The sequence below is a fragment of the Schistocerca piceifrons genome, chromosome X (assembly GCF_021461385.2).
Source record: "Schistocerca piceifrons isolate TAMUIC-IGC-003096 chromosome X, iqSchPice1.1, whole genome shotgun sequence".
Taxonomy (NCBI): domain Eukaryota; kingdom Metazoa; phylum Arthropoda; class Insecta; order Orthoptera; family Acrididae; genus Schistocerca; species Schistocerca piceifrons.
The window spans coordinates 840,124,574-840,185,521 of NC_060149.1; the positions used below are offsets into that span (position 1 = coordinate 840,124,574).

General features: G+C 42.5%; 1 pseudogene; it reads left to right on the plus strand.

The window, feature by feature from the left end:
- Positions 1 to 42,015: 42,015 nt before the first annotated feature.
- LOC124723614 lies at positions 42,016 to 42,133 on the plus strand (annotated as a pseudogene).
- Positions 42,134 to 60,948: the final 18,815 nt, after the last annotated feature.

Genomic DNA, 60,948 nt, shown 5'->3' on the forward strand with positions numbered 1-60,948 from the left:
TGTTTAACATCCCATCGACATCGATGTCAGTAGTGACAGAGCACTAGTTTGAGTAGGACAAGGATGGAGTTACATGTATGAAACAATCCGGAATTTCCGTGAAATATTGTACGGAAAGAACGCGAAAGCCAATTTAAGATGGTCGGACGGGAATTTGAAGCACTCGCCACATAGATGCGCCTTTACCACTGCGCCACCTGACTTGGTTGTGCAAAGCAAGATAATATTTTTCAGTCTGCAAATTTTTTACTCAGGGTTCGTAATCAAAATTCTTAAGCATTGTTATTCACTTAAATCATACCGTTACTGAGGAATGAATATGACTAAAAATATAGAATGAACTCGAACTCCACCGACAAAATAGTGGGGGTCGTTCAGAGAGGAATATCGTTGTGACGCTTGTCCACTGGCTTCAGTAAACCTGGTACACGAAGTTCACTGATGTAAACCTAACCATGCTGCTGTGTGCACTGTTAACGTACAACTAACACTGCCGGAAAAACAACACCGAGACACAAAAGATCCGTATTGACTGCAAGCTTGAGGACAATAATTAAAGTGGACATTACTGTTATCAGCAGCAGGGATGGAACAAGTTTGTTATTTTTCAAGATAAATTGAGTACAATACAAAGATACATGAGGGTAATAAATAAAATGAAATGCAGTTACTCTGTAACGAGAAAACGGAGAGCGTTCCCTTATATGCAACTACTTAGAAAATACACCAGAACAATGTCGAAGCTTTTGGGAGTAGAGTTCGGGTTAGCCCAGTAGATATTACAATATAATAACTGCACGTGTCACAATATGAGGGCAGGAAAACGTGAGACTCAACAAGTATTGTGTACAGCTGATCATTCGTCATTTCAAAGAAAAAATATCTCCGACAAAAAATTTGAAGATAATCTGTATAAACAGGATAAAAAATTCGAGAGCTTTAGAATGCAACATCAGCGAAGCTGCTCTAAATTCAGTTGGTCAAGATTTTAATGACACTAACTCGAAGTGTCTTGAAATGATATCAAAACGAAAAATAAACTAGGACGCTTAAGCGACCGCCCCGGTTCGTAGCAACTAGAGGAAGCTGTAGAAAATCAACCCAAGAAAGTATTTTGTAGGGCGTGCTGTTAGGTATGCGATGGGAAATTTGCTGATACGAATGTCGAAATGCCTTACTCATACAGCCAGTAACTTAATTTGGGGAAGGAGAAAGAGAGAGTATTATTGCTCTCGAACAAAAGCTAAAGGCAAAATTTCAAGAGCCAGTATCGAAATAAATTGTAAAACGAATTTTTTGCTTTTAAGATACATTCCTTAAGAGCTGTAATGGTTAAAGAATTTAGGGCACCAACGACGAAGCATCGTCATTTTTCGCTCTCTCGATTCTCGAATCGAACCGGAATCGGGAAGACCAATACTTTTACGAAAGACGTTCCCGACATGTATGGCACAATTCTATAGTTTTCACTGAGATTTTCGCAAACTTCCGTAGGAGGAGGAAACTAGATCTATTAATTCAGATGCCGAGAGGTACGTACCTCATCTTTCCTTTAGGTTTTGCTGTAAGGGGAAACAGCAGCTTCGCGAATTTATTCTAACTTAGCTGCGAGAGCATTTACGCTCTTCTCCGCATGTCACTCGCGAGGGGAACAAGGTCATTAGCGAGTGCCGTCCGTTAAGCACGCGATGAGGAGCGGAGCGCAGAAGCTCCGTCCCCAGGAGGCAGCAAGCACGCCGGCGTTAGGAGTGGTCCTGGGGTGGAGTTTTCTTGGCGACGCTGTACCGGCGGTAGCAACTGGCCCTCCTGACCGGATCCGAGGCTCCTTGGGAGCAGCTGTCCCGCGCCGGCGTGGGAAAGTGCCTGCTACGCGTGCCGGCCGCATCACGTGACCTGGGCTCGCGTGGCACCTCCCCCTCTCGCCTGCCTCCATTATTCACTTACAGCCGCCGCATCTTCCGCCTCACCGTTCCCACCAACAATCGCCGCCCTCACCTCACAGTCCCTTGGCACCTCCGCGACACTGCGCCCTGTACACCTTGCCTGTATGTGCAGACGCTGCCGGCTACCAGCACCGGGCCCACCGTTTTCTTTCTTTTTTATTTTCTTTTCGTTAGGCTTCATATTAAAGTAGTACTGACGGAGCACTTATCCAGCTGGACGAATTGGAATCTATGGCTGATTTATTATGTAGAGACAGGGGACCGTCGAGACAGAGCACTATCTCAATCTTGTCAGAAATGGAAGAGGAAAGGAAACGACCGTGACCTTGAAGGCGCTATCTCACAATTGACCTCAAGTAATGCTAGGAAATAACTGAAAGTTTTGAGTATTATACAGGGTGCTCCATTGATAGTGACCGGGCCAAATATCTCACGAAATAAGCATCAAACGAAAAACCTACAAAGAACGAAACTCGTCTAGCTTGAAGGGAAAAACAAGATGACACTATGGTTGGCCCGCAAGATGGCGCTGCCATAGGTCAAACTGATATCAACTGCGTTTTTTTTAAATAGGATCCCCCATTGTTTATTACATATTCGTGTAGTACGTAAAGAAATATGAATGTTTTACTTGGGCCATTTTTTCCGCTTTGTGATAGATGGCGCTGTCTGTAATAGTCACAAACGTATAAGTATGTGGTATCACGTAACATTCCGCCAGTGCGGATGGTATTTGATTCGTGATACATTAGCCGTTTAAAACGGACCGTTTACCAATTGCGGAAAAGGTCGATGTCGTGTTGATGTATGGCTATTGTGATCAAAATGCCCAACGGGAGTGTGCTATGTATGCTGCTCGATATCCTGAACGACATCATCCAAGTGTCCGGGCCCACCGGCGTGGCCGTGCGGTTCTAGGCGCTTCAGTCTGGAACCGCGTGACCGCTACGGTCGCAGGTTCGAGTCTTGCCTCGGGCATGGATGTGTGTCATGTCCTTAGGTTAGTTAGGTTTAAGTAGTTTTACGTTCTAGGGGACTGATGACCATAGATGTTAAGTCCCATAGTGCTCAGAGCCATTTGAACCAAGTGTCCGGACCGTTCGCCGGATAGTTACGTTATTTAAGGAAACAGGAAGTATTCAACCACATGTGAAACGTCAGCCACGACCTGCAACAAATGATGATGCCCAAGCAGGTGTTTTAGCCGCTGTGGCGGCTAATCCGCACATCAGTAGCAGACAAATTACGCGAGAATTGGGAATCTTAAAAACGTCGGTGTTGCGAATGATACATCAACATCGACTCAACCCGTACCATATTTCCATGCACCAGGAATTGCATGGCGACATTGGAACGTCGTGAACAGTTCTACCACTGGGCACAAGAGAAATTACGGAACAATGACAGATTTTTTGCACGCGTTCTATTTAGCGACGAAGCGTCATTCACCAACAGCGGTAACGTAAACCGACATAATATGCACTATTGGGCAACGGAAAATCCACGCAGGTTGCGACAAGTGGAACATCAGCGACTTTGGCGGGTTAATGTATGGTGCGGAATTATGGGAGGACAGATAATTGGCCCCCATTTTATCGATGGCAATCTAAATGGTGCAATGTATGCTGATTTCCTAGGTAATGTTCTACCGATGTTACTACAAGATGGATGTCCGGCACATAGCTCGCGTGCGGTTGAAGTGGTATTGAATAGGGTATTTCATGACAGGTGGATTGGTCGTCGAAGCACCATACCATGGCCCGCACGTTCACCGGATCTGACGTCCCCGGATTTCTTTCTGTGGGGAAAGTTGTAGGATATTTGCTATCTTTATCCACCGACAACGCCTGACAACATGCGTCAGCGCATTGTCAATGCATGTGCGAATATTATGGAAGGCGAACTACTCGCTGTTGAGAGGAATGTCGTTATGCGTATTGCCAAATACATTGAGGTTGACGGGCAACATTTTGAGCATTTATTGCATTAATGTGGTATTTACAGGTAATCACGCTGCAACAGCATGCGTTCTCAGAAATGATAAGTTCACAAAGGTACATGTATCACATTGGAACAACCAAAATGAAATGTTCAAACGTACCTACGTTCTGTATTTTAATTTAAAAAACCTACCTGTTACCAACTGTTCGACTAAAATTGTGAGCCATATGTTTGTGACTATTGCAGCGCCATCGATCACAAAGCGAAGAAAATGGTCCAACTAAAACATGCATATTTCTTAACGTAGTGCACGAATACGTAATAAAAATGGGGGTTCCTATTTTAAAAAACGCAGTGGATATCCGTTTGATCTATGGCAGCGCCATCTAGCGGGCCAACCATAGCGCCATCTGGTTTCACCCTTGAAGCTAGCAAGTTTCGTCTTTGTAGTTTTTTCGTTTGACGCTCATTTCGTGAGATATTTGGCCCGGTCACGAGCAATGGACCACCCTGTATGCTGGGTATGTTGACGTCATTTGAGATAAAGAACTTGTTGAGTTTGAGAAAGGAAGGAAAAGGTAATGGACCTGTCATTGGTTAATGAACTGCATGGTATTTCCCTCGAGTACTTTAACGAAACCACGTAAAACAAAATCATTGTCGTAGGATGGCGAGTTCTGTACTTATTGCGTAGTTGAATTAGATTAAGTTGTGGGATTCAAATCCACGTCAGGCCACGTAAATGTAGATTTGCTGTTGTTTATCTGAATCGTGTCTGCTGAATGCCGTTAATAGTTTCTTAGTTTGTTTGGAGTGGTCATGGGTCATGAACGGTATCCTGACTCAGACTCGCCCGATCCGAGCTCGTTCTCCGTCTCTAATGAGCACTTCGACGAGGCTCTCAGACGCAACCCATTCCCTTTTATTTTTTACTTGCCCTGAGTAACCGAGCGAGGTGGCACAGTGGTTAGCACACTGGACTCGCATTCGGGAGGACGGCGTTTCAAACCCGCGTTCGGCTAACCTGATTTTTGTTTTCCGTGATTTTCTTAAATCACTTCAGGCAAATGGCGGGATGGTTCCTTTCAAAGTGCACGGTCGATTTCCTTCCCCATCCCTCACTAATCCGAGCTCGTGTCCCATCTCTAATGACCTCGTTGTCGACGGGACGTTAAACACTAATCTCCTCCTCCTCTTCCTTGTCCTGAATAGCAGACGACCCTTTCGCCCTGATGATGACGGTGACAACCAGTGGTATGGCATGGCACTGACTTGTACTTCCATTGTTTTCTTTCGAACGAGCGAGGTGGTGCAGTGGTTAATTAAGTGAACTCGAATTCGGGAGGAGTAGGGCTCAGGTACCCGACTGGCTATCGCAAGCCTGATTTAGATTTTCAGTGACTTTCCTAAATCGCTTAAGACTAATGCCAGGAAGGTTCCAATGAAGACAACAGGGCTGACTTCCTTCCCAGCCCTTGTGCCATCCGAGCTTTCGCTCCGACTCTACTAACCTTGTCTTGGACTACATGTTACACCCTAATCATCCATCCATCTTTTCAATCGACCCATTACAAGTTTCAATTCTGACTCGATCGACATCGGGCGGCCTTGTTTGTCTTTTGCAACTTGAGTTGTCTCAGTGGGATGCGCATGTGATGTTTTTTAGCAACTGGCAATGTCAGAAACGCTTTGAGTAGTCTTACATTAGTGGTCAATTTCTGTTTCTAAATACACCACTGATGGACGTTAAATATATTTCTGCGTACATATAGAGTTTATACCAAAATTTGGAGAGGGAATTAAATCCATGGAGAAGAAATAAAAACTATGAGGTTCGCCGATGACATTGTAATTCTGTCAGAGACAGCAAAGGACCTGGAAGAGCAGTTGAATGGAATGGACAATGTCTTGAAAGGAGGATATAAGATGAACATCAACAAAAGCAAAACGAGGATAATGAAATGTAGTCGAATTAAGTCGGGTGATGCTGAGGGAATTAGATTAGGAAATGAGACACTTAAAGTAGTAAATGAGTTTTGCTATTGGGGAAAAAATTAACAAATGATCGTCGAAGTAGAGAGGATATAAAATGTAGACTGCCAATAGCAAGGAAAACGTTTCTGAAGAAGAGAAATTTGTTAACATCGAGTATAGATATAAGTGTCAGGAAGTCGATTCTGAAAGTATATTTGTATGGAGTGTAGCCATGTATGGAAGTGAAACATGGACAATAAATAGTTTGGACAAGAAGAGAATAGCAGCTTTTGAAACGTGGTGCTGCAGAAGAATGCTGAAGATTAGATGGGTAGATCACATAATTAATGAGGAGGTATTGAATATAATTGGGGAGAAGAGAAGTTTGTGGCACAACTTGACAAGAAGAAGGGACTGGTTGGTAGGACATGTTCTGAGGCATCAAGGGATCACAAATTTAGTGTTGGAGGGCAGCGTGGAGAGTAAAAATCGTAGAGGGAGACCAAGAGATGAATACACTAAGCAGATTCAGAAGGATGTAGGTTGCAGTAGGTACTGGGAGATGAAGAAGCTTGCACAGGATAGAGTAGCATGGAGAGCTGCATCAAACCAGTCTCCGGACAGAAGACCACCCCAACAACAACAACAACAACAAAAACAACCTATAGTGTAATAGAAGTGCAGTAAGAATAGTTAGGCGTTAGGAGCCTTTTTGGGGTTTTCTGTATGGAGTCAGGCCAAAAAAATACACTTGCGAATTGTCTGGTGCCTATTGTCAACAGAAACCGTTGTTTTGGTTCCCATGACAAACATAATGTTGTTTCTACATCTACATCTACATCTATACTCCGCGAGCCACCTTACGGTGTGTGGCGGAGGGTACTTATTGTACCACTATCTGATCCCCCCTTCCCTGTTCCATTCACGAGTTGTGCGTGGGAAGAACGACTGCTTGTAAGTCTCCGTATTTGCTCTAATTTCTCGGATCTTTTCGTTGTGATCATTACGCGAGATATATGTGGGCGGTAGTAATATGTTGCCCATCTCTTCCCGGAATGTGCTCTCTCGTAATTTCGATAATAAACCTCTCCGTATTGCGTAACGCCTTTCTTGAAGTGTCCGCCACTGGAGCTTGTTCAGCATCTCCGTAACGCTCTCGCGCTGACTAAATGTCCCCATGACGAATCGCGCTGCTTTTCGCTGGATCATGTCTATCTCTTCTATTAATCCAACCTGGTAAGGGTCCCATACTGATGAGCAATACTCAAGAATCGGACGAACAAGCGTTTTGTAAGCTACTTCTTTCGTCGATGAGTCACATTTTCTTAGAATTCTTCCTATGAATCTCAACCTGGCGCCTGCTTTTCCCACTATTTGTTTTATGTGATCATTCCACTTCAGATCGCTCCGGATAGTAACTCCTAAGTATTTTACGGTCGTTACCGCTTCCAATGATTTACCACCTATGGCATAATCGTACTGGAATGGATTTCTGCCCCTATGTATGCGCATTATATTACATTTATCTACGTTTAGGGAAAGCTGCCAGCTGTCGCACCATGCATTAATCCTCTGCAGGTCCTCCTGGACTACGTACGAGTCTTCTGATGTTGCTACTTTCTTGTAGACAACCGTGTCATCTGCAAATAGCCTCACGGAGCTACCGATGTTGTCAACTAAGTCATTTATGTATATTGTAAACAATAAAGGTCCTATCACGCTTCCCTGCGGTACTCCCGAAATCACCTCTACATCTGCAGATTTTGAACCGTTAAGAATGACATGTTGTGTTCTTTCTTCTAGGAAATCCTGAATCCAATCACAAACCTGGTCCGATATTCCGTAAGCTCGTATTTTTTTCACTAAACGTAAGTGCGGAACCGTATCAAATGCCTTCCTGAAGTCCAAGAATACGGCATCAATCTGCTCGCCAGTGTCTACGGCACTGTGAATTTCTTGGGCAAATAGGGCGAGCTGAGTTTCACATGATCTCTGTTTGCGGAATCCATGTTGGTTATGACGAAGGAGATTTGTATTATCTAAGAACGTCATAATACGAGAACACAAAACATGTTCCATTATTCTACAACAGATTGACGTAAGCGAAATAGGCCTATAATTATTCGCATCTGATTTATGACCCTTCTTGAAAATGGGAACGACCTGCGCTTTCTTCCAGTCGCTAGGTACTTTACGTTCTTCCAGCGATCTACGATAAATTGCTGATAGAAAGGGGGCAAGTTCTTTAGCATAATCACTGTAGAATCTTAAGGGTATCTCGTCTGGTCCGGATGCTTTTCCGCTACTAAGTGATAGCAGTTGTTTTTCAATTCCGATATCGTTTATTTCAATATTTTCCATTTTGGCGTCCGTGCTACGGCTGAAGTCAGGGACCGTGTTACGATTTTCCGCAGTGAAACAGTTTCGGAACACTGAATTCAGTATTTCTGCCTTTCTTCGGTCGTCCTCTGTTTCGGTGCCATCGTGGTCAACGAGTGACTGAATAGGGGATTTAGATCCGCTTACCGATTTTACATATGACCAAAACTTTTTAGGGTTCTTGTTTAGATTGTTTGCCAATGTTTTATGTTCGAATTCGTTGAATGCTTCTCTCATTGCTCTCTTTACGCTCTTTTTCGCTTCGTTCAGCTTTTCCTTATCAGCTATGATTCGACTACTCTTAAACCTATGATGAAGCTTTCTTTGTTTCCGTAGTACCTTTCGTACATGATTGTTATACCACGGTGGATCTTTCCCCTCGCTTTGGACCTTAGTCGGTACGAACTTATCTAAGGCGTACTGGACGATGTTTCTGAATTTTTCCATTTTTGTTCCACATCCTCTTCCTCAGAAATGAACGTTTGATGGTGGTCACTCAGATATTCTGCGATTTGTGCCCTATCACTCTTGTTAAGCAAATATATTTTCCTTCCTTTCTTGGCATTTCTTATTACACTTGTAGTCATTGATGCAACCACTGACTTATGATCACTGATACCCTCTTCTACATTCACGGAGTCGAAAAGTTCCGGTCTATTTGTTGCTATGAGGTCTAAACCGTTAGCTTCACGAGTTGGTTCTCTAACTATCTGCTCGAAGTAATTCTCGGACAAGGCAGTCAGGATAATGTCACAAGAGTCTCTGTCCCTGGCTCCAGTTCTGATTGTGTGACTATCCCATTCTATACCTGGTAGATTGAAGTCTCCCCCTATTACAATAGTATGATCACGAAACTTCTTCACGACGTTCTGCAGGTTCTCTCTGAGGCGCTCAACTACTACGGTTGCTGATGCAGGTGGTCTATAGAAGCATCCGACTATCATATCTGACCCACCTTTGATACTTAACTTAACCCAGATTATTTCACATTCGCATTCGCTAATAACTTCACTGGATATTATTGAATTCTTTACTGCTATAAATACTCCTCCACCATTGGCGTTTATCCTATCCTTGCGGTATATATTCCATTCTGTGTCTAGGATTTCGTTACTGTTCACTTCCGGTTTTAACCAACTTTCCGTTCCTAATACTATATGCGCACTATTTCCTTCAATAAGAGATACTAATTCAGGAACCTTGCCCTGGATACTCCTGCAGTTTATCAATATTACGTTAACTTTTCCTGTTTTTGGTCTCTGAGGACGGAATGTGATTCCAAGGCCACCGAAGTAGGCATAGGTCTCACCACAGTTGCCCCGACGCCACTACGAGCCGACGCCTGCGCCTCGAGCTCGATGAGCCTAACAGACAAACCCTCCACCTGCCCCCGAAGAGTGGCCAATTCTCCTTGCGTCCGCTCACAACAACCACAGTCCCTACACATGACTATGTTTACCCTACTCTATACGGTGACAAATTTCCAAGATAATCTTCTGATGAGCTACTCTGATAATCAAGAAACACTCACTGAAATACGAGACGCGAAAACTACGCTAGGTTTTCCCAGAAAAACTATTTAAAAGCTAAGCGCAGCAAATAAGTACAAAAACGCTTTATACAAACAGTACTCGCTGCTGCTGGTGCTCTCGCTCTGGCTGTCACAAGACAACTGCTGATTCAAGTGACTAGTGGCTAACGGCCGCGAAACAAACAAAAGACGGTTTTAGGGCGCCTTCTGTTCTAAATGATCAAGAAAACACTAAGAAATCTAACACGAAAACTACGTAAAGTTTTATCAAGAACTGTTAGTTACTATGCAGAGCAGATAAACACAAATAGAATCCCTTCCTTAGTGGAAGGTCGTAAACAAAATTCAAAATAAACGCTTTATACAAACAGTACTCGCTGCTGCTGGTGCTCTCGCTCTGGCTGTCACAAGACGTGTAATTTTATGAGCTAAGATGATAGAGGGGCCTGAAGTTAGTTTAGTTCGTTGCTCGGTCCAATGCTGTTGATTCAAACTGACAGAATGATACGAGGAACAATGAGCATTTCCATCAACGACACAGTATCGCTGCTGTATCGCGTCAGCGTGAATACAGCGCCGCGCGGCATACGCGTCAGAAGCTGTTGATGGCAATGATTATGTTTCGTGTTTTGTTGACACCATCAAAAATCATCCTTGAAGTAAATGATTCACCAGACTAATGTGGTACCTCTCTATCCATAATATAGAAATCTTTCTTTAAATTGTATTTTTCTTTGTAAAGATAACCAAACCAATGATTTTCTTTGACACAGGGCGTTGTATGGAATGTCCCAAACAACATTCGTTTTGGCAGATTACACATACGCATCAAACAAATCAAAGCGAATATATCTTCGAAAACAGCAGAGGGACGGTGCCTGACGACTCGTGGGAAGGATACGCAGATAAATGATTGTACAAACTTGTGATGTAACTCGGACTAAGAGGAGAAAATAAGTTTACAGAAGCTTATAGCCTGAAACACTTCTTCATAAATTTGTATCGTGCTAGCTGTATAAGCCTATTTCTTTTGTGCTCAGTTTCAAGTATCTGTTCGAGACGCTTACAAACATTTCAGTACAAGGACATAGTACCTAGGACAGATACAGCTACTCTTCACTTAGTATCCACCAAACTACGTATATTCCCGGTGTCGCTCGTTAACAGCCAGCCGTAGCTCGTCGTTACCAGTGACAGAATGCCCTGCAACATTACGCAATACTCATACCTGCAGATACCAAGTTTCCGCAAAGCATGGCCTGCCTGGACTGTAATAATAAAGTAAAGGTTCTTACAACTCCCAGCCGGTGAGAGATCCTTGTAAAAATATGACCGCGAATGCTCTCAAACGAAATTACACATAGTAGATCTGTCGCGCCACTCTTCTTATCAGCAAACTGTGCACATACGTTGTACCTGCCACATCAGAAAGTGGAGTCACATATTATCGGTAGCCTAGCAAGGGGTTTAATCTCAGGGTTGTGTTGAATGAAGGCCCAGCAGCACCGACCGGCCGCCGTGTCGTCCTCTGCCCGTAGGCGTCACCGGATGTGGATACGGAGGGACATGTGGTCAGGGCACAGCTCTCCCGGCCGGAGAAGTGGTGCATTGTCTTGCTGGATGTGAAGGTCTTCACTGATGTGCTGTTACCTATCAAACACAAACACAAGCTCTGTTAACATGTCCCATGTCGCCGCACTCATACAAGGATACTACAATGAGCTGGGACATTGCCATACTGACAAAAAGAATGCTTCGCTTCGCGCACGTTCCGAAGCATTCGTCCCCAGCCAGCGCCTTGTATCAATAAGCACCGTTACTCTCCATCTACATCTACACGACTACTCTGCAGTTTACGCTTAAGTGCCTGACAGAGAGTTCTTCGAACCACATTCAAGCTGCACTACTGGCCATTAAAATTGTTACACCACGAAGATGACGTGCTACAGACGCGAAATTAAACCGACAGGAAGAAGATGCTGTGATACGCAAATGATTAGCTTTTCAGAGCATTCACACAAGGTCGGCGCCGGTGGCGACACCTACAACGTGCTGACATGAGGAACGTTTCCAACCGATTTCTCATACACAAACAGAAGTTGACCGGCGTTGCCTGGTGAAACGTTGTTGTGATGCCTCGTGTAAGGAGGAGAAATGCGTACCATCACGTTTCCGACTTTGATAAAGGTCGGATTGTAGCCTATCGCGCTTGCGGTTTATCGTATCGCGACATTGCTGCTCGCGTTGGTCGAGATCCAATGACTGTTAGCAGAATATGGAATCGGTGGGTTCAAGAGGGTAATACGGAACGCCGTGCTGGATCCCAATGGCCTCGTATCACTAGCAGTCGAGATGACAGTCATCCTATCCGCATGGCTGTAACGGATCGTGCAGCCACGTCTCGATCCCTGAGTCAACAGATGGGGACGTTAGCAAGACAACAACTATCTGCACGAACAGTTCGACGACGTTTGCAGCAGCATGGACTATCAGCTCAGAGACCATGGCTGCGGTTACCCTTGACGCTGGGATCACAGGCAGGAGTGCCTGCGATCGTATACTCAACGACGCACCCGGGTGCACGAATGGCAAAACTGTAAGTAGGCTGTTTAGGTTTTTTTATTGGTAACGCCCCCCCCCCCCCCCCCCCCATGAACCATGGACCTTGCCGTTGGTGGGGAGGCTTGCGTGCCTCAGCGATACAGATAGCCGTACCGTAGGTGCAACCACAACGGAGGGGTATCTGTTGAGAGGCCAGACAAACGTGTGGTTCCTGAAGAGGGGCAGCAGCCTTTTCAGTAGTTGCAAGGGCAACAGTCTGGATGATTGACTGATATGGCCTTGTAACAATAACCAAAACGGCCTTGCTGTGCTGGTACTGCGAGCGGCTGAAAGCAAGGGGAAACTACAGCCGTAATTTTTCCCGAGGGCATGCAGCTTTACTGTATGATTACATGATGATGGCGTCCTCTTGGGTAAAATATTCCGGAGGTAAAATAGTCCCCCATTCGGATCTCCGGGCGGGGACTACTCAAGAGGATGTCGTTATCAGGAGAAAGAAAACTGGCGTTCTACGGATCGGAGCGTGGAATGTCAGATCCCTTAATCGGGCAGGTAGGTTAGAAAATTTAAAAAGGGAAATGGATAGGTTGAAGTTAGATATAGTGGGAATTAGTGAAGTTCGGTGGCAGGAGGAACAAGACTTCTGGTCAGGTGACTACAGGGTTATAAACACAAAATCAAACAGGGGTAATGCAGGAGTAGGTTTAATAATGAATAGGAAAATAGGAATGCGGGTAAGCTACTATAAACAGCATAGTGAACGCATTATTGTGGCCAAGATAGATACGAAGCCCACACCTACTACAGTAGTACAAGTTTATATGCCAACTAGCTCTGCAGATGACGAAGAAATTGAAGAAATGTATGATGAAATAAAAGAAATTATTCAGATTGTGAAGGGAGACGAAAATTTAATAGTCATGGGTGACTGGAATTCGAGTGTAGGAAAAGGGAGAGAAGGAAACGTAGTAGGTGAGTATGGATTGGGGGACAGAAATGAAAGAGGAAGCCGCCTGGTCGAATTTTGCACAGAGCACAACATAATCATAACTAACACTTGGTTTAAGAATCATGACAGAAGGTTGTATACATGGAAGAACCCTGGAGATACTAAAAGGTATCAGATAGATTATATAATGGTAAGACAGAGATTTAGGAACCAGGTTTTAAATTGTAAGACATTTCCAGGGGCAGATGTGGACTCTGACCACAATCTATTGGTTATGACCTGTAGATTAAAACTGAAGAAACTGCAAAAAGGTGGGAATTTAAGGAGATGGGACCTGGATAAACTAAAAGAACCAGAGGTTGTACAGAGATTCAGGGAGAGCATAAGGGAGCAATTGACAGGAATGGGGGAAATAAATACAGTAGAAGAAGAATGGGTAGCTTTGAGGGATGAAGTAGTGAAGGCAGCAGAGGATCAAGTAGGTAAAAAGACGAGGGCTAGTAGAAATCCTTGGGTAACAGAAGAAATATTGAATTTAATTGATGAAAGGAGAAAATATAAAAATGCAGTAAGTGAAACAGGCAAAAAGGAATACAAACGTCTCAAAAATGAGATCGACAGGAAGTGCAAAATGGCTAAGCAGGGATGGCTAGAGGACAAATGTAAGGATGTAGAGGCGTATCTCACTAGGGGTAAGATAGATACTGCCTACAGGAAAATTAAAGAGACCTTTGGAGATAAGAGAACGACTTGTATGAATATCAAGAGCTCGGATGGAAACCCAGTTCTAAGCAAAGAAGGGAAAGCAGAAAGGTGGAAGGAGTATATAGAGGGTCTATACAAGGGCGATGTACTTGAGGACAATATTATGGAAATGGAAGAGGATGTAGATGAAGATGAAATGGGAGATACGATACTGCGTGAAGAGTTTGACAGAGCACTGAAAGACCTGAGTCGAAACAAGGCCCCCGGAGTAGACAATATTCCATTGGAACTACTGACGGCCGTGGGAGAGGCAGTCCTGACAAAACTCTACCAGCTGGTGAGCAAGATGTATGAAACAGGCGAAATACCCTCAGACTTCAAGAAGAATATAATAATTCCAATCCCAAAGAAAGCAGGTGTTGACAGATGTGAAAATTACCGAACTATCAGCTTAATAAGTCACAGCTGCAAAATACTAACACGAATTCTTTACAGACGAATGGAAAAACTAGTAGAAGCCAACCTCGGGGAAGATCAGTTTGGATTCCGTAGAAACACTGGAACACGTGAGGCAATACTGACCTTCCGACTTATCTTAGAAGAAAGATTAAGGAAAGGCAAACCTACGTTTCTAGCATTTGTAGACTTAGAGAAAGCTTTTGACAATGTTGACTGGAATACTCTCTTTCAAATTCTAAAGGTGGCAGGGGTAAAATACAGGGAGCGAAAGGCTATTTACAATTTGTACAGAAACCAGATGGCAGTTATAAGAGTCGAGGGACATGAAAGGGAAGCAGTGGTTGGGAAGGGAGTAAGACAGGGTTGTAGCCTCTCCCCGATGTTGTTCAATCTGTATATTGAGCAAGCAGTAAAGGAAACAAAAGAAAAATTCGGAGTAGGTATTAATATTCATGGAGAAGAAATAAAAACATTGAGGTTCGCTGATGACATTGTAATTCTGTCAGAGACAGCAAAGGACTTGGAAGAGCAGTTGAATGGAATGGACAGTGTCTTGAAAGGAGGATATAAGATGAACATCAACAAAAGCAAAACAAGGATAATGGAATGTAGTCTAATTAAGTCGGGTGATGCTGAGGGAATTAGATTAGGAAATGAGGCACTTAAAGTAGTTAAGGAGTTTTGCTATTTGGGGAGCAAAATAACTGATGATGGTCGAAGTAGAGAGGATATAAAATGTAGGCTGGCAATGGCAAGGAAAGCGTTCCTGAAGAAGAGAAATTTGTTAACATCCAGTATTGATTTAAGTGTCAGGAAGTCGTTTCTGAAAGTATTCGTATGGAGTGTAGCCATGTATGGAAGTGAAACATGGACGATAAATAGTTTGGACAAGAAGAGAATAGAAGCTTTCGAAATGTGGTGCTATAGAAGAATGCTGAAGATTAGATGGGTAGATCACATAACTAATGAGGAAGTATTGAATAGGATTGGGGAGAAGAGAAGTTTGTGGCACAACTTGACCAGAAGAAGGGATCGGTTGGTAGGACATGTTCTGAGGCATCAAGGGATCACCAATTTAGTATTGGAGGGCAGCGTGGAGGGTAAAAATCGTAGAGGGAGACCAAGAGATGAATACACTAAGCAGATTCAGAAGGATGTAGGTTGCAGTAGGTACTGGGAGATGAAAAAGCTTGCACAGGATAGAGTAGCATGGAGAGCTGCATCAAACCAGTCTCAGGACTGAAGACCACAACAACAACAACACGTAGCGCTCTGTATGAAAATCACTGGCTGTGCTGTGTGCAGTCTGTGGCTGGTTTGCATTGTTGTCTGCCATTGTAGTGTTGGGCAGCTGGATGTTAACAGCGCGTAGCGTTGCACAGTTGGAGGTGAGCCGCCAGCAGTGGTGGATGTAGGGAGAGAAATGGCGGAGTTTTGAAATTTGTAACACTGGATGTCATGAACTGCTATGTATATTATGATTTTTCAACACTATTAAGGTAAATACATTGTTTGTTCTCTATTAAAATCTTTCATTTGCTAACTATGCCTATCAGTAGTTAGTGCCTTCCGTAGTTTGAATCTTTTATTTAGCTGGCAGTAGTGGCGCTCGCTGTATTGCAGTAGTTCGAGTAACGAAGATTTTTGTGAGGTAAGTGATTTGTGAAACGTGTAGGATAATGTTAGTCAGGGCCATTCTTTTGTAGGGATTTTTGAAAGTCAGATTGCGTTGCGCTAAAAATATTGTATGTCAGTTTAAGCACAGTCATGTATAATTTTTCTAAGGGGACGTTTCAAAACGTCATTTTTTCGGATGAATCCAAGTTCTGTTTACAGCATCGTGATGGTCGCATCCGTGTTTGGCAACATCGCGGTGAGCGCACATTGGAAGCGTGTACCCGTCATCGCCATACTGACGTATCACCCGGCGTGATGGTATGGGGTGCCATTGGTTACACGTCTCGGTCACCTCTTGTTCGCATTGACGGCACTTTGAACAGTGTACGTTACATTTCAGATGTGTTACGGCCCGTGGCTGTACCCTTCATTCGATCCCTGCGAAACCCTACATTTCAGCAGGATAATGCACGCTGCATGTTGCAGGTCGTGTACGGGCCTTTCTGGATACAGAAAATGTTCGAGTGCTGCCCTGGCCAGCACGTTCTCCAGATCTCTCACCAACTGAAAACGTCTGGTCAATGGTGGCGGAGCAACTGGCTCGTCACAATACGCCAGTCACTACTCTTGATGAACTGTGGTATCGTGTTGAAGCTGCATGGGCAGGTGTACCTGTACACGTCATCCAAGCTCTGTTTGACTCAATGCCCAGGCGTATCAAGGCAGTTATTACGGCCAGAGGTGGTTGTTCTGGGTACTGATTTCTCAGGTTCTATGCACCCAGATTGCGTGAAAATGTAATCACATGTCAGTTCTAGTATAATATATCTGTCAAATGAATATCCGTTTATCATCTTCATTTCTTCTTGGTGTAGCAATTTTAATGGCCAGTAGTGTATAATCGGATCATCCTTGTTATCCACACGTTGTTAGGTGTGGGTGTCTATCCTGAAATCAAAGATTGCGTGCAAATACATGGTAGTCCAATGCTCTGCAACATTAGAATGGAGGGTCTCGTGCGATCGTGTCATATGTTCGTGTCACCCAGTCGACGTCACATGTCACGCCAGTTCATTCTTCTCGATTAAACAACAGGAAAGCTGTATCTCCATCATGTCAGCCATCTCTACGTCAGTTACTCATCAGTGCAATAAGCAATATCAGCGGGAGGGGCTGGTTTGTAAAATCCTGAAATGTTAATACCCACGGAAGCGTTAACATTGGTTAAATCACTTCACTGACACAATTAAGGCCATATTGTTCATATATACTGACAATGGAAAATTTGTGCTAGACAAAAGTTCTTGGCTTATTGCGAGCAGTGGCCATATCCAGAAAAACTACCCGATCGCACCCTGGTGACCAACTCAGACATAATTGACATTACTGTGAGACTAATGACGCTACTTAACAGTGACTTTTACGGTGTGTATAGGCTATAATAAGAAGCATTAATAAATTATTAAGAAAGAAAATAAAAGCTAGTATCATACCAAAGCTCACTACGCATTCTCTTCATTTTCTACTGCTTGACCTATTGCGTCTTGTGGCAGGTGACCAACGATCTTTATACCTTAATTAGCAACGTTCTGCCATGTCTGCTCCGGTATCTCAAGTGGACGGTTGCCATTAGTCTTCGGATTTTTTGCTAAGTTTTGACGATGGTCCGAATTGATTCAGGACACGCCTACACCAGCAAAATGGCGTCCGCTCATTTTTTTCTGCAGTGAGATACACATCAATTGACTGACACAGCCAGTTCTACATTACACGACAGAACATACGCGCGCACTTCCACAGCAAAGAAGTGTCTTCCAGTCGGCACTGTTACTGACCAGCGTTCTGTCATACAATGCAACAGTACAGAGGACAGTTTTCTATATTTTGGTCTTAAGGTATATCAGCCTTTATATATTCTTTGGTTTTTCCAGAGATGTAGTTGAAAAATCAATTCTCGGATATGTATCCGTGTGTGTGTGTGTGTGTGTGTGTGTGTGTGTGTATGTGTGTGTGTTGCTGGCCAACAAGTGCATAGTCTAGCATCGGTTATTCATATTACGACTTGATTATCAGAACCAGACAGCCCCTGCCATTGCATCCAGTCTCGTTCTTTACTGCTGATGCTGCCATCCACTGCAAGTATAACCGAAAACATTCAAATCGGGCTATGCACACCTACGATAGATTTTCTACTTTGATTTTGAAAGTTCCAGGAACACATGATGTTTGCAAGTCGTCAAGGTTGACAGTATTCAGACGGAGTGCAAACAGACAGAGGCTGCCACGCCATGTCTTGACTTGACCTAGAATCGGTCTCTCGTGGAGGCAGCTCTCGTGACATCATCAGCATAGAGAGGATTCTGAGGTATGTTCTGCTACAGATTCTTTATGATGGTGTCCGTGACGAAAAGGAGCAGAAGTAGTGAAAGCGTTGATCCACGATACACCACAAGTGTTACTTGAAAATTGTTAGATGAGCAAGATGGTTAACACACAGAGAGTTCCCCGTACTTGTGAAGCATTTTGACCAACTCAGTGAGATGTTAAAGCACACTGTCGTCACAGAGAAAGTACTGAATCAGTTTTTGTGTAATACGGTCAGAGGCCCCGTCCAGATTTAGGAAAGTAATGTTCAATGGTATCGCTTTACATGGATGTTTTTCAGCGAGTCAACAGGAAACAAAGACGGCCTTCATTGTACCATATCCACAGAATGATGACTCATTCCACTCTAATGGATGGTTGAGGGCATAGCTGATGCCTGTCAAACTGTATTTATCTGAATGTATTGTGGGACAGAGAAAATTATCGGAAATGCGATGATGTTCTGGAGCCATTTTTCCTGCTTTCGGTCAAGGTCCCCACTTTTAGTCCTTGGAGAAATGAAATCACGTGTTTTTATAATGTGTACAACAACATGACTGTCAACTGAGACCACAGTTTCATCATTTTCGGTATCAACAAGATAAATAAAGCTCCTGTCAACAATGAAAGCATCACCAAGAAACATCGTGATCACCCTTGTTAGTTGGATGTGTTGGACAGACCTGCTCAGTCTTGTTTGAAGCCCACCAGATATCATTGGGATGAACTAGGCCATATTAAAGTGCCACATCAAATCACCCAAAACCTGCAACGAACTATACTCCATCGTCCAAGGCAAATGTAAACAAATTTCGCCTGCATTGTATCAGAATTTAATATAACGCCTTTCATGAAGACTGCACGCTGTAATAGACGCAAAAGGAGGGCCTGCAAGCTATCAGTTGCAAAGATGGCATTGCTGGAACGAACAGGAATGAATGTTCAATGACATTTAGACACATAGTATTCATGACACATACAGCTACTTAATTAAGATATTTTATAGCTACTTGTACTCTCCAAGGGTAGTATTTAGACGCCAGCCTAATGGTAGTCCAACCATCCTGCCCCTCCCCAACCCCCACTCCCAAAAATGCCGTAGACACTTAGTAATGCTAACTCGTGTAAATTGTTTGTACGGAAGATAAACTTTAGATTTTACTAACACTCACACTTTTTGTGCTTCTCCATTTATATCATTGTTGAGAATCTTATGTCTGATCGATGTCAAGGTCATTAGGGACAGTACTTCTTATGATTGGAAAAGGGTAGAGAAGGATATCGACTTTATGCTGTTATGGGCACTATCCCGGTATTCACTTCTACTGAGAGAGTTGACGGAATAGTTAGCACTCTGGACTAGAGCGCTGCGAAACCACGTGGGTAACGTTCGTACACATGACTCGCTTTCCACGTTAATGCGCCCGGCGCTTTCCTTCCACGGTCACTCGCTTGAATGCCGGCCAACAGGCGAGTGGCTCTGTCACGCGGCTAGTCATCGCCACAGAGTAACATAGCTTTGCCTGTGCCGTTGCCCAGGGCAGTAGTGCGAGATTACCGAATTGTTGCCAACGCTTACTGTATAAGAATGGGACTAACTTGCCTTTTTAAGATGTGCATACCTTAATACGCCAAACTAACGCATTCGTCGTCTTTGTTTACCATATTTAGGGCTGTCTCTCTTGTCACTGGAAAAATCACCTGACATTTTGCCATTGTATTATTTCCTGTAGGTTATATAACTAAATACGATTTCAAGAGGGTGAACTTCATTAAATAATCCGGGGTACTAAGGTAGGTTTCATTTATATATGACTAGAAGAAAATCTTATTATCAGCGAATACGAATCTTTGTGCGATCTCGCCAATACTGGCTACTTCGTGAAGTAACGCAGTACCCCGGAAGGGCTACCTGAATATTTGTCAATAGAAAGATAAAGAGAAGTATTTTATCTTTGGTTCAATGCTTTTCGTAATCGCTGTTCTGAAAATTTTCCACGTTAACATTTACGACTCCTGCAAGAAAAATTTTTCTAAAAGGTTTACAACGTGTATCTTATAAACAACGAAGTCTACGATAATACACACAGCTCGTTTTCTCTCAGTACAGCGACGTCATTCGGCACTTACACATCTTGCAACAGAAACTTTTATATTCAAAGACAAAGAAGACAGATTAGTGTTCAACACCACGTTCACAACAAGGGCTTTGGAGACGGACCAAAAGCTCTGGCTGGAGATGAATGGTGTAGGAAATCAGCTGTATACAGCATTTGCTTAAATGATTTAACGGAACTGCACCAATGCTTAACCACTGTGTAACGTTCCTCAATGATTTTCGATTTCTGCTGCACTGATCTCCGTTACGAGATCTGAATCTGTGCTTGATTCCAGCCATGTATGATTAAGAGTTTTAAGCTTCTTTAAATTATTTCCAACATAAGTACTAAATCCGTTTCATCCCTCTCCAAATTGATACAAAAAACAAATATATTTGCTTTACGCAGTGTTAACGAAAAGCGAACATAAGCAGATAAATGTCGTAGGTTCTAGCTCAATTTTAGTGAGCCAGCTCACTCGTAACTCGTTCACTAGCTCACAAAAACTTAACCTAGAACCTACTAAATTTATCTACTATAATCCAATTTTCAGGTCTTAAGTCATATAATTTCATATAAAGAAGTCTATTTTATATTAAATAACAGAAAAGATAATAGTCATATTCAGTAATATTATATAAAACATTTATTTCTAGCTCAGTTAATTTTTTAATCTCTTTCGAGACAGTTATGTTGTTGAGTTTCTTGATTAGAGTCTCCATTTATATAGAGAAATTTTTATTAGATTTTTTTATAATTTGTACTGTCCATATGGTAATGTATGTATCTTATTTTCCAAAATATATCTATTGTCATCATGACGACTCAGAGCTTTCTCGTTTATTTTTTTCATGTTTTTCACTTCAAATCATATTAATTCTTCTGCACTGTCCTCTATTACTAAACAAACAATCTTTGTAATCTTTTAAGTTTATTCAATTTTTAACAACACATTTCTTAACACCTTTAAATTTTTTCTCTGTTTTATCACCAACTATATAAGCATACATTTTTGCTCTCGAACCACAAAATTCTTCCATTATTTTTCCACTGCATTCATCTTTCATTTTTCCTACAACTTACTTGTGGAATAGCATAAGTATTATTTTCAGAATAATCACTAGTATCAAATACATCAATATCATTCTTCATAGAAATCCTCAGCTTTTATATTGTAGATATAACTGTCCATATCTTGATAACAGAATTTAATATTTTTTCGATTATTCGGTTTCATTATTCTATAATGAAGATCTTTTGATAAATCTAGTATACTTACACCAGCATAGATGGGTTTATTAAATGTGATTTTTGTATTATTCATATGAATAGCAGCAAGATTTTCAATAAATATAGTTCTTGCTTTAAAGTTTGGCTTTGCTATTAATTTATCACACTTTTCTCCATCTGACTCGAATTTTATATCCACTCTGTTTCTTATATTTTCCATTGTCTTGCCAAACACTGAATTATTCATCAGTTTATAGAAATCTCTTTCAAAATCATTTTTGGCTTTAGTTCTCATATCTGTATTTAAATGTATATACTTCTTCAACCAATCTGATTGTTTAAATTTTAAAACTCTATGAATTTTTGTTAATTTCATTCCTAATGATAAATACTGCTTAAGATTTGTATAATGAACTAAATATTTATTTTTATCATTCAGAGCAGTCAACAACTTCCTTTCCTTAGTTCCTGGTACAATTTTATTTTCAGGAGCTAATGGTAAATCTTTCTGTTAATCATGTAATTCTTTTGGATATTCTAAATCTACTTCAAATGTATATGCAATTATAGCAGTATCTGATATCAAAACTATATGGTTCATCCCATTCACATCCAAAATATGGTAAATATGGACTCATAGCATAACCATATAAATTATTTGCATCTAAATATGCTAGACAATTTGATATCTTTTTACAATAAAAATCCTTCATATATTTATTGTTTTCTTTAACATATATTTTACAATACTGCAATATTCCTCCTCTTATTCTATTTTCAACCATTAAAACCATATCATAATCATGTAATAAATCAAGTGGTTGTTTAGTCATTTTCAACATTGCATCCCAAGATAATCCTGGTGCAGTAAAATACCAAGCTGAATCAAGATCATATGCTTCCACATAAGTTTTTCTCAAGTTTTCAGATACATCAGACAATAACAATACATCAGTTTTAAGATGTAGAACATGATATTCACCTAGATTTTTTAATATTAAATTTTTTTCCAAACTATTTTTGCATGTTTATAATCTTCATGACTTATTTCACAGTCATTCAGTTTACTGTTAAATTCTTCTTTTGCTGGTAGTTGTGTCTTTTCAAATTTGTTGCTAGAATTCATGTACTCATATAAATATACAACTTTCCTGATCACTAAATTGAATAACTCTTCAGGGAAAAATTTTCTAATGTTTATCATTTGACCTCTCTTCAGATTTGATGAAAGTTTATCAAGTGAAGAAGCCATAAATTTAGAAGTTTCAATAAATCTCATTTTCAAACATTCTGTCTTCTTACGAAAACTAATATATCCATCTTCGTTGTTTGTTATTAAATCTATTTCATCATAACCAAGTTCTTTCACAAACATATGCGAATCATATCCTGAAAAATTATGTAAATAAATTGGAACAAAATTCGGATGTTTTAACTATAAATTATTTTTATAACATAAGGGATTTAAAGATTTTAAACATGGATTTATATATTTTCCAGTAAAATCATCATGATAGTAAAGCTTTTTATTTTTCTGTGAGTAATGACATTTACACAGTGTACAACCTTTTGAGCTATTATGTCTTGATTGTTCTTCGGGAGTTGATGGTTTCATTTATTTAACTTCACAATAAATTCTTCCACTTTCTTCAGCCCTTTTTATATAGTCAATAAATTTTTAATGAAAATTTGGTCCTCTATAAGCAACTGGATCTTTATATTGTCTGTTAATGTACTTGATATACGACCAGAATCCACTTGATTCATACTTCTAATATTTCATAGTATATGAATTTTCTAGATTCAGTTGACAAATGTCCATCTTCAATAGTCAACTTTCAAAATCAGCATAAATAAAAAATGTAAGTTTCTGTGTATGTTGATAATTTTTAAAACTTACATAGAAATCATTCTCTGGCATTTTTATTTTTAATGGTTCATTAACTAAACAGTTTGATGTCTGATTATTTAATTTTTCTTTACTAGTGATGGAGACAACATGTATCACAAATAAATTTTACTTCTTAATGTTTATTAATTTGACTCGAAACAAGCCTAGATAAACTTTTTGTACAACAATAGTGTGAATTATTTCCTTCTTTGAAATAAAGGAGATTTATATACTTCTCTTTCTTACTTTTCATAATTTTTAATGTATAAATTTGGTATTCTTGATCAAACGAATAAACGTTGATAGATATATTAATTTTATTTTCCATTTTTGGAATATGATCAACCACAACAGGAAAGTCAAAGCTTTGAAGTTTGTAACCAAGATCAAGACCACCATTTTTATATTTCGTGATGCTTTCAGAATTTTTATTGCCAGGATGTAATGCAGATTCTCTAGCCCACATACGAGGGTCACTCCAAAAGAAATGCATGCTATTTTGTTTTAAATCCATCTTTTATTTTACATGTCTGAAAGTTTTACTGTGTGTAGATACATCCTTTAGAAACAATATCTTCATTTCTCCACATAATTTCCATCCCTCTCAACTGCCTTACGCCATCTTGGAACCAGCACCCATATACCCACACGGTAAGATTCTGGACCAACCTGTTGGAGACACTGTTCGGCAGTATGCACAAGGGAGTCATCATCTTCAAACCTTGTTCCACAAAGAGAGTTTTTCAGTTTCCCAAAGAGATGATAGTCACGTGGAGCCAGGTCAGGGCTGTAAGGCAGGTGTTTCAGTGTTGTCCATCCGAGTTTTGTGATCGCTTCCATGGTTTTTGACTGACATGTAGCCGTACATTGTCGTGCAACAGCAAAACATCCTGATTTTGCCAGTGTGGTCGAACATGACTCAGTCGAGCTTAAAGTTTCTTCAGTGTCATCACATATGCATCAGAATTTATGGTCGTTCCACTTGTCATGATGTCCACAAGCAAGAGTACTTCAGAACCGAAAAACACTGTAGCTATAACTTTTCCAGCAGAAGGTGTGGTTTTGAATTTTTTTCCTTGGGTGAATCTGCATGATGCCACTCCATTGATTGCCTCTTCGTCTCTGGTGAAAAATTATGGAGCCATGTTTCATCACCTGTCACAATTCTTCCAAGAAATTCATCTCCACCATTCTTGTACTGTTCCAAAAGATCGCTGCATATCGGTTTTCTTGTTTCTTTGTGAGGTGCTGGGGCTAGCAGTGTATTTAACACTAAATTCTTCTAGAATCTTCATATGTAAATGATGCTCTAAGCCCCCCCCCCATTCTAACTCCGATTTCTACTGTTGCACACGGATTAAGAAGAATCGTGAATGACTGTAATCGACCCTGCAAGTGGAGTAGAAAAGAGTTTGGCACCTGCAATAATTTAATTTGATAGAAATTAATTAAATAAAGGAAAGTTTCATTAACATAGTGAGAAATGAAAGGGTTGCTCTACCGATTAACAGAATCTAAGTTCGGTCCAAAATAACAATATGATTTATTATGACTAAACTCAAAATAAGAAACTAAACACATAAAACATTTACAATACATCATATTGGCTCAAATTGGTTACTCAAATAAATGCTGTGAAGGTGAAGTTGTCCCTAAACTAGATTGTGACATTTATGATGAAGTGGTATGTGAGCCAATTCCTTGTACTCAAATCTTAAGAGAAACACACAGCCAACCCAACATTAATTGCTGCTACAGTAGTGAGAACTCAGACAATGAACACTCAAGACAGAACAAAGTTAGAAAAGACGAACAGGCGCGCTCTGCTGAGCTCTGATTATCACCTAGCAAAATCCCTAATCTGCCCCACTCTGCTGAGCTTTGATTATCACCTAGCACAATCCGTAATCTGCCAGTGCTGCAGACATACATTACCAAACTGTCTTCTTAACTGCAAGAACACGATCTGGTGTACCGAAGGCGATGGCTGGTTGATTCGACGTCCCGTCGTGTTGATGATAAAGTCGCGAGTATAGCCCGAAACAAATTATCCTCGTCTGGTTGTTCCAGACTAAAGACTTCCTAGCAATACAAATGCGCCTCTGAGGGAGACGAAGAAGGCCCGCCACACAATCACTGACGGTACAGTGATTGATTTTAACAAGCAAAGTCACCCAGTAACTCCGATACAGTCAACTTTAGCCAAAACTGCTCAAGACAGACAACATAGGCTGCTTTTGCGCAGAACGCTCAATTGCCAACTGTACTCGGAAAGTTACATTGAAGTCAAAACTTCAGCAACTTTGTCAAACAGTTACAATTAAATAAAAGTATATTAGACAGCCAACGGAAGGCAGGCTGTCCAGAGCAGCGAGAACTCAGTCTTGTAACCTACTCCAGCCGAAAGGGGAGTGCCGACTCTCTCAAGAGCATCTGTACAAGCTGAACACAGAACATTGCCGCCCCCACGACAGTGGTCGTGGTTAAACGTTCCAATCAGCAACTCGAAAACCGGCGGAAAATTCCCCTCTATTGCCGACGCAGTACTATTCCACCAATGGAGATACTTGGCGCCAATTTCTGCGCCGATTTTGCTACGTCACGGAGCTATTCCCTGAGCAAGCCAATCACAGTTATGATTTTGCCCAGCAAGACTGCCTGGGAACACAAGTCATTCCCACGCCTCGCTGGTAGCCCGCCAGAAAGTGTTTTCACTAAGTTTCTGGGAAGTAACGTAATCTCTAGCCCAGCCGCTCCTTCTGGCCCCTCTGGGCGTGTCGCTCCCGCTCTTATGACAGTGACGGCATCTGGAAAGCATTAACTCAACTCCCTCACACCCATCGGCTTAACCCTTTCAAGTTCAGCATAACCCGCCTGTCACCGGACCACCCGGGTGACGAGAGATGCTGTGTGGGAAGTCCGCGTGTGAAGGAATAGCGACTTTTCACCGCATGCAATTAGAGAGGAAAATCGAATTACTCAGAGTAAGATAGAAATATGAGAGGGGGCTCATGCCACCTCTCATCTTTATGAGCCACTGTCAACATCCTGGGAACCCACCTGGCACAAACCTTTTTTAACGCCAACACTTTCAGTATTCTGTAAACACTTCCTTCCCCTATCCCAACGTAGCGTGACAATTTGTTCACTGTGATGCATCTGTCAGCAGTCACCAATTTGTTAACTCTCTGCATATTGTCTGGAGTGTGTGCAGTACGAGGCCTGCCACTGTGAAGACAGTGCTCAATATTGCCGTGTCTGCTTTCATCACACAACCTGCTTGTCCACTGACTAATTGTACTGCGATTGACAGCAGCATCTCCATGCACATTTTTCAACATCTTGTGGATGTTTCCCACTGTCTAGTTTTCACAGCACAGGAATTCTATGACAGCATGTTGCTTCTGACGAACGTCAAGTGTAGCAGCCATCTTGAAGACATGCGGTGATGGCGCCACTCACGGGAACAGGTTGAATTAAGTTTAAAAACAAGTGGGAAGGATGCATCTACACACTGTATAACTTTCACACATGCAGAATGAAAACTGTATTTTCACAAAAATAGTGTGCATTTCTTTTGGAGTGACCCTCATAATATACTCTTGATCTTCATGTTTTGCAATCGGGAGGACGACGGTTCAATCCCGTGTCCGGCCATCCTGATTTAGGTTTTTCGTGATTTCCCTAAATCGCTCCAGGCAAATGCCAGGATGGTTCCTTTGAAAGGGCACGGCCGACTTCCTTCCCCATCCTTCCCTAATCCGATGAGACCGATGACCTGGCTGTCTGGTCTCCTTCCCCATGTTTTACATTAATATATGCTTTTTTATTTTTTATTTTATCTGGAATTCGATCTAGGGTAATACTCTCAATGGAACATATCTCTTAATTACTGAATGTAAATGAATGATTCTATTTAATGTTTGTCCTGATCCACATGCTTGAAAATCACCCATTCTTGAGAAAATATTTTGCTAACCAATCTCAAACTTTTTATTTAACTCTCTTTCATTTGTGAACCTATAGTTCTCTCTCTGAAACTCAAATTCCATAACATTTCTACTTGTCTGCATTTGATACTAGCAAAAATGTTTAAAAGTTACTTTCAATCCTTGATGTATTTCTAGACTGTCTTTTTCAACTTTCATATTTTTTCCTCTTATGGAAGTCAAGAAATGATTATGTTCAATGTGTTTAAATTATTTTCAAAATTTATAGTTTGTAATCTGTTTGCAAATGCAGTATCAACTACATAAACTCTAACTGTTCTTCTGTCTCTTGGTTTCTCAAATAAATTTGTATAAAAAGAAAATAATATTTCTTTATTAGTTGTAGTTTTTAGTTTCTCAAAGCTGTCATTAGAAAACGAAAATATGTTTTTCAGTGCTTTGTCTTCATTATTAGATCTAGTTTTTTGTTACTCAAAGATGTCATTAGAAAATGGAAATAAGTTCTTCAGTGCTTTATCTTCATTATCAGTTCTAGTTTTTTCTTTCTCAAATGTGTCATTAGAAAATGGAAGTTTTTCAATGGGTTTTCTTCTTTAGTTTCGAAAATGTCATCATCATTTTTTAATTTTACGATAAGGTAATTGTTCCCAAAGACTTCCTCCTGTGATTTGCTGTCTTTTAATAAATCTGATTAGATTGGCTTCATTTAATTTACTATATCCTTTCAAATTATTTCTTTTACAGTAACCATGAACTTGAGTAATTCTGAATCTCACAATTTTACTCTTCCTATTTATACAAAATCAAATTTATTAGATTTGTGCAAGGTGATCACACTTTTTTATTTTTCATATATTCCAAAGTATATTTTTTCATTTATTATTGTGTTTATCTTTATGTGACGTATTAACATAAAGACAATATAAATTTTTCATCTCTTGGCAAGCTTTACATTTCTTTGCTGCTGTATTGGTTATTGTTTTTCTTCATTATTCATTGATAATAATATTCTTCACTCAGAATTCGTTGTAAATGATTTTTTAATAATATTACAAATATTTTTTCATATACACAAGAAAGTCGATTATTGTTGTAATTCTTTACATTATATTCATTTACACATGGAGGACACATCGTTCTATATCCATCTTTTGTATATTTCTGTAAAGTAAAATTATTGGTTGATTTCTCAGTATTACAGTAGTACCAAATTTGGATTTGACTGCACAAGATAGCTCTGGTTGTAATTGAACCTGCTCCATTTATATAGAAAAAATGTATTAGATTTGTGAAACACCAAAATTTTCTAATTTTTCTATTCCACCTTTTAATACATTTATTACCTTTCAATAATGTTGTACATTTCTAACCAAATAAAGATAAATCAACTGTACACAGCTCTAACTACTGTTTTTGTAAATTCATTATATTCGTATAAAGTGTTGTCCTTAAAAAGATACAACAATCCATTAATGTGTCTGAATGCAGAATTCATTCTGCTATGTAATCCTGGAAATTCTCTACTTATATTTTATTTTGCCAGCAAATAATACAACTTCACCACTTGGTCTTTGATATATTCCATCTATTTTTTGTAAATCTTGAGGTAATAATTATAACCAATTAGTTATTAACTGTGAATTCATATCATCATCTTAGATACCCACTTCTGATACAAAATATATACAACTCCATTTATAATTAATAAGTGATCAAATTTATTCATTTCGTGTAGTGCTTTAACTGATTCATTTAAATTAAGTGTTGCTACAACTAGTGTAGAATTTGTTATAGTTGCTTGTGTTGATATTTTTTTACCATATAAACTCTGAATACTGGCAGCATCATCTTGAAATAATTGTAAATGTGAACCATTACATAACAGATACATTATTGATTCATAAACATATAAACCTAATGAGTGGCCAACTTCATGAACTTCAAATAAATTTGTTTGATATTTTGGTGTATTTTTATAATTTCCATATACCAAATCTCCTATCTATATGCATCCCTACAGGATCATTATTCGTATTTGCAAAAAAATGCATGACCTAATACATTGCCTTTTCCATCTAGAACCTTTGAAAACTGATGACCAGACAGTCGACACGGATTCAGAAAATATTGTTCGTATGAAACTCAATCAGCTCTTAATTCTCACGAAGTAGTGAGTGCTATCGACAGGGGATGACAAACTGATTCCATATTTTTAGATTTCACGAAGGCTTTTGACACTGTTACTCACAAGGGACTTCAAATCATATTTCATGCCTATGGAGTATCGTCTGAATTGTGCAGGTGTATTCATGATTCACTGTCAGAAAGGTCACAGTTCGTAGTAACCGACGGCAAGTCATTGAGTAAAACAGAAGTAATATCTGGCGTCCTCTAAGAAAGTGTTATAGGTCCTCAGCTGTTACTGATCTGCATAAACGATTTAGGAGACAATCTGAGCAGTCCTCTTAGATTGTTTGCAGATGGTGCTATCATTTACCGTCTTATAAATTCATCACATAAGCAAAACAAATTGCAAAACAGTTTAGACATGATTTCTGTATGGTGTACAAAGTGGCAATTGACTTTACATAATGAAAAGTGTGTAGTCATCCATACGACTACTAAAAGGAATCCGCTAAATTTCGTTTAAAGGCTAAAGCACATATATCTGAAGATTGTGAATTCAACTAAATACCTAGATGCAGTATGCAGATGAAGTATGATGCGCCACAGCCATACGTCATAACACTATGGTAGTCCCATGTGTCACCCGGAGCCTGGTCTTCTTGGGACCATTCATTGTCGTGAGCGCCGCTACCAGCAGCCGTGTACAGTGGCTACATTCTTGCCAAGTCTCTCTGCAGTATCGCAAAAGGAACTCCCAGCTTCTCGTGGCTCTATTATATGACCTTGTTCAAACTCAGTGAGGTGTTGATAGTGGAGTCTTTTCGCCTTAAAGGCATCCTTGAGTAACATCAACTCAGCACGTCCAATCTCAAAGGTAACTAACGCTCATGACCGTTACAATGTGTATTTAAAGCTAACCTGATTTGCATCCTCTTAGTGGCGCTACTAATGCCACTCTTATGCGACTGGTGCGAAATCTTAATAGACATCATTATTCAGATGTAGAAACACGCCTACCGACTTTCGTTTATGTCACACAACTGCTTCTTGGTGTTGAGATTTTTTCCGTCAGTGCACTAAATTTTTAATCACTCCACTGCATTTTGTGTGATGTATTTTCAGATTACTTATTTAGAAACATCGTTTCTTAAGCTCACTGATTGTGAGTGTTGTGTCATACTTATGATACAACCACAGAAAGAGATTTTACTCGCCGCCTCCCTCCACTATTTATAGTGCGCTGAGGGAAACACTGATAATTATTAGTGACAAAAACACACACATTTATTGACCATTACTCAAGTTTGTACAAATCAGCTCAGGCAGCAGATCCTGAACTTCAACAACTATTCAAGAAGCAAGGACTGAATTGTATACAGTTCTTGTCAGTGATGTTCACTGAAGACGGGCTGGTGTGGACTCACTAGAAGCAGGCGATGTGGCGTGAAGCACACAAGTAGAAGATAGTCTTCTCGGTAGTCGAGCTGATGCACAACTGCCCGCTCTGCTGTAGCGCTGGCCCATATCACTTCTCTGGCGGCACCAACACTGCGACTTCTCGGTGCGGCACTAGCTGGGCTATACACTGTCCCTGGACTGGGTTGTCGGTCTATCGACAGGTGTGGTGCTACTTCGTGGTGCATGCTGTGATTACAACACCACACTCGTCACCATCCTCCCCAAATCTCCTGGCCGTAGTCGCATGTGATGCTAACCATTGGCAATGGGGAGGTCTTGGTGGTGGCACAGCAGATGGGAACTGGGACCGAAGCTGGCGACAAGCTCCCATCTGTGTCCTGGCATTTGCCCTGAGCCCTAACAAGAAAGCCTGACAAACCGCAAGCAGGGTGGATGCCTACGTCCAGGGATGGCGTCTCGAATGCTGGAGGAACCCCTTGGAGAGGAAGGTGGCAGGGTACAGAGGTGTCACCAACGGCGACATGGGCTGCTGTGATGATGGCACATCCACATAAATGGGAAGCACCTCAGTCTGAGACGCCATCTGGTCTGTGGTGGACAGCTGCAACCCTAGGCCCTGGCTGCAATAAGAAATGCAGTGGCGGGATCACGGTGAAGCTGGGTCCAATGTCTTTTGAGCAGCGAAGAGGAAGAAACCAAGAACATGCTGATTCTAAGGGCATGAGAAATGGTCCCCTATTTCCATCGCTGTTTGGCCAAGAAGGTACTGAACAGTACTGTGTCTTGGATCTGAAAATGAGAATCTTTGTACGACCAGTACTCCTCATTGGTGGATGAACCAGGGTGCGATGCCGGCGGCTGTGCAAGAGTTCGGTGTAGGAAGGTCCATCTCGAGGCATCGCACGGTAGGTGTGCAGGAAAAGCTGCAAGGCAATCCTCCTGTAAGTGAGTGCCATGAAATCTACTCATCTGCGCCGCGAATGTTTGCGAGATGCAGGGGTTAATAGGTGTCCATATCACCCAAATTCGTTAAAGAAATCCGTGTTTGTTAGTCTAATACACTCAACCCCCCTTTAAATATCATAGCTCCTATCACACTACAGACAGTTTATGGAGGAAATTGTGATATGGCCCCTTTTTATGGCCAGTTTAAGAGTTGCGCCTTTGACATAATTCTATTTATGATAGTGTAATAGCTGATCACTCATATCCCTGACAATATAGGTGAAATTCAACTACTACATAGTACAGTGATTTTGGTATTACAAAGCGATTTATTGCGAGAATTCCTAAAGTACAGTGTGTATCAAAAAGAATCACCCGATTTTAAAAAAATCATTACTAATATATTATTTGAGATATGTTCGTGAACAACATACCATTGGAAAGAGCGAACTCTCGAGTTTTGCATGGTTCCCACTAGGTAGCAGCAGTGTGCGCCCACCTCAGTTCTAGTAAAAATGGTGTCAGGACAACAGAAAGCGCTTTGTGTTCAACGTTTCGCGCAGTGCGGGTCAGTAATAACTCTTCAGCGTGACTTTCTTACTAGGTATGGTGTGGATCCTCCTGCACCACAGAGCATTAGACGATGGCATGAACAATTTAGAGAAACAGGTTATTTGTGTAAAGGCAAATCACTGGGCTGTCCCCAAATGCCTGACACAGACGTCGAATGCATCCGCCATAGTTTCACAAGGAGTCCGCAGATATCCGTTTGCCGTGCAACTCGACAGCTCAACATGCCCCCGATGTCTGTCTGGCGTGTGTAGCGTCGACGTTTACACATGAAACCATACCAAATTCAGCTACTGCAAGCTCTTCGTGAAGGTGACAAACAATAACATGTGCAGTTCTGTAACTTCGTTCTTGGCAATGGAAGATGACAGTTTTCTTCCACGCTTACTGTTTAGTGACGAGGCAACATTCCCTTTAAATGGAAAGGCTCTAAGTACTATGGGACTTAACATCTGAGGTCATGAGTCCCCTAGACTTAGAAGTACCTAAACCTAACTAACCTAATGACATCGCACACATCCATGCCCATGGCTGGATCGAACCTGCGACTGTAGCAACAGCGCGGTTCCGGACTGAAGCGCCTAGAATCGCTCGGCCACATCGGCCGGCTAAATGGAAAGGTGAACCGTCATAATGAGACACTATGGGGTACAGAACAACCACATGAAATTGTACAACACGAGAGGGACTCTCCAAAATTAATGTGTTTTGTGAAGTTTGACGTGAAAAGGTGTATGGTCCATTTTTCTTTGTCGAGAGCACTGTTACAGGAAGTACGTATCTCGATATGCTAGAGAACTTTGTTTTCCCACAGTTGGAGACTGATTTGACCTACTTCATTTATCAACAGGATGGAGCGCCGCCACACTGGCATCTGGAAGTGCGGGAATTTTTAAATCATAGGATTGCTGAAGGATGTATTGGTCGCACTGGACCACATGATTCAGTGTTACATTACTGGCCTCCAAGGTCACAGGACCTGACGGTATGTGATTATTTCTTAGGGAGGTTTATAAAAGACTGTTTATCTGCCTCTGTTACCAACAGCAATGAATGAACTGAGTCATCGCATAACAGCAGCTGTGGAAGCTGTAACACAAGACATGCTCGCTGCAGTGTACGAACAATCTGAATACTGCGTTGACATATGCCTTGCATCTCAAGGGAAGCATGTTGACCATCTATGAAAAGTATGACAAAAAACTTTTTGATTTTCTCGTTCACCAAAAAACAAAATTCATTGTATATTTTTATTAGTTTCAGAAATATAGATGTGCCAAATCGGATCATTCTTTCTGATACACCCTGTATTACCAGACACAAATGTTGAATGGAATATAAATAAGAACAATGTAACTTCGATAATGATATGTTGGCTGAATTTGCGTGCAGGAATAGGATCAACTATCACAGTACAGAGTAGTACAAACATTGTGAGTGAGAGTATGCCGTAACACATTGCCCCTGACTATTACGAACAATATCGATTGGGGATGAGTCCTTGATACAGATCACATACGCAAGCTGTGGCTGTGTATGGCGACAAGGCGATAGCGTAAGCTGGGAGGGGTCAAGTAATTAGACTACACTGCGCTGGTGTTGCGAATACATTACCACTTGTAACACGGGCCGCGTGCCGACAGCTCGAAGCACAGGGATGATGTTGCAGCTGCTCTCAGTGGCAGTCGCGCCCGTGGGCAAAGACTCAACCGACATACTACAAGTGCGGAGTGACAAACAAGTCCGACTGTTGTCGCCAAGTGGTAACACACAAGTTCTGCCGGATCACCATGACAGTAATACTTCTGACTCTTGTGATTACCTTCACTCTGGCTGACCGGAAGTGAAAAATTCAAACGTTCGCTCTGGCGGTCCAGAAGCGAAAGACGACCGATCTCTCCGGCCGGCGGTGGTCTATTTGGGCGCCATACTGTCGACCTCGCGTGGATGCAGGCATTCAAATTCTCCGAACTAACGCAGACAATGCAGCCGTCCGGCGTCGTCTGATAGGTGAGCGGAGGGCCCCAGTGCACTGAAACGATTTGCGAGACACCGGCCCCGATGCTGCCCATGTCCAGGACACCCTGCTCACGCCGCGACAAAAGGCGAAAACGCCGGGCACCCTCTGTGGTGCGATGAGTGGACCATACTCTGCTCTTCCCACTCAGGTAACCGTGCTGGCACATGTTGTCCCACGCCTAAGAAAGAGCGACAGCCCCGTCACCCACTTACTATTTAAATAAAATTGAAGCTCTCATTCCAGATTTCATTACTCTAGCGACCTGAACCGGTCATCACCACTCGGGAACTTAGCCGGCCGGTGTGACCGAGCGGTTCTAGGCGCTTCAATCTGGAACCGCGCGACCGCTACGGTCGCACGTTTGAATCCTGCCTCGGGCATGGATGTGTGTGATGTCCTTACGTTAGTTAGGTTTAAGTAGTTCTAAGTTCTAGGGGACTGATGACCTCAGAAGTTAAGTCCCATAGTGCTCAGAGCCATTTGAACCATTTGAAGTCGGGAACTTAACAAGAAAAAGTTGAATCAAGGCAAAACAAATGGAAGGGGACAAGCCACGAGAGCTTGGCGTCTTTCATGTTCACACAAATTGTTCAGTTTCATCATTTGATTGTGGGTGGAATGGCGCTGTGGTTACATGTTCAATAAAAAATTGTGCAAAATGAACAAATTCCTGTGAGGTGAACTGCGGTCCATTATCAGACACTAAGACTTCCAACAAGCCCTTGATGCAAAAAAATTGTAATAAATCTTCTAATAGTACTGGCTAACATCGTAAAATTCATCGGAATCACGAAGGGAAAACGACTGAAGACATCCACGACAATAAGCCATCGTGTGTTCCAGATATGTTGATACATTTCCATGGGCTGCTGGGCCGTGGCCAGTTAGAAAAGCCTTGAGGTGCAGCCGCCTGTTGCTCGATGCAAGCGGCGCAGCGTGACGTCATGTCTTCAATCAAGGCGTCCATCCCTGGCCAAGAACAATGGCTTCGCGCAAGTTGCTTTGTCCTCAAGTGTCCCTGGTGCAACAACCTTAAAACATTCTGTTAAAGGGTACATGGGATGATAACCCGGGCTTTGTCATTCTCATTGTGTAACAGTAAAATGCCACGCTGTAGTGACAAGGCCTGAAGATGTACTTCCTGCCGAACAATGTCTTTCACTCTTCTTGGCCATCCTGTTCACAGGTATTTCAGCGCAATGCTATCTGACAACTCGACGCTTCAGAGGAGTCGGATTGTTTATCCTTGCCCATCGGTAACCCTGACAACACATCGATGTTGGAATGTTGAACTATAGGGCGGTACAAGATTTTACAGTTGTGGTTCGGCAGCAATAAAGACCATCATTGCAATTTCTGTTACGTGTGTGGCGGAACAGGCTTGGTCGGGTGGAAGAGTGAAATGAATGGCTTATGATGTGTGATCAAGTAGAACTTCCTTTCACAGAGGTAATGACGATATTTGGTTGTACCATGATTGATCGCCGATGCATTTTTTTCATTCTGACTGTATAATTTGCCTGAGTATTAGTCAGAGGTTTGGAGACAAATGCCACTGGACGATCACACGATGCGCCTAGGCCAATAGAAGAAGTACCAACCGCTAGTACCATTGGTTTAGCTGGATCAAAATGTATGAGGTACGTTTCAATTGATCAAAATACAACTGACAATCTTTGGTCCATGCAAACGGAAGCCGGCCGCGGTGGTCTAGCGGTTCTGGCGCTGCAGTCCGGAACCGCGGGACTGCTACGGTCGCAGGTTCGAATCCTGCCTCGGGCATGGATGTGTGTGATGTCCTTAGGTTAGTTAGGTTTAAGTAGTTCTACGTTCTAGGGGACTTCTGACCTAAGATGTTGAGTCCCATAGTGCTCAGAGCCATTTGAACCATTTTTTTGCAAACGGAACATCCTAACGCTGTGACTTGTAAAGCAGAGCTGCGATCTGACAGGTGTGAGGAATGAATTTGTTGTAATAGTTCAGTTTGCTTAACACTGCTTGCAGTTCCTTTAGATTTTTGGTAGCCAGCAAATCTTTGATGACTCGCAAATGAGTCTGTGTTGGGTGAATATCCTCCACATTAATGACATAACCCAAATATTCTATTTCCGTCTGGAAAAAAGAGCGCTTGTTTTTGCTACGCTTAAGGCCTGCTGATAACAGTACTTGAAAAGGGCACTCGAGATTGGCTAACTGTTCTTCTGCAGAAGCTCCAGACACGACAATGTCATCCAAGTAATTTGAGCAATAAGGCGCCTTGGCAGTCACTTTTTCTAAAAAGCGTTGCAAAGATTGCCAGTGCTGAGACACTACTGAAGGGCAGGCATTGAAATTCAAATAATCCGAGATGATTTTTAATAACCAAAAATGTCTTCGAGTAGTCATGCAAAGGTGGTTGGAGGTAAGCATCCGCAATGTCTGTCTTGGAAAAATAACGACTCTCGCCTAATCTTCCCCAACACTCCCTCTGGGTGGGGCAATCATACTTGTCTCTCACTGTCTGAGAGTTCACAGTCGACTTAAAATCAACACACAGTCGAAGATGTCCTTCAGCTTTGTGAAGACCTAACGAAGAAGACCATTGACTTGCACTGATTGGCTTGATGACCCCATTTGCCTTTCATTGCCGTAATTGTTCAGCGACCTGCTCCCCTTTGGCAATGTCCATTTGCCTAGCTCGACAAAACTTCTTTTGCGCATTGTCTCTGAGAGACACATGAGCTAAAAATTTGTTCGCACACCTGAGACCGACGCTACAATGTTCACAAAATTTGCCACACAGAGCTTGAAGCTTGTCTGTTGGCACATTTGACCACTGACTTGTGGACTGACAATCCGAAAATGTGAAAAGAATCGAAGCCGAAAATATTTTGCGAAGATTTAACAGAAAGCACTGTGGATACAACTCTCTTCGTTACACCTTGAAAAGTAGATGGCATACTGAAAGTTCCTAAAACTGGAATTTCCTATCGCTTATAATCTAACAACACATGTGTAGCTGGATTGAGTCTTGGTGAACCTAATCGTTCATAAGCAAGTTTTTTTCAGACGTGTAACCGATGCACCTGTGTCCAGTTGCAGTTTGACATCTTTCTTAGCTACTGCCAAAGTAACAAACACCTTGTCCCGACTACGTTCCAGAGTTAAGAGAGACCTATCATTTCCTGTCTGTTATTGCGAGCTATTACAACGCGTGACAGATGAAGTGGGCAGAGATTTAAAGCGGACCCGTGTTTGCGTCTGCATGATTTGTTTGTTCAAATGTGTATGAAATCTTATGGGACTTAACTGCTAAGGTCATCAGTCCCTAAGCTTACACACTACTTAACCTAAACTATCCTAACGACAAACACACACACCCATGCCCGAGGGAGGACTCGAACCTCCGCCGAGACTGGCCGCACAGTCAGTGACGGCAGCGCCTCAGACCGCTCGGCTAATCCCGCGCGGCATATGATTTGATTGGCACATGAAAATCACCCGACTGCTGTTTTGTACTTGGACGACCTTTGACAACATTTACTACATATATCGGGTCCCACTGTCTCGTAGCTGGCTGTATCGTGATAACATTAACGATTTGAACTGGTTTAGTGGCATGTTGCTTGGGAATTTTGCTGTCCAGTGTCCACGCAGTTTCTTCGTGCACACTGACTGAACATGACCATGAGCTTTTGTGTTGCAAAAATAACAAATATCGTCTCGACTTGGGCAATGAGAACGCTTATGGCGACTGAAGCACTTTGGGCAAGACTTCGCTATCTTTTTCTGTCTACCAGCTTTCGGCCAGCGCGGCATGGCACTGTTCGTCTCTGTACGTGACGTCACACTCTGTGTCGCATGGGCCGGACGAGCACGGGACTGTTTACGTTCTAAAGCACTACGAACACTGTCCCTATGCAGAGCGTTAATAAATGGTTCAAATGGCTCTGAGCACTATGGGACTTAACATCTGTGGTCATCAGTCCCCTGAGAACTACTTAAACCTAACTAACCTATGGACATCACACACATCCATGCCCGAGGCAGGATTCGAACCTGCGACCGTAGCGGTCACGCGGTTCCAGACTGAAGCGTCTAGAACCGCACGGCCACACTGGCCGGCTGTTCGTTAATATTTGACATTTGTATCTCACTCTTAGCTAAATCATAAGTGTCCTGAGCCTCAGTTAACTGTAAGAATGTCTTTAAAGAAGGATCAGGTTGTTTCAAAATAGCACCACGAATTTTATCGTCACGGATATTTTGAGTTACAGTGTCACGCAGCTTGACATCAGTGTATGATTGCCCACAACGACAAAAAAATTTGCAATACCTAGTTAAACCTTATAATTCAGTGATCCACTGTTTGCGAGTTTGACCTGCTGCCTGCTGAAGGTGGAAAAACTTGAACCTTGCAGCAGCCATGAGCGTTTGCTCATCAGAGTAAGAGGTTAACTTGCTAACTAAAGTCTCAAACTCTAATTGTTCCAGTTGTGTGTCAGGAAACGATTTCATCACTATGAACCTATAAACTTCCATGCCCACAACGGAAACTGGGGAATGGTGGAATGGCTGATGGAGGTGGAGGCTGAGGCTGCTCTGCTCCTTGTAGATTCTGCTGTAGCTGTGTTAGCTGCGTCACAGCTTGCAGCAACTGTTGGATTTGCCCACTCTGTAACTGAATAACACGCATTAAGAAATCATCCTGTGACACAGAAGCCGTGTGTGTAAGGAATTTGGATTAGACTTCACATACGAAAGACACACTCGTGTCCGCAGCTCGTGGTCGTGCGGTAACGTTCTCGATTCCCGCGCCCGGGTTCCCGGGTTCGATTCCCAGCGGGGTCAGGGATTTTCTCTGCCTCGTGATGACTGGGTGTTGTGTGCTGTCCTTAGGTTAGTTAGGTTTAAGTAGTTCTAAGTTCTAGGGGACTGATGACTGTAGATGTTAAGTCCCATAGTGCTCAGAGCCATTTTTTTTGACACACTCGTCTCAGTAGTAGTGTCTGTCCTGAGTCAAAAGTCCACATACTATGTACCATACACATAAAAAGAAACACTCACTCCGTCTTCAGGCCACGAGTGGCCTACCGGGACCATCCGACCGCCTTGTCATCCTCGGTGGAGGATGTGGATAGGAGGGGCGTGGGGTCAGCACACCTCACTCCCGACCGTAAGATGGTATTCTTGACCGAAGCCGCTACCATTCGGTCGAGTAGCTCCTCAAATGGCAGCACGAGGCTGAGTGCACCCTGAAAAATGGCAACAGCGCATGGCGGCCTGGATGGTCACCCATCCAATTGCCGACTACTCCCGACAGCGCTTAACTTCGGTGATCTCACGGGAACCGGTGTATCCACTACGGCAAGGCCATTGCCATAAAAAGAAACAGCATGAAATAAATAACAAATAACAAGGGTGGGTAGGGGGGCAAAAACAAAAATTAATCCTGTAACTCGCACAGATCCTTTCCCTCCTCGATGCTATTGTGTCGTATTTTTGTGCAGTCCTAAAGCATCGATTGCACACCAACCAACGCAGCACTGCGAACAGTATCAAGAAGGCGCTGATCCCTGTGCTGATGGAAAGAGTGGGCAGCGCCACAACTCCAAGAAGACTGAATTTCTGCGCCCCCTATCCACGCTGATTTAACCAGCTGCCCATCACTGGTCGGTCCAGTTTGGTCACAGACTTCTAGAGGATCAGTACTGAGTATTAGGAAGACGATACTTAGCCCATGTTCTGAGAGTAGTATTAGTGAACAGTAATTGCTTGCAGGAGGCATCTCAAGTTAAGTTATATCTATTTTATTTTTAGAAATAAAGAAGTATTTTAATTTTCAAGTTTTGTACAGATAATTTTGGATTCCTGCTACCAGCAGTCGCAACTTTATCCTTCCTTGTTTGTGTCGGTGCTGAAAAAATGGCTCTGAGCGCTATGGGACTTAACATCTGAGGTCATCAGTCCCCTAGAACTTAGAACTACTTAAACCTAACTAACCTAAGGACATCATACAAATCCATGCGCGAGGCAGGATTCGAAACTGCGACTGTAGCAGTCGCGCGGTTCCGGACTGAAGCGCCTAGAACCGCTCGGCCACCGTGGCCGGCGTCGGTGTTGACTTCCACATTAGCTGACACTTTTGATACAACCACAGAAGGAGATTTTACTTGTCGCCATCCTGAGTTATTTATAGTGTGCTGAGGGAAACACTATGAGATTAGAATGAGGGGAACACTGAAACCCTGATAATGATTAGTGACAAGAACACACACATTTATTGACGAATACTCAACTTTTTACAAATTAGGTCAGCAGCAGATCCTTAAGTTCCATTTCTATTCCAGAAGCTAAGGCTGGATAGTAAACAATTCTTATCCCACTAAAATTTTCATTAAAGACGGGCTGGTGTGGACTCGCTAGAAGCAGACGATGTGGCGCAAAGTACAAAAGTAGAAGGTGGTCTTAGTAGTCGAGTTGACTTGGAGCTGCCCACCGTGCTGTGGTACTGTCGTGAATCACTTCTCTGGCGGCGCCACCGCTGCGACTTCTTGTTGTGGTAATCGCTGGGCTATACGCCGTCTCTGGAATAGGTTGTCGACCTATCGACGCCTGTGGTGCTACCTGGAGGTGCGTGCTCTGCATATGACACCACAGTGAAAGCACTGACAAACAGTATACCACAATGCATACTAACAAATATACCGAGCGAGGTGACGCAGTGGGTAGCACACTGGACTTGCATTCAGGAGGACAACGGTTCAAACACGCGTCGGGCCACTCTGGTTTAGGTTTCTATGATTTCCCTGCATCGATCCAGGCAAAAGCCGGGATAGTTCCCTGGGCACAGCCAGCTTCCTTCCCCAGCCTTCCCTAATCCGATGGGACCAATGACCTCGCTCTCTGGTCCACTAACCAAAATCAGCCCACCTGCTACCAAATAATGCCATTCCAGCCTTGGCTCTAGCTGTTGCGAGATGGAACTATAGGCTAAAAACTCAGTTTAGACTGTCTAGCACCAGGAAATGGTTTAGCCGCTTCCACATGCTTGTATAGGATGAGGAAGGACATAGTTAGGAAAAAGAGGACACATGGACGCACTTTTAAATTTAATAAATGAATTAATTAATAGACATAACATACATTCCCTAACTTTTATTGGTACTTCTCTGAAGAGCCAATTTTCTGTGGAAACGTAGGCTTGCTTAGCAGGTAGTTGTAAAAATATACACGGGAAATTTCTTTTAAATCATACTGGACCATGAACGTGCCCTTAACTGATTCACGGTTCAACCTATCCTGTCATCAGTCCACTGTGTTGTAATGAGCGAAAATACTCTTTCTACATTTGCATTGTGGGCAACGGCCTTGCCGCATTGGATACACCGGTTCCCGTCAGATCACCGAAGTTAAGCGCTGTCGGACGTGGTCGGCACTTGGATGGGTGACTATCCGGGCCGCCATGCGCTGTTGTCATTTTTTGGGGTGCACTCAGCCTCGTGATGCCAATTGAGGAGCTACTCGACCGAATAGTAGTGGCTCCGGTCACAGATAACCATCATAACGACAGGGAGAGCGGTGTACTGACCACACCCCCCTCCTATCGGCATCCTCATCTGAGGATGACACGGCGGTCGGATGGTCCCGATGGGCCACTTGTGGCCTGCAGATGGAGATTTTTTTTTTTTTTTTTTTTTTTTTTTTTTTTTGCATTGTGCCCTGATATACTGAAAAAGTATTCAGAAGGTTTTAACAACTTGGAGTGAAAATCAACAAACTTACTTTCACAAGAATACTTGGGCCATTTTTTACTACAAGATAACCAACTAAATTCAGGATCATTATTATTCTGTTTCAGAAATTGACTAAAATTACAGAATTGGTCAAAACATTTTACATCTTCACCTTCTAAAGTTTGACGTTTACCTTCCGAATACAAAAGGATTTTTTCAGCATCACTGTAGTTAACATCTTTTTTAAGATACATGCATTTGAAACAGAAAAAGTTGTCAAAGATGCAGAGTCGTCGTTTTAAATATTCATTTCACGATTGATGCCACAACATAGCTTCCTCCACAAAAAAGTTTAACTTCTTTATCAAATCAAGGGATAGACGACTATCGGCCGGCCGAAGTGGCCGAACGGTTCTCGGCGCTACAGTCCGGAACCGCGCGACCGCTACGGCGCAGGTTCGAATCCTGCCTTGGGCATGGATGTGTGTGATGTCCTTAGGTTAGTTAGGTTTAAGTAGTTCTAAGTTCTAGGGGACTGATGACCTCAGAAGTTAAGTCCCATAGTGCTCAGAGCCATTTGAACCATTTGAAAGACTATCAATAAACAGCAAATCACACTCATACACGAGTACTGAGTACATGATATGAAACATACTATGCCAAGCCAGGACAATGTGAATCCGGAACTGATAATAACGGAACAGAAACTTTAAATAATGGATATTTGCACATGCTTATATGTCGATCTATGATCAGTAGTGAAAAATCGACGATACTACCACCATCTGTAGATAAGGTATTGAAGAAAAGAGCAACAGAACGGGAATAATTGCAAATATAATTTTATTACGGTCAACTTTGCGAAAAAGGTGGACGATGTAAAAATCCGCCCGGAACTCGGACAAACAGATAGAAAGGAGGAGATGTCCGTATTTATCCGAACGTCTGGTTACTCTATGCTTGTAGGATTTGAATGCTTTGTCAGTACAGAATACTTTCAGCTTGGAAAACACTGACATAAACGACATCGTTCCTTTGTTTTATCTGTCGACATCTTTTGAATCCAGTCTTTTAACTCTTCATTTTTTAATCATTCTTCTCTAAATTGTAGCGTATATGGATGTTTCGTCGGCATTTTTAACAAAACGTTCAGAAGTCTAAGAAAACTGGTTGCTTATTCAAATTAATGCACTGGAAACGACTAGACACTGATACCAGTGAATTATTGATAATAAGAATGGCTGTAATAGCACTGCAGACTGTATTGTGGCATGCAATGTTATCTGCTCCAGGTAGAAGACGTGCTTTGTTGGTGCTGCACATTTTCGTGATTTTGACTGAGATAAAATGACGCTGCAGCCGTCATCTTCGGCAGGCCAATGTAGAAGTTATCACAGAATCAGCTAAGCAAAAAATCCGTGCAATTCGTACGTTTATTAATAGGTAAAAGCCGACTTCGCTATTTTCCCTTGTGTGAGACCCCTTTTGCCACGTTAATGTGTCGATTTCAAAATGTAGATCGGCATATTTCACTGTTCGCGTCGCTTCTGCATAATCTTTCATCGATTGTATCAATAATCGTTTCTATTGTGATATATTGTGAAATTTCGCACGTTTGCGAGTGCCCCTGTAGACTCATCAATTGTAGGTTTAGTCTTATTATTGTTCTTTTAAAATTTTCGAGAACAGTATGCATGTTTCATGCCAGTTTACTTTTCAGAATTTTCGAACGCTTTCAGAACCATAGTTTTGAAAATTTTCTTAATTTTCCTAAGTTAGGAGAATTTGAGTGGCTTATTTAGTAGCTAATCAGCATCTGTGATTCCATGATACTGTCAAAGAATTAATCATCCCGAGTTTCAGTGTACATCAACGTAAATAAAGGTACACTTCTGAGAATTTTCGGAAGTTACCATTGTCCTGTGCATAAGCTAATTTGTAGTATTAAATCGGCGTTTGTGATTTAGTTACTGTAGAGGATATTGTAACTAACATATTGTGTTACAATTAGTTTTCCATTTCAAGAGGAGTATATGTTATCTACGTTTATCGTAAATTAAAGGTACTGTCGAGATTGCTAACGACAATAATTAAGCTCAAAAACTAAACTCTGTCTGAACAGGCCCCGGAAGACCCAACAGTACCGAGCACCCGCCGTGTCATCCTCACCCGACAGGCGTCACTGGATGTGGATATGGAGGGGTATGTGGTCAGCACACCACTCTCCCAGCCAGTGTCAGTTTTCGTGACTGGAGCCGCTACTTCTCAGTCAAGTAGCTCCTCCACTGCCCTCACGAGGGCTGAGTGCACCCCACTTGCCAACAGCACTTGGCACACACGGACTGTTACCGATCAAAGTGCTAGCCAAGCCCGACACGTCTTAACATCGATGATCTGATGGTAATTGGTGTTATCACTGCGGCAAGGGCGTTGGCAATTTGAACATGGGATGAGTTGGTTGACATTTGTAAGCAACTGTAAATCGCCCCTGACTACTCTCAAACGACTGGCAGCTGCCATGAATCGATGTATTGGAAGAGCTCCCAAGAGTCTTGTACCTGTGGTACCAAAAGGTACCTCAAGTACTAGCCTCTCCTGTGAATCCTGTCTCCACTTTGAGAAGTACAGGATCTGTCATTCCTCATCAACTTGACTGTAAGTGGCGTGTCAAGCGTAGATATAGGCGTACAGGGTAGAGGGGAATCAGGAAGGCTCAGTGTGTTAGACCGATTCCCCTAACCAACATGTTTGAGATGCTGTTTTTCACTGAAACTGAAGCTGAGCCAGTGGGACTCATTTCACCTATTTTGGGGGAACCTCCTTTGTCCCATGTCAACGTGAGTGAAACGGAAAAGGGTAGGGTCTATTAATTGGTAGCAGTTTTAAGGTATGGCGAATAATGGTACACCTTTGGGGAATGGCGGTAATGGACAGGAAGGAACACCAGGCGAACTCAGTGCATAAGCCTGAGGGCGTCATTCAGCATGAAAGGAGGCTATTTCACTAGCTGTTCAGGGGAAAGGACGCAACCAAATGGAGATTGTGGTGCACATTGGCACAAATGATGCCTGTTGTCTGGGCTCCAAGGTCATTCTTGTAACGTTCCAGCAACTGGCAGAGAAGTTTGGGAAGACTAGCCTTGTGCACAGAGCTCACAATTTGCAGCATTGTCCCCATAACTGATCATAGTCTCCTGATTCTGACTTCGAGATTTCGGTCACAAGCTAGCTGCGACTTCCTAGACTTGCGCCATAGGGGTCTAGAATCTCTCAAAATGGGTCAGGCGTGCCCTAAACATCAGAGGTTTCTACCCAGGTAGCTCACTCTGTGTCGGGTACCCACAAGGATTGTTTAGATTAATCGACTCTCCATCGAATCCAGATAACGACAGCTGTAGAAGACTCAGACGTACAAGGTCAGGTCCAGAAGAATGCACCTACAGGTGATGGCATTAAAATTCTAGTAGTTAACTGCAAAAGCATTCTCAACAAGGCGCCACAGCTAGAAGCACCCCTGAAAATTAGTGCTCACATAATACTAGGTACAGAAAGCTGGTCGAAAGCTGAAATTGACAGCAGTGAGATTTTTGGGGAAAATTTAAGTATTTATTTGAAGAATGTTGTCATGGGAAATGAAGGTGGTTTACAGACAAGAAACTCTAGTCCACCAAGATAGAAATTGAATCTGGATGCAGGATTGTTTGGACAAGGTTCAGTATCAGGAATGGGCATGCAATGGGAATTGAATCCTTCTATTGCCCACCACACTGACCTCCTGCATTAACTGAAAACCTTAGAGAAAACCTCTGTTCGCTTGTATGTATCTTCCCCACTCATACTGCAATCATCAAGCGAGGCTTTAGTCATCAAACCATCAATTGAGAAAATTAAACTTTTGTTAGTGGAGGGTGTGACAAGACATCTTGTGAAACATTATTAACTGCCTTCCCTGAAAAAAATGGAATGAAGTGATCGTGTGGCCTTGTTGACCGGGAGGCCCCATCTGGGGAAATTCGGCCCTCAAGAGCAAGTCTTATTTCAGTCGGCGCCCCATTGGGCGACTTGCATGTAAGTGATGAGGATGAAATGATGATGAGGACAACACAACACCCAGTCCACGAGCATAGAAATCCTCCAACCCGGCTGGGAACCGAACCCAGGACCGTGGAATGGTGGGCAAACACTGTATCACTCAGCTAAGCCGGCAGACGTCTTCTCTTGAAACCACCTAGAACAGGTAGTTCGGAACACCACTTGTGATGGAAATGTATTAGATCTAATGGTAACGAATAGACCTGACCTCTTTGAGGATTCCACATCGAAACTGGTATCAGTGACCATGATATGGCTATAGCACCAATTATTACCAAAGTACAAAGGACAGTTAAAACAAGTAGAAAGATACATATGTTCAGAATAGTTGACCATGCACTGGATAGCCATGAACGCGGTAGATAAGTTCATAATGGAAGGTACCCTCCCTGGTATATAGTCACCGTAAAAAAAAATTTCTAAAGTAAGTGAGTAATAAGTGCAAAACAAAGCATTGGGCTACAGATAGAGAGATGCTGAATGAAATGTATTTGGCTGTCAAGAGAGCAAAGCGTGAAGCCTTCATTGACCTCCATAGCATAATACTGTCAATGATCTTACTCAAAACCCAAAGAAATTCTGGTCGTATGTAAAGGCTTTTAGGAGCACCAAACTTAGCATCGAGTCACAGCAAGTAAGACAGGAACTGAAACTGAGGGTAGCAAACCAAAAGCTGAAATGCTTAACTCCGTTTCCAAAAGTTCTCTTACAAAGGAAAACCTGGGAGGAATGCCCCAATTTAATCCTCCTACCACTGAAAAGATTAATGAATTAAATGTTAGTGTCAGTAGTGTTGAGAAACAGGTGAAATTGTTAAAATTGAACAAAGTACCAGGACCTGATGGAATACCTATCAGATTCAAATGGCTCTGAGTACTATGGAACTTAACATCTGAGGTCATCAGTCCCCTAGACTTAGAACTACTTAAACCTAACTAACCTAAGGACAGCACACACATCCATGCCCGAGGCAGGTTTCGAACCTGTGACCGTAGCCGTCGCGGAGTTCCAGACTGAAGCGCCTAGAACTGCTCGGCCACAACGGCCGACCTATCAGATTCTATATTGAATTTGGGGAAGAGTTAGCTCCTCTTCTAAATACACTCCTGGAAATTGAAATAAGAACACCGTGAATTCATTGTCCCAGGAAGGGGAAACTTTATTGACACATTCCTGGGGTCAGATACATCACATGATCACACTGACAGAACCACAGGCACATAGACACAGGCAACAGAGCATGCACAATGTCGGCACTAGTACAGTGTATATCCACCTTTCGCAGCAATGCAGGCTGCTATTCTCCCATGGAGACGATCGTAGAGATGCTGGATGTAGTCCTGTGGAACGGCTTGCCATGCCATTTCCACCTGGCGCCTCAGTTGGACCAGCGTTCGTGCTGGACGTGCAGACCGCGTGAGACGACGCTTCATCCAGTCCCAAACATGCTCAATGGGGGACAGATCCGGAGATCTTGCTGGCCAGGGTAGTTGACTTACACCTTCTAGAGCACGTTGGGTGGCACGGGATACATGCGGACGTGCATTGTCCTGTTGGAACAGCAAGTTCCCTTGTCGGTCTAGAAATGGTAGAACGATGGGTTCGATGACGGTTTGGATGTACCGTGCACTATTCAGTGTCCCCTCGACGATCACCAGTGGTGTACGGCCAGTGTAGGAGATCGCTCCCCACACCATGATGCCGGGTGTTGGCCCTGTGTGCCTCGGTCGTATGCAGTCCTGATTGTGGCGCTCACCTGCACGGCGCCAAACACGCATACGACCATCATTGGCACCAAGGCAGAAGCGACTCTCATCGCTGAAGACGACACGTCTCCATTCGTCCCTCCATTCACGCCTATCGCGACACCACTGGAGGCGGGCTGCACTATGTTGGGGCGTGAGCAGAAGACGGCCTAACGGTGTGCGGGACCGTAGCCCAGCTTCATGGAGACGGTTGCGAATGGTCCTCGCCGATACCCCAGGAGCAACAGTGTCCCTAATTTGCTGGGAAGTGGCGGTGCGGTCCCCTACGGCACTGCGTAGGATCCTACGGTCTTGGCGTGCATCCGTGCGTCGCTGCGGTCCGGTCCCAGGTCGACGGGCACGTGCACCTTCCGCCGACCACTGGCGACAACATCGATGTACTGTGGAGACCTCACGCCCCACGTGTTGAGCAATTCGGCGGTACGTCCACCCGGCCTCCCGCATGCCCACTATACGCCCTCGCTCAAAGTCCGTCAACTGCACATACGGTTCACGTCCACGCTGTCGCGGCATGCTACCAGTGTTAAAGACTGCGATGGAGCTCCGTATGCCACGGCAAACTGGCTGACACTGACGGCGGCGGTGCACAAATGCTGCGCAGCTAGCGCCATTCGACGGCCAACACCGCGGTTCCTGGTGTGTCCGCTGTGCCGTGCGTGTGATCATTGCTTGTACAGCCCTCTCGCAGTGTCCGGAGCAAGTATGGTGGGTCTGACACACCGGTGTCAATGTGTTCTTTTTTCCATTTCCAGGAGTGTATAATCTGTTGTATAACCGTGAAGCAAAAAACCATGCTCAGTAGTTCGAAGAAAGCGCAGATTACATCTGTTTACAAGAAAGTTAGTAAAAGTGATTACAAAACTTCCGTCCAATGTCCTTGACATAGATTTGTTGTAGAATCATAGAAGATATTCTTAGCTCAAACATAACTGCCACTTTTTTCACATGACATGCTGAAAGTTTTGGACCAAGGCAGTCAGATAGATGCAGTATTTCTTGATTTTTCGAGAAACGTTTGACTCTGTACTACCTCTACGCTTATTATCAAAACTACGATTATATGGGGTATCAAGCGAAATTCGTGACGGGACAGAGGATTTTTTGGTAGGAAGGACGCAATATGTTGTCTTAGATGGAGACTCATCGTCAGAGGTAGAAGTAATTTTGCGTGTGCCCCAAGGAAGTGTGGTGGGATCCTTGATGCTCATGTTGTATATCGATGACGCTGAGGAACCTGAGGCTTTTTGCAGATGACGCAGTTATCTATAGTGAAGTACTGTCTGAATGAGGCTGCATAAATATTCATCCAGATCTTGATAAGATTTCAAAGTGGTGCAAAGATTGGCAACTAGCTTTAAATGTTTAGAAATGTAAAGCTGTGCACTTCACAAAACGAAAAAACGTAGTATCCTATGACTATAAAATCGATGGGATCGGCCAACTCGTACAATTTGCCTGGGTGTAACGCTTTGTAGGGATATGGAATCAAATGATAGCGTAGGCTCAGTTGTGGGGTAAAGCAGGTGAACTGCGGTTTAATCGTAGAATACAGGGGAAATGCTATCAGTCTACAAAGAAGATTGCTTACAGATCGCTCATGCCACCCATTCAGGAACACTGCGCAAGAGTGCGGGACCCCTACCAAATACGACTAACAGAGGATATTGGATGTATACAAAGAAGAGCAGCACAAATGGTCACAGGTTTGTCTGACCATGGGAGAATGTCACAGAGATACTATAGAAACTGAACTGGCAGATTCTTGAAAATAGCCATAAACTATCTCAAGCAAGCCTACTTGCAAAGTTTCAAGGACCAGCTTTAAATGATGGCTCTAGGAATATATTACCAACACCTACTTATCGCTCACATAGGGATAATGAGGAAATGATTAGATTCATAACAGCACACACAAAGCCATTTAAACAATCATTATTCTCACGCTGCATACATGAAACCCCAATAACTGGTACAGTGGGAGGTCTCCCATGCCCTGCACTCACGGTGATTTGCAGAGTACAGATGTAGAAGTGCGATTGTCTATTCAAGCAACCCACTGTTTTCCCACTGCAATTTATTATTGCGTCAGATGTCACACAGTAGTCTATAATAATCAAAATACTGATTGTTAAACAATGTATTAAGCTGTTTATTCTAAAAGACCATTCAAGATGTTAATTCCATTTCTTATTTAACGTTAATATTTCAATAACAATGTGAATTATGTTAATTAGATTAAATTAATGAAATTATGTAATCGTGTTTCAGCAGTACGAGAAATCTGCCAGATTTTCGGCTGCCAGTTGAGAATATTTTTCGGCTGAGTTGGCAACACTGCACCCAAGGAATGCCACGATAATATTCCACAGACCATAACGCTCCCTCGATTGTTAGAGGGTGTTTGTTTTTAGACGCTTGACGCTATACATGCCAACAACCGTCTGTCTCATGGAGCATAAAACATGATTCATCTGAGAAAGCTACCTGTCGCTACTAAGTGGTATAGATCCTGGTCTGTTTATAACAAAAGCATTTTACACCATCGAGGATAGCAGAGTCAAAATAGCTAACAGATCAGTGTCTATCCTGCAAATACAGGGCAGGCAGATTCGAAGAGGAGAGAAGAGAAACCTGGGGTATGGGGAATATTAGTGTAGAGGATTTTAAAATTGAGGTTAGCTTATTACATGTAGAAGTATGAGAAGAAAATCTTTGAACCTCATTTTCTCTATTTTATATTTTTTTACGTTATTAAAAGTCTATTCTCAAAAAGTATATGCTCTAATGCTATGAAATTTTCAGGAACTTTTCGCAACATGTTGCTGTCACCCTGGAACTAAAAAATACGAGATCCTGCCACTACATTCTGATTTTTAGATGATTGTATGTAGAAAAAAAGTTAATTTTGGATGTGCAAATTTGAAAACTCCGTTGGTGATACAATTTGTTCTGTAAATTAATAACTGTAGTTCAGTGCTCTTATAGCCTTCCCAGGACACTAAAATAAAATTTTCCGATTAATTGCAAGATTAGATTTTGAGTTATGGCTTTTTATAAAAAAAAGACAATAAAAGAATTCAAATTTCTGGCAAAATATTAATCCTGCATATTTCATTATATTTTTCCGTTAACACACAGCTCTTTTGCTTTACACATGCAAAAGTTTAGATTTTTACATTAATAAATAAGGCTGTAATGATTTTTTAAAATTAATATTTACATTCTTCGTTACTTCCCCCCTTAAAGAGCAGCCACTCACAGAGATCCAGTGCGAGTTGTAATTGTCATATGGCAGCGAAACTTGGTACATATTCTAGCGCTTTAATGCAGAACCAACTTACCAGGTTTAAATTTGGAGCTTTGAACGCAAGAAACATATACAGAAATGTTTCCATATGTAATGGATTAGGAATGGGATTTGGGCAGAAAAGGTTAAACAGATAAAAAATGTGTAATGTATATTTTATTAGCAACCGCAGCTTACGCAGTTTGTTCTGTATGAGCACTGGAGATGTCAACGAGATGCTGCATGCATAAAATGATGTGATCAACAGTTGCTCGTACCAGTTGTGGTGGAATTGGGGCAATGTGTTCCTGTGCACCGGCCTTCAGATCAGGTCAAGACCGACCATGTCCCTGGTAAACGTGTTCTTTTAGACATCCCCAGTGCCAAAAGCCCCATGGATTCAGACCAGATGATCTTGCACGCCATGTCTCAGGAAAACCTCTAGAGATAACATGTTCATGGAAGATTGCAGTATGGAGGGCTTTCACTGGGCAAGCGACATGAGGAATTGCCCCATCTTGTATCAAAACAGTAGTTTCCACACAGTTACGCTCTTCCAGAGCAGCAATCACAGGCTATACAAGGTTCTTGACAATGTGCAGACAGCTGAAAAGCGCTCAGGTTTTCTCTCTTCACACAGTCACACACAGTGAGCGCAATGGCTCTTCATGCACAACACATGGTTTAACATTTCCCCAAATTTGGCAGTTCTGTGTATTCATTGCACCCACTCCACATAATAATACCCAGCCACATGTCATCAACTTTGATCCATGGTAGAAACTGAGAGAGAATTGAGAACACTGCTACAGATCATAAGGGTTCAGTTGCTGCAACATCTGGATCATGCGTAGGTATCAGTGTAAAATAGATTGCAAAACTTTACATACTGTTGACCATGGGATGGACAGTTCTCATGACGCTTAATGAGCACTAACACTATCTGGGTTGGTGGGGGTGGGGGCATATGCTGCATGGTCAGTTGCAGCAGTAGCAACCCTGTAAATAACTTCCACCAGGATAGGACGCTTTCCTCTTCCAACTGTCACACCAGACTCACCCGTGTTTTCAAATTTCATTATCATCTTCTTTCAAAAATTTAATGACATCAGGCCTCTCCTCAGACCTTTTAGTTGGTTATACCCTCTCAATGCAGTACTATAATTGCTGCTGTTCACATAAAACAGTTTTGCTGACAGCTTATTGTCCCTCTCAATAATCACACAGTTCAGCCATGTTATAGGTTGCCAGATGACAGCACGGATGTCCGCATTAACCCAATAGCATATCTACCAAGTTTCGCTGCCATATGATAACTACAGCTCACACTGGACATCCGTAAGTAGCTGCACTTTGAATGTAACCACCTGGTACCAATGTGGTCTTTCCACAGTAAACAGTTATCTATGGTGACATAATTGAATGTCTATATATTTCAGTTAATAATGAGTTAAGTTGTAACAGTCATGTGGTACAGAAAATATTGTAGGAAAGGTTAAAAAAATACTGCATTTTATTTTCATAATTCATAGCAGTTGCAACAAATCCAGTAAATCATGTGCTTACTCAAGGGCTATCCATTCTCTGCTATGGCATTCATTAAAACCAATGTTTTCATTTCAATAAAATCTTTTCATGAAATTTCATGCAACAACCTTCAACTCTGAATGAAAATAATATCTTGTAGCATCTCACTTATATGGGGAGGAATGAACATCCCAATAAAATAAGAGAAATCACAGCTATCATAGAAAAACTTAGACCACAGGTTGATGTAAGTGCAAGACAAGCCATTGCAAATGTCAAATGCTGGTGTATTAATAACCAATGTAACCACCAGAATGTTGAATGAAAGCATGCAAACATGCATGCATTGTGTTGTACAGATCCAGATGTTAGCTTGTGGAATGGAGTTCCATGTCTGTTGCACTTGGTTGGTCAGTACAAGGATGGTTAATGCTGTTTGTGGATGACGCTGGAGCTTTTGCTATGGCAAGAACAAATGTGATTTAGGGACTGTAGTACTTTATAGAGAAATATGTAACATAGCATGAGTACAAGTTGTGTGTAGCACTGAACACACTCACTGGACAATAGTAATACAATTACAGAATAGGCTGAGCACTTGTCTGTGATCACTTAAATAATATTGTTTCTCTGGCGGCTCACCAGGGTGCTGATCCAGGTGGCCTCTATAAGCAGACCTGTGAACTGTTTGGATGTGCGATTTCTGAAATCGCGCATATCATGAGTGAAGGTACATCACTCCTCCCTTTCAGGGGTGGGAAAACCACATACATACATAAAAACTCTAGGCACAGAAAAATACATGGTACAGAAGAAAAGCACTGGTACAGAAAAAAAAGCATTGTACAGAAAAACAGCACTGGTGCAGAAAAAAAACACTGGTGCAGAAAAAAAACACTGGTGCAGAAAAAAGGCACTGGTGCAGAAAAAAAGCACTGGTGCAGAAAAAAAGAGGCACTGAGATTATGAGTCACAGAAAACACTAATAACAGCACTGATGTCCATTTCATTGCCTGACGACGGCAACTGCTGCAGCAATGTGGTAGGCAGGCACCAGCGAGTAGGGGCAGAAGTGATGAGGGGGCAGTTAGGACATTCTGTCGCCCCTCCCACGAGAGGCCATAGGGCACGATTGGGGACAGCACCCCTATAGCAATGTCACTGTCGAGGTCAGCATTCAGTGCTAGAGATATAAGTGGGGGCATCAGAGACCCCACTGTGGTATGAACTGGACCGTCAGCAACACAGGAACAGGCATCGGCAGCAGCGGGGGCAGGGGAGGCAGTGAGCCCTCCAGAACAGGCCCCACCAGGCACAGCCACAGCTGGTCAAAGTGACGGGATGTCCACCTGTCAGGAGTGTGGACAATGCACAGGTGCTGGCCCCTGACACTTGATGACAGCCAAATCCACAAGCCCTGACAGGCGCACCTGGCCAGAAATGAGCCGGCAATGCTACCACACACGGCATCAGATGCAGCAGGTGAAGGAGGGTCTGTGGTTGGTGTCCATGAAGCAACTCTGCCAGGATCTTGTCCCCCACTTGAGTGAAACAGTACAAACTCAAAAAATGGTCTAAAGCAGCTTCAGGGTACCTGCCAGATAAGTACTTCTGCATCTGAGTTTTAAACATCTGAACCATGTGTCTGGCCTCACCATTAGACTGAGGATGAAATGGGGGAGCTGTGAGATGGTGAACACCGCTATCCTGACAAAAAGATGCAAATTCTGGAGAAACAAACTGGGTGCCATTATCAGTAACCACAGTAAATGGGAGTCCTTCAACTGCAAAAATCTTAGACAAGGCAAAAATAGTGACCGTCATGGATATGGACGGACAATGCACCACATAGAGAAACTTGGAATAGGTGTCCACTACAATGTGCGAATATTGATTTAGGAAGGACCCAGCAAAATTGACATGTAGACAACTCCATGGGTGCTGTCGCATCAGCCAGGGATAAAGATGCCTGCAGGGCCACCTGTTGCTGAACACTGAGTTCAAGCTGCAATAAGCCACATAATGTCACTACCTATGCTCTGCTAGTACTTGCTGGCAGGCCAAAGCTTTGGTGCAAGAGGTTCCCCAAATTACTGACATGTAGAAGCTGCAGTAAATCATGGTGTAAGGAAGGGGGAATCACAATCCAGGGAGCAGCGTCACCTATAGATAACAAAAGAACCCCCGTCAAACACAGAAGGGTAGTGCAGGAGTGAGAAGTAATTACACGAGAGATAAAAGGCACAGCTTGGGGCTTTTCCTGGCCAACTCTGCAGCACAAAAGAGAGGACCTGACTAAGTACAGGATCCTCAGCGATGGCCTATGCTATCATGACACTAGTGATGGGAAAACCATGGACCGTGTTCTGGTTCTCAATATCTAAATAGAAACAAAGCAACTCATCTCATTCAAATGCCGGTTATGGCTCGATTGGAAGGAGAGGAAAAGAGTCCACCACTGCAAACAATGCGCTGCCATGTCCAGCATGGAACAGTTAAAAAGAGTAACCAATGGCTAGTGAGCTGTGATTAAATGGAACTTAGAACCATTCAAGAAGATGTGAAATTTCATGAGAGCTAACACAATTGCTAAAGCCTCCTTTTCAATCTGAGAATACTGCTGATTAGTGGGAGTTAAAGTCTTAGAAGTGTAAGCACTGGGTTATTCAGATCCATCTGCATATTTGTGCGCCAACACCACGCCGAGACCTTGCTAAGAGGCAGCTGTAGCCAACACGAGATGTTGACCAGCCTGAAAAGTGGCCAGACATGGGGCAGACTGAAGCTAACATTTAAGCAAAGTGAACACCTGGTCATAACCTGGGGACTAGAAAAAGGGCACATTTTTATAAAAAGCATATGCAGTGGCTGAGCAACAGTGGATGCGTCCAATAAAAACTTACGGTTGTGCACAACTTTATCTAGGCACGCCTGCAGTTCCTTAATGTAGGTTAGACACGCCAAAGCCGCAATTGCATCAACATGGTGATGCAATGACTTTACCCCTGTGTGAGAAACCTCAAAACCTAGCCACTCAACTGATTGGTAAGATTGCACTTGAGACCCGCAGACAGCAAAGCAGAAAACAACGATTGGCGATTGCTAAGGTGATCTTTAGTGGAAGAACCTGAAACAGTGATACCATCAAGTTAATTGATGCACCTGGGTACAGATGCTGACAGCTGTTCTAAAAATTACACGTTAGTGATGCCAAAGGCAAGTGCTGATCATGGTATAGACTGAAAAGTGTATTGACAATGAGAAGGCGCCTAGTGGCCTCACCCAAGGGGTGCTGAAGGTTTGCTTCTGACAAATCAGTCTTGGAAAAGTAGTGGCTGCCTTACAGTTTAGTGAGCAACTCATCACAGTGGGGCAAAGGGTATGTATCTATCATGGACTGTGCATTAATTGTGACATTGAAGTCACCGCAGAGGTGAAGCTTACCCGACAGCCTCTTAATGATGACCAGTGGTGTAGCCCATTCACTAGAAGAAAGAATGACATTGAGCGACTTCAAATTGTCTAATTTGGCCTTGACAGAGTTGCGCGACGTGACAGGCACCTGTCACACCCATAGAAAAAACAAGGGTGGGAAGGCTCTTTCATGGTAATGTTGGCCTGAAAACTGGTAGCACAGCCGAGCCCAAGGGAAAACAGAGATGAAAACTTACAGCAGAGGGACACAAGCTGTTGATATGGAACTCCATCTGACACTAAATTTACCTCATTGGCAATGGAGAAACCTAAAGTGTTAAACTCATCTAACCCGAACAGGTCTGCAGTATGGGAATGATCTGCATCAAGGAAGGTGAGAGGGAAACAACAGATTTGTAAGAGACAGTAGCAGAGAACTGACCTAGGATGAGAATCTGCTGTTTATTGTAGCTAACCAACATCCGCGAAACCTGTGTGAGAGGAGAAGATCCCAAATACAAATATGTTTGTGCATTTGCTAAAGTCACTGCAGCACCTGTCGACCCCCAGTAGCTGAATGGTTAGTCAATCCTCTGGGCCCAGTAGCTGAATGGTTAGTCAATCCTCTGGGCCCGGGTTCAATTCCTGGCTGGGTTGGGGAATTTTCCCCGCCCAGGGACTGGGTGTTGTGCTGTCATCATCACCATCCTCATCGACTGCAGGTTGCCGAAGTGGCATCAAATTCAAAGACCGGCACCTGGCGAATGGTCTGCCCAATGGGGGGCCCTAGCCATATGATTAAATAAAAAACTGCAGCTCCTGTGTCCACTTGCATTTTTAGCAGTTTATTAAACATGCACAAGTCAATAAACAATTTGTTCGGGGAAAGAGTCATTGTAGAGAGATAGTTAATGTCCATCGGTACTACTATGTCCGCCATGTTTGAAGAAGAGTTGCACACCGATGCAATGTGGATTTTCTTTCAACATTTGTTGCAAACCATCCAACACTTAGGACATGCAGCACGAACCATCCAATGCTTAGGACATGCAGCATGATTGTGTTGGATGAAGTGGTGTGGACAAGACAGAATGGGGGCACATGGCCACTGCTGCAACATGGCCTGTTGCTGCTGTGTCTGAAACCGATGCTGCCACTGAGTTGAAGGTTGTACTGCTGCAACACCTTCCCCATCATCTTGAACACTTGCAGCGTGCCTAACAGTATTTGACCGAGCAACTTCTGATGCCTCCACCCCCACAGAAATCTCACTGCCTGCGGCCCATGACACTTCAAAGAACTGTGCTATATTGAGGACATCCATAAGCGCCTGATTCTCACACTGAAATGCTTTCTCGCGGACTTCCCTATCCAGGACCAGATGAATAACATCTTGCCCCATGTGATCAGTGTAGGATTCATGATGGCCACTAATGATAAATTTACAATGGTGGCTCAACCCGTGTATTTCTCCAGCCCAGGCTTTGTAATATTGGTTTGGGCGTTTCTGACAATGGTAAAATTCCACATGTCACAATGACATGCATTCTGACACAGTAATAGGTTGATAGAAGCTTGCACATTTCATCAAATTATGACCTGTCCAGTTCTTGCAAAGGTGCAAGATGGTGCAACAACTGATAAATGCGTGACAAAAGGCAGGAAAGAAACAAATCCATACCAAAGTTTGCATTGTTTATGTGAAAAACCTGGAAATGTTGGCGTGATTGTGTCTTCTGGTACTCCAAATCTTCAGCCAATTCATCGTATGTCCAAAGGACAATGGATGCACTGATAGGAGAGTAGCCTGCTACAGACACGTAGATTCCACTTGATTTAGAGGGGTGGTGAGAGAGTGCTGTTTTTCGGTACAAGTCTGCTGCTGGGCAATAATATGTTGGAGCATTTCTTCCATGGAGACATTTGTCAGGTGACTTAGCACTGACACTAACACACAGAGAAAACAGAGCCCTCACTTGTTGCCAAGTTTGCTATATCAAGACCAAATATGGTATGGAACTCAGTAGTTTATAGAGAAATATGTAAGATACAATGAAGTACAGGTTGTGTGTAGCACTGAACACATTGACTGGACAACAGAAATGCAGATTACATAATAGGCGGAGCAGTCATTTGCGATCATTTAAATAATACTGTTTCTTTGGCGGCTCACCAGAGTGGACCAGGGGACAACCTAGGTGGCCTCCACAAGAGGGCCTGTATAGCACACATCGTGAGTGATGGTACATCAATTTTCATGCATATGTGCTCAATTGGAGACAGATCTGGTGATTGAGCAGGCCAAGGCAACATGTCAACAATATGTAGAGTGTGTAGGGTTACAACAGCAATATGAGAGCACGCATCATCCTGTTGGAAAACACCCTCTGGTGTGATGTTCATGAATGGCAGAACAACAGGTTGAATCACAAGATTGACATACAGTTTTGCAGTCAGGGAGCATGGGATAACCATGAGAGCACTCCTGCTGTCGTACGAAATTTCACCCCAGACCATAACTCTAGATGTAGGTCCAGTGTGTATAGCATGCAGACAGGTTGGTTACAGCCCTCAACTGACCTCCACCTAATAAACACACAGCCATCATTGCCACCAAGCCAGAATGAACTTTCAACAGAAAACAACAGAACTTGATCCTACCCTCCAATGAGCTCTTGCTTGACACCCCTGAAGTCACAAACAGCGGTGGTTTGCCACCAGTGGAATGAACGCTATAGGGTATCTGTCTTGGAGCTGTCCTTCAAGTAACCAGTTTGTAACAGTTCATTGTGTCACTGTGGTCCCAACTGCTGCTCAAATTGCTGCTGCAGATGCAGTACGATGCACCTGAGCAGTATGCCACAATACAATGATCTTCCCTCTCGGTAGTGCCATGTGATGATGCAGAGTCTGGTCTTCTTGCGATCACACATTCTTGCGACCACCACTACCAGCAATCATGTACAGTGGCTACATTCCTGCCAAGGATTTTTGCAGTATTGCAGGTGGAACATCCAGCTTCTTGTAGCTCTATTATGCAACCTCGTTCAAACTCAGATTATGACACCTTTGTCATCTTAAAGGCATTCAATTCAATTCAATCTTGACTAACTTCAACTCACCATGTCCACTCTAAAAGGTAATTAATGCTCGTGACCATTACAGCATTTATTTAAAGCAAACCTGATATGCATCCTCATACTGACACTACTAGTACCACTCTTAAGCGACTGGCACATAATTTGAGTAGACATCATCTTTCAGATGTAGAAACATGCTTACAAACTTTCGTTTATGTCACACAACTCCTCCTTGGTGTTGTGATTTTTTTTTCTGTCGTCGTATTTGAAAGTAGTGTCTTGTACCCTTTGCTAAGTACTTCAGTGTGAATTGCAGAGTAATCATATAGATGCGTTATAACATGGTATTGATACCAACCCTTATGTTGCTGGTTCCTTTATTTTCTTATGAACAACCTTCACTCCATTATATTGTTGAAAACAAGACAACCTGAGAACAGAAAATTTTTAAATGTTCCTATGATACTCATATGTATGATGCACATTTACTAGGAGGTAGCATAAGCATGATCACAAATTCATTTGATATTCAACATTATGGTACAAAATTACAATTCATAACAAGGATACTGTGACAAGTGGTAGCTCACTTTCTTGTACTGTGATTGGGGGGGGGGGGGGGGGGGGGGGGGAACTATCGGCATCTACAGACTCTGAAAAAATGAGCTTCTAATTTCTTACTTCCTGCAACTGGCTTTAAGCTTATGCTGTAAGACTAAAGAATAGAATCAATGCCTTGGGAGGTATCATGGAGTAGAACTAATTCACTGTGCATCTAGCAAAATGCTAGCAACTTTAGTCAAGTATAACATTTATAAGTAAACACAGGAGCTGAACATGAGTGTTATTTCATTCAAAGCTGCCAGCTATGAGTGTGATCTCCCTATTTGTCTCCATATCCATTGCCTGAATTTGCATGGATGATTGTTCTGCCAACACACATGGACTTTGTTCTGTTGTGATTGGTACTCTTGACAATACCTTTGTCTCACAGAGTTCCTCTTTAGATCTCCTTCCTTCAATTCACCAATGCCCAACATTTTGACAATAAATCAACAACTAATTATCTGAGCACCACATTTATCTCAGAATACTTACCATGATATTATTGTAAAAATAGTTGCCATGTTGGAAATGATTACTTTTCTGAGAATTTAAACTAAACATTTTATCTCAAAATCTAAATTTATTCAACAGCAAAGAAAGGAATCAGTCCTGTCATAACAGTTTTGAAATAAGTATTTTGATAATAGACAATGGAAACTGCGTAACTCCATTTTGTTAAATTTTGTAAGTGAATGGAAAATGGTTTCTTAAGAAATAACATAAAGTGATACAGAAAGTTGCTAGAAGTGTAACTGTGTAATAGAAGCCTTGTTATTGACAGATTAGGG